Consider the following 72,089-nt stretch of genomic DNA (forward strand, 5'->3'; position numbering starts at 1 on the left):
GGATGATGCGGTCATTGACAGAATCCTTCAGTCGCTTCCACCGAGCTACAAGAGATTTGTGATGAACTTCAATATGCAGGGGATGGAAAAGACCATTCCTGAGGTATATTCAATGCTGAAATCAGCAGAGGTAGAAGTCAAAAAGGAACATCAAGTGTTGATGGTGAATAAAACCACTAAGTTCAAGAAAGGCAAGGGTAAGAAGAACTTTAAGAAGGACGGCAAGGGAGTTGCCGCGCCCGGTAAGCAAGCTGCCGGGAAGAAGCCAAAGAATGGACCCAAGCCCGAGACTGAGTGTTTTTATTGCAACGGAAGTGGTCACTGGAAGCGAAACTGCCCCAAATACTTAGCGGACAAGAAGGCCAGCAACACGAAAGGTATATGTGATATACATGTAATTGATGTGTACCTTACCAGTACTCATAGTAGCTCCTGGGTATTTGATACCGGTGCGGTTGCTCACATTTGTAACTCAAAGCAGGAGCTACGAAATAAGCGGAGACTAGCGAAGGACAAGGTGATGATGCGCGTCGGGAATGGTTCCAAGGTCGATGTGATCGCCGTCGGCACGCTACCTCTACACTTACCTACGGGATTAGTTTTAAACCTCAATAATTGTTATTTAGTACCAGCTTTGAGCATGAACATTGTATCAGGATCTCGTTTAATTCGAGATGGCTACTCATTTAAATCCGAGAAAAATGGTTGTTCTATTTATATGAGAGATATGTTTTATGGTCATGCTCCGATGGTGAATGGTTTATTCTTAATGAATCTCGAGCGTAATGCTACACATATTCATAGTGTGAATACCAAAAGATGTAAAGTTGATAATGATAGTCCCACATACTTGTGGCACTGCCGCCTTGGTCACATAGGTGTCAAACGCATGAAGAAGCTCCATGCAGATGGACTTTTAGAGTCTCTTGATTACGAATCATTTGACACGTGCAAACCATGCCTCATGGGTAAAATGACCAAGACTCCGTTCTCAGGAACAATGGAGCGAGCAACCAACTTATTGGAAATCATACATACTTATGTGTGCGGTCCAATGAGTGTTGAGGCTCGCGGTGGCTATCGTTATGTTCTCACCCTCACTGATGACTTGAGTAGATATGGGTATGTCTACTTAATGAAACACAAGTCTGAGACCTTTGAAAAGTTCAAGGAATTTCAGAGTGAGGTTGAGAATCAACGTGACAGGAAAATCAAGTTCTTGCGATCAGATCGTGGGGGAGAATACTTGAGTCATGAATTTGGCACACACTTAAGAAGATGTGGAATAGTTTCACAACTCACGCCGCCTGGAACACCTCAGCATAATGGTGTGTCCGAACATCGTAATCGCACTCTATTACATATGGTGCAATCTATGATGTCTCTTACCGATTTACCGTTGTCATTTTGGGGCTATGCTTTAGAGACTGCCGCATTCACTTTAAATAGGGCTCCGTCGAAATCTGTTGAGACGACACCATATGAATTATGGTTTGGGAAGAAACCTAAGCTGTCGTTTCTAAAAGTTTGGTGATACGATGCTTATGTCAAGAAACTTCAACCTGAAAAGCTCGAACCCAAGTCAAAAAAATGCGTCTTCATAGGATACCCTAAAGAAATTGTTGGGTATACCTTCTACCTCAGATCCGAAGGCAAGATCTTTGTTGCCAAGAATGGGTCCTTTCTAGAGAAAGAGTGTCTCTCGAAAGAAATAAGTGGGAGGAAAGTAGAACTTGATGAAGTATTGCTTCTTGAACCGGTAAGTGGCGCAGCTCAAGAAAATGTTCCTCAGGTGCCTGCACCAACTAGAGAGGAAGTTGATGATGATGATCATGAAACTTCAGATCAGGTTGCTACTGAACTTCGTAGGTCCACAAAGGACACGTTCCTCACCAGAGTGGTATGGCAACCCTGTCTTGGAAATCATGTTGTTAGACAACGGTGAACCTTCGAACTATGAAGAAGCGATGGCGGGCCCGGATTCCGACAAATGGCTGGAAGCCATGAAATCCGAGATAGGATCCATGTATGAAAATGAAGTATGGACTTTGACTGACTTGCCCGTTGATCGGCGAGCCATAGAAAATAAATGGATCTTTAAGAAGAAGACAGACGCGGATGGTAATGTGACCATCTATAAAGCTCGGCTTGTCGCTAAGGGTTATCAACAAGTTCAAGGGGTTGACTACGATGAGACTTTCTCACCCGTAGCGAAGCTGAAGTCCGTCCGAATCATGTTAGCAATTGCCGCATTCTATGATTATGAGATATGGCAAATGGACGTCAAAACGGCATTCCTTAATGGTTTCCTTAAGGAAGAATTGTATATGATGCAGCCGGAAGGTTTTGTCGATCCTAAGAATGCTGACAAGGTGTGCAAGTTCCAACGCTCGATTTATGGGCTGGTGCAAGCATCTCGGAGTTGGAACATTCGTTTTGATGAGATGATCAAAGAGTTTGGGTTTATGCAGACTTATGGAGAAGCCTGCATTTACAAGAAAGTGAGTGGGAGCTCTGTAGCATTTCTCATATTGTATGTGGATGACATACTGTTGATGGGAAATGATATAGTATTCTTGGAGAGCATAAAGTCCTACTTGAACAAGTGTTTTTCAATGAAGGACCTTGGAGAAGCTGCTTATATATTAGGCATCAAGATCTATAGAGATAGATCGAGACGCCTCATTGGTCTTTCACAGAGTACATACCTTGACAAGATATTGAAGAAGTTCAAAATGGATCAGTCAAAGAAGGGGTTCTTGCCTGTATTGCAAGGTACGAGATTGAGCACGGCTCAATGCCCGACCACGGCAGAAGATAGAGAAAAGATGAGTGCCGTCCCCTATGCCTCGGCCATAGGGTCTATCATGTATGCTATGCTGTGTACCAGTCCTCATGTAAACCTTGCCGTAAGTTTGGTAGGAAGGTACCAAAGTAATCCCGGCATGGAACACTGGACAGCGGTCAAGAATATCCTGAAGTACCTAAAAAGGACTAAGGAAATGTTTCTCGTTTATGGAGGTGACGAAGAGCTTGTCGTAAAGGGTTACGTCGATGCTAGCTTCGACACAGATCTGGATGACTCTAAGTCACAAACCGGATACGTGTATATTTTGAATGGTGGGGCGGTAAGCTGGTGCAGTTGCAAGCAGAGCGTTGAGGCGGGATCTACATGTGAAGCGGAGTACATGGCAGCCTCGGAGGCAGCACAAGAAGCAGTCTGGGTGAAGGAGTTCATTACCGACCTAGGAGTCATACCCAAATGCGTCGGGCCCGATGACTCTCCTCTATGACAACACTGGAGCTATTGCCCTTGCCAAGGAGCCCGGGTTTCACAGGAAGACCAGGCATATCAAGCGTCGCTTCAACTCCATTCGTGAAAGTGTTCAAAATGGAGACATAGAGATTTGTAAAGTACATACGGACCTGAATGTGGCAGATCCGTTGACTAAACCTCTCCCTAGAGCAAAACATGATCAACACCATAACTGCATGGGTGTTCGATTCATCACAATGTAACTAGAATATTGACTCTGGTGCAAGTGGGAGACTATTGGAAATATGCCCTAGAGGCAATAATAAAATGGTTATTATTATATTTCTTTGTTCATGATAATTGTCTATTGTTCATGCTATAATTGTGTTATCCGGAAATCGTAATACATGTGTGAATACATAGACCACAACACGTCCCTAGTGAACCTCTAGTTGACTAGCTCGTTGATCAAAAGATGGTCATGGTTTCCTGACTATGGACATTAGATGTCATTGACAACGGGATCACATCATTAGGAGAATGATGTGATGGACAAGACCCAATCCTAAGCATAGCTCAAAGATCGTGTAGTTCGTTTGTTGTAGCTTTTCTGAATGTCAACTGTCATTTCCTTAGACCATGAGATTGTGCAACTCCCGGACACCGTAGGAGTGCCTTGGGTGTGCCAAACATCACAACGTAACTGGGTGACTATAAAGGTACACTACAGGTATCTCTGAAAGTGTCTGTTGGGTTGGCACGAATCGAGACTGGGATTTGTCACTCCGTATGACAGAGAGGTATCTCTGGGCCCACTCGGTAATGCATCATCATAATGAGCTCAATGTGATCAAGTGGTTGATCACGGGATCATGCATTACGGTACGAGTAAAGTGACTTGCCGGTAACGAGACTGAACAAGGTATTGGGATACCGACGATCGAGTCTCGGGCAAGTAACGTACCGATTGACAAAGGGAATTGTATACGGATTGATTGAATCCTCAACATCGTGGTTCATCCGATGAGATCATCATGGAGCATGTGGGAGCCAACATGGGTATCCAGATCCCGCTGTTGGTTATTGACCGGAGAGTCGTCTCGGTCATGTCTACATGTCTCCTAAACCCATAGGGTCTACACACTTAAGGTTCGGTGACGCTAGGGTTGTTAGGAAGACTTATATGTGATTACCGAATGTTGTTCGGAGTCTCGGATGAGATCCCGGACGTCACGAGGAGTTCCGGAATGGTCCGGAGGTGAAGATTTATATGTAGGAAGTTGTCATACGGTCACCAGAAAGGTTCGGGGGCATATCGGTATTGTACCGGGGCCACCGGAGGGGTTCCGGGGGTCCACTGGGAGGGGCCACCTCTCTTAGAGGGCCTAATGGGTTGTAGAGGAAAGGGGAACCAGCCCTACATGGGCTGGCCGCATCCCCCCTTGGGCCCATGCGCCTAGGGTTGGGGGGAAACCCTAAAGGGGGCGCCCCCCTTGCTTGGGGGGCAAGCCCCCTCCCCTTGGCCACCCCCCCCTCTAGATCTCATCTAGAGGGGGCCGGGCCCCTTCCTCCTTCCCCTATAAATAGAGGGGCAGGGGGAGGGCTGCACACAACATCCAAGGTGCAGCCCCTCCCCTCCCCAACACCTCTCCTCCTCCATAAGAGCTTGGCGAAGCCCTGCCGGAGTACTGCAGCTTCACCACCACCACGCCGTCGTGCTGCTGTTGGAGCCCTCTTCCTCAACCTATCCCTCCTCCTTGCTGGATCAAGGTGCGGGAGACGTCCTCGCATCATACGTGTGTTGAACGCGGAGGTGCTGTCCGTTCGGCGCTAGGATCTTCGATGATTTGGATCACGATGAGTACGACTCCATCAACCCCGTTCTCTTGAACGCTTCCGCTCGTGATCTACAAGGGTATGTAGATGCACTCCTCTCTCCCTTGTTGCTAGATGACTCCATAGATTGATCTTGGTGATGCATAGAAAATTTTAAAATTCTGCTACGTTCCCCAACAGTGGCATCATGAGCTAGGTCTATGCGTAGTTACTATGCACGAGTAGAACACAAAGCAGTTGTGGGTGTCGAAATTGTCAATTTGCTTGCCATTACTAGTCTTGTCTTGATTCGGCGGCATCGTGGGATGAAGCGGCCCGGACCGACCTTACACGTACGCTTACGTGAGACTGGTTCCACTGATTGACATGCACTAGTTGCGTAAGGTGGCTGGCGGGTGTTTATCGCTCCCACTTTAGTCGGATCGGACTTGATGAACAGGGTCCTTATGAAGGGTAAATAGAAATTGGCCATTCACGTTGTGGTTTTGGCGTAGTTAAGAAACGTTCTTGCTAGAAACCTATGGCAGCCACGTAAAAACTTGCAACAACAATTAGAGGACGTCTAACTTGTTTTTGCAGCAAGTGTTTTGTGATGTGATATGGCCAGAGGATGTGATGAATGATATATGTGATGTATGAGATGATCATGTTCTTGTAATAGGAATCACGACTTACATGTCGATGAGTATGACAATCGGCAGGAGCCATAGGAGTTGTCTTTATTTATTTATGACCTGCGTGTCAACATAAACGTCATGTAATTACTTTACTTTATTGCTAAAGCGTTAGCCATAGTAGTAGAAGTAATAGATGACGAGACAACTTCAAGAAGACACGATGATGGAGATCATGGTGTCATGCCGGTGACAACGATGATCATGGAGCCCCGAAGATGGAGATCAAAAGGAGCAAATGATATTGTCCATATCATGTCACTATTTGATTGCATGTGATGTTTATCATGTTTTACATCTTATTTGCTTAGAACAACGGTAGCTTAAATAAGATGATCCCTCGTAATAATTTCAAGTAAGTGTTCCCCCTACCTGTGCACCGTTGCGAAGGTTCGTTGTTTTGAAGCACCACGTGATGATTGGGTGTGATAGATTCTAACGTTCGAATACAACGGGTGTAAGCCAGATTTACACACGCAATACACTTAGGTTAACTTGACGAGCCTAGCATGTACAGACATGGCCTTGGAACACAGAAGACCGAAAGGTCGAGCATGAGTCGTATAGAAGATACGATCAACATGAAGATGTTCACCGATGTTGACTAGTCCGTCTCACGTGATGATCGGACACAGCCTAGTTAACTCGGATCATGTTATACTTAGATGACTGGAGGGATGTCTATCTGAGTGGGAGTTCATTGAATAATTTGATTAGATGAACTTAATTATCATGAACTTAGTCTAAAATCTTTACAATATGTCTTGTAGATCAAATGGCCCACGTTGTCCTCAACTTCAACGCGTTCCTAGAGAAAACCAAGCTGAAAGACGATGGCAGCAACAATACGGACTGGGTCCGGAACCTGAGGATCATCCTCATAGCTGCCAAGAAAGATTATGTCCTAGAAGCACCGCAAGGTGACGCACCCGTCCCACAGAACCAAGACGTTATGAACGCTCGGCAGTCATGTGCTGATGATTACTCCCTCGTTCAGTGCGGCATGCTATACAGCTTAGAACCGGGGCTCCAAAAGCGTTTTGAGAGACACAGAGCATATGAGATGTTCGAAGAGCTGAAAATGGTTTTTCAAGATCATGCCCGGGTCGAGAGGTATGAAGTCTCCGACAAGTTCTTCAGCTGTAAGATGGAGGAAAATAGTTCTGTCAGTGAGCACATGCTCAAAATGTCTGGGTTGCATAACTGCTTGACTCAGCTGGGAGTTAATCTCCCGGATGACGCGGTCATTGACAGAATCCTTCAGTCGCTTCCACCGAGCTACAAGAGCTTTGTGATGAACTTCAATATGCAGGGGATGGAAAAGACCATTCCTGAGGTATATTCAATGCTGAAATCAACAGAGGTAGAAGTCAAAAAGGAACATCAAGTGTTGATGGTGAATAAAACCACTAAGTTCAAGAAAGGCAAGGGTAAGAAGAACTTTAAGAAGGACGGCAAGGGAGTTGCCGCGCCCGGTAAGCAAGCAAGAGAGTTGTCTCGGTCATGTCTACATGTCTCCCGAACCCGTAGGGTCTACACACTTAAGGTTCGGTGACGCTAGGGTTGTTAGGAAGACTTATATGTGATTACCGAATGTTGTTCGGAGTCCCGGATGAGATCACGGACGTCACGAGGAGTTCCGGAATGGTCCGGAGGTGAAGATTTATATGTAGGAAGTTGTCATACGGTCACCGGAAAGGTTCGGGGGCATATCGGTATTGTACCGGGGCCACCGGAGGGGTTCCGGGGGTCCACCGGGAGGGGCCACCTCTCTCGGAGGGCCTAATGGGCTGTAGAGGAAAGGGGAACCAGCCCTACATGGGCTAGCGGCATCCCCCCCCCTTGGGCCCATGTGCCTAGGGTTGGGGGGGAACCCTAAAGAGGGCGCCCCCCTTGCTTGGGGGGCAATCCCCCTCCCCTTGGCCGCCGCCCCCCCCCCCCCTCTAGATCTCATCTAGAGAGGGCCGGCCCCCTTCCTCCTTCCCCTATAAATAGAGGGGCGGGGGGAGAGCTGCACACAACATCCAAGGCGCAGCCCCTCCCCTCCCCAACACCTCTCCTCCTCCATAAGAGCTTGGCGAAGCCCTGCCGGAGTACTGCAGCTTCACCACCACCACGTCGTCGTGCTGCTGTTGGAGCCCTCTTCCTCAACCTCTCCCTCCTCCTTGCTGGATCAAGGCGCGGGAGACGTCCTCGCACCGTACGTGTGTTGAACGCGGAGGTGCCGTCCATTCGGCGCTAGGATCTTCGGTGATTTGGATCACGACGAGTACGACTCCATCAACCCCGTTCTCTTGAATGCTTCCGCTCGTGATCTACAAGGGTATGTAGATGCACTCCTCTCTCCCTCGTTGCTAGATGACTCCATAGATTGATCTTGGTGATGCGTAGAAAATTTTAAAATTCTGCTACGTTCCCCAACAGAGGTGTTGTCTCAAAGGGCACCGGACCAAGGGGAGGTAATTCTAGAGGCGCCCCAAGGCGACATCCCAGATGTCGGACGCATGGGGGGTAAGACTCCCATGGGTTCTAATGATGAGGGCCGCATCAAGTTTGGCCCCTAGCCAGATACTGTGGCAGAACCTCCAATGGTTCCGGATTCTGTCAGGCGACCCCTTGCTAAGGGGGGCAAGATGTCTATGCCGATGGCCTTTCTCCATCCAGAGGCATCGGACAACTTGCTGGAAGAGCTTCACGGCGCTTCCATTGACGAAGAGCACCGCACCATCATGAGTGCGGTGGTCGAGAAGGTTCGGTCCGCCAAGAGCGGATTGACCGAAGCCTATGCCAGCCTCCTAATAGGCTTTGAGGTAAGTAATCAAATTATGAGAAAATATCACAGCATAGACAGTAGCCCATGATGCTCTATTTGGTGTTCGCAAAGAAATGCCAAACAGAGGATCAAATAACAATCACAGGAGTCTGATCAGAATATGTCTATGTGAATAAGCAGGCTTCGCTGCTGGCCGCTGCCGCTCGTACTGTGGAGGTCTCCGTACTGAAGCGGGACCTTGAGCGGTCCGAGGAAGAGCTCGGCCTTACCAAGAGGTAGCTCGAAGAGAACAAAGGTAAGTAATACCCTGTCTGTATATTGATAAATAAAAAAGTGGTCACTAGATCATAGGATCATCATGAATTTTGCTAGGGGCCACGACCGAAGTGGCGGCCCTGAATAAGGCGCTGTCCGAGGCCGAAGACAGAGCGGCCCAGGAGCGCATCGAGCGCGAGAAGCAAGAGGCCCGAGTCGGTGAGGTTTAGCAAGAGCTCCAGGATTTTTTCAAGAAATACGAGTCCTTGGAGCGTGACTCTAATACGCAGGGGTCCGAGCTTGCGAAGGCCCTCGAGAACGCACAAAATGCCAAGGTCGAAGCCCAAAAGGCCCTCCAAGAGATTCAGGCGGTCAAGAAGATAGCAGCGGGTAAGGCATTCATTATGCAAAGCAAGCATGTGAAGGAGACTTTCCTTTTACTTACCCAAATTCGGAGCTCTCCGGGAGCGTTCGTAGATTTACCAAGCGGTGTATCGGATGCCGCGGAGTTCTACCGGACCGAGGAAGGGAGCTCGATGGAAAAGTTGTTCTGGTCTCAATATACTGGGAACGAACATCCGATGTCCTTGAGCGACCAGCTGAAGCAACTGGTCGAGCTTCACAAGGCGGCCGAACTGGCCATGAAGGGTCTCATAGTCCGGATGTGGCCTGGCGAGCCCCTGCCTGGCAGCTACTTCAGCCTGGTAAAGCGGCTTGTTAATGTCTGCCAACGGTTGGAAGTCATAAGTAGTCCGTCTACATTGAAGGTGCGCGCAGGGCCTTTGCCCATGCGAAAGTGCACTGGGTGAAGATGGATGCCGAAAAGCTGGTGAAGGAGGGGGCACCGGAGGGCAAGGAGCATCGCCACCCCGAAAAGTATTATGACAGTGTCCTGAAGGGTGCCCTCCTTGTGGCGGAAGAATGTGCTAAGGATGTAATATTTGAATGAATGTACTCATGTGATCCTGTAATATGAAAACGAGTTCATGTGCGCTATATAATGCTTGTCGATTTAAAATATTACCTTCTGTGCGGCTGTTTATAAAATCTGAGAGTTGGCGAGTCGTCGGCTTCTTCCCCCATGTAACTAGTACTCAGGTGTTCGGGATAAATCTTAAACACTCTTTATCCAAAAAATTGGTCCTTTAAGGAGGTGTTTAGCGTAGCGAACAAGGCAATCAGACTATATAGCTTTATCACTCTCACTTAGCCATATAAGTCTACAATTTTAAATTTTGGCGAAGCCCCTAGTATTCAGAAGGCCGAACTTGGGGCATTATATATGCCTAAATCGGACAAGGATGATTCCTCGCCCGAAGTGGAAAAAATCTTTAAGGATTTGAGACCTCTTGAACAGAGACCAACTCTCGCTGCATCATGACAGTCAGTTTTCGTCTTTCTCTACTGAGGTGCTCGTCCGGAAGAACCGGGACACAATCGCAGTAGTTCTCCCAGTGCTACCTTAGCCGATATAGCGGAACGTAAGGTACCAAAACATGGGAGCCGAGCAAACCCAACTATTGACCCAAGACATGATTCGGAGCTGATGCATATAATGCTATAAGTTCAGGGTGCCGCACTGTTGAAAGTGTTCGGACTTTCCTTGCCGTGTTATGGGGTACACTGAAGCCCCTGGCGCACTGGATGTACCAGAATGTACGGGTGCAATTTGTCGTAAATAAGCAGACAGGGAAAAAAGATGAAGAAATGCAATAATAAGCTAACGTTGTACATTGTTATTTAAATGATACGTCAAAGCGTATGTATACAAGTAGTGCAATAAGCAAAAATAGGATTATTTGACATGTCCTATCCAAGGGCAGGCTGCGTGTGGGTATGTAAAACAGGTATGGCGATCATTAGCAGAGACCACCTGGGGATTCCCTTGTACGTCAAAGCTTCTTGCTTCCTTGGTGTTTCCTTCCCGTGATGGATCTAATAATTAGGGTATCGGAGAGGGCCTTCAGAGAATAGGGTCCTGAAAGGAAGAAAATGGTAAATATATACGGGCCCTGAGGCGGTTGAGCCGCATTGTGGACCGTGCCATAGCCGTGCCTCCGCTTATGCCCATGGTATCTTGAGTGCGTAATTATGTACGCGCGGCGAAAATTTCGCTGCTTGACTGGGACTAGGACGGAGGCCGAATTGCTAAACGAATTCTGAACGTGTCGGGCGATCCTATTGCAGGGTACTCCGGACTCGCTTGAAGGTGTCCGGGGGCTTTATCACCGAATTGGCGGTTTGCCTCAGAAGGCTGCTTTGTACTTCTGCTGCGAGGGCCGCAGTGTGCTCTTCCATACGGAGCGAGCGTTCTGTGTTTCCATTAACTGTTATAACCCCGCGAGGTCCTAGCATTTTGAGCTTGAGCTATGCATAATGCGGTACCGCATTGAATCTGGAGAATGCGGTTCGCCCGAGCAGTGCGTGATAGCCACTGCGGAAGGAGACGATATCAAATATCAACTCCTCGCTTCGGAAGTTGTCCGGGGATCCGAAGACCACTTCCAGTGTGATTGAGCCCGTGCAATAGGCCTCTACACCTGGTATGACACCTTTAAAGGTGGTTTTTGTGGGTTTGATCCTCGAGGGGTCGATACCCATTTTGCACACTGTATCCTGATAGAGCAGGTTCAGGCTGCTGCCACCTTCCATAAGGACTCGAGTGAGGTGAAATCCGTCAATGATGGGGTCAAGGACCAATGCGGCAGAACCGCCATGACGGGTACTGGTAGGGTGATCCCTGCGATCGAAAGTGATCGGGCAAGAAGACCATGGGTTGAACTTTGGGGCGACTGGCTCCATCGCATAGACGTCCCTCGGTGCATGCTTCCGTTCCCGCTTGGGAATATGGGTTGCGTATATCATGTTCACCGTTTTCACTTGGGGAGGAAATTTCTTCTGTCCTCCTGTCTTCGGCGGCCGGGGCCCCTCCTCGTCATCGCTATGCAGCCCTTTTTCCTTGTTTTCGGCATTCAACTTTCTGGCCTGTTTGAACACCCAGCATTCTCTGTTGGTGTGGTTGGCTGGTTTATCGGGGGTGCCATGAATTTGACACGAGCGATCGAGTATGCGGTCCAAACTGGACGGGCCCGGATTGCTTCATTTGAACGGCTTTTTCCGCTGACCGGATTTAGAGCCACTAAATCCGGCATTGATTGTCGTATCTTCGGCGTTGTCGCCGTTGTTGCGGCGCTTGTGTCTGTTGCGATGTGGCTTGCTGTTGCTATCTCTGGCGTCTGAATTGCCAGAATTTCTTGATGTATTGTTGCTGCGAGCCAGCCAGCTGTCCTCGCCCGCACAAAAGTGGGTCATGAGTGTCATGAGGGCTGCCATGGACTTCGGCTCCTCTTCGCCGAGGTGTCGGGCGAGCCACTCGTCGTGGATGTTATGCTTAAATGCCGCTAAGGCCTTGGCATCCGGACAGTCGACAATTTGGTTCTTTTTAGTTAGGAACTGGGTCTAGAATTTCCTGGCTGACTCCCCGGGCTGTTGGGTTATGTGACTCAAGTCATCAGCATCCGATGGTCGCACATAAGTGCCCTGGAAGTTGTCAAGGAATGCGTCTTCCAAATTCTCCCAACTGCCAATGGAGTTTGCCGATAGGCTATTCAGCCAATGTCGAGCCGGCCCTTTTAATTTTAGTGGGAGGTACTTGATGGCATGTAGATCGTCACCGCGGGCCATGTGGATGTGGAGGAGAAAATCTTCAATCCATACCGCGGGGTCTGTTGTACCATAATATGATTCAATGTTCATGGGTTTAGACCCTTCTGGGAATTCGTGATCCATTACTTCGTCGGTGAAGTATAGGGGGTGTGCGGCGCCTCTGTGCCGGGCTATATCACGACGCAGTTCATACGAGTCTTGTCTATTGTATTCGGCCCGGCCAGATTTACTTTTAGTATATCAGGCGTGACGGTCGTCATCACGCGTTGGGGCGCGCCCCCGTGATCCATAGATCGATCTTGTATGTCCTGCTTTGTTTTCCAATACGTCTCGCAGGTCCTGCGTGTAGCCCTGGGCCTTCGTGTTTTTGTTTGACTGGCGACGGGGTGCGGGATGGACTTCGGGCTTATATGTCGCTTTGTCTCGGCCACGAGGTGGACGGTCGGCCGCACCATATGCTGGTAGTGTAGGCTTTAATGCTTCCTCCTCGAGTTGGGGTAGAAACCTGCGCTTTGGGTAACTTTCTGTTGGGCGCTCGGGTTCGTATTCCTCGGCTGCCAGGACCTCGGTCCATCTATCCGCTAGCAGATCTTGATCAGCTTGAAGTTGCTGCTGCTTTTTCTTCAGGCTTTTTGTTGTGGCTGTAAGCTGGCGCTTGAAGCGCTCCTGCTCGACGGGATCCTCAGGCACGATGAATTCTTCGTCGCCGAGGCTCACCTCGTCTTCGGAGAGGGGCATGTAATTGTCATCCTCTGATTCTCCGTCTGTCGCTTGTTCCTTAGGGCTAGCTTGCCCATCCTCCTGCTTGAAGTCTCGCTGGAGGGTATTGTCTTCGTCTTCGGCACTATCCGCAGCGTTATTGTCTCCTATGCCGGTATCGCTGCTTTTTCTATGGTGGGGCTTAGAGCAGCGTCGATGACGCCGGTGCTTAGATTGCTTCTCGAGGGGATTATCCTCCGTTGCCTTATTGTCATCGCTTTCTTTGGGGGTGTCCACCATATATATATATATATATATATATATATATATATATATATATATATATATATATATATATATATATATAATTGTTTCCATATATATAGGACGGCAGTATGGGACACCTAGGTGCCCAGGCTCCTTGCATTTCCACCGTTTGATTGCATTTAGATGCGCGTTATTGTGATAGGTATAGAAGGTAACTAGTCAATCCATTACTAATTGCCAATTCTGAAACAAGTAAATATGGAAACAATTATAATGCATATCATAAATGGATGTCATTAAGCACGCCATGCATGGTAACATATATCTTTAGAAGGAAAAATACTACACATTAGATATATTACAAATTAGGTATATATGAATTCATCTGTTTAGTATGTACCCGTTAAATTTTTATACGTATATACCCAGAAAATTTAGTATATATGATTTCATCTGTTTAGTATGTACCCGTTAAATTTTAATACACATATACCCAGAATATTTAGTACGTACACATTAGATTTTATCTATGTATATACCCAGAATATTTAGTGTGTATCAATCAGATTAGATATGTACGGATTCATTTATTTATTACACACTCATTGATTTTTTTAGTACGTATATATCAAGAACATTTAGTATGTAACACATTAGATTTTTTTTGTATGTATATACCCAGAATATTTAATACATAACCATTAGATTAGGTACGTCTGGATTCACTTACTTAGTATGTATTGATTAGATTTTTGTGTATGTATACACCCTAGAGTACACAATATATTTTTCTTGTATATGCATACTCATCGTATTTACATACCTTGTCATTAAATTTATGAGTATATACCTCGATACAATAAATACATAGAATCATGTGCGGGTATATGTAACAAACATTCCTTAAACTAAAAATAATCGTCAGTGGATATATGTTTGTTGGAAAAAATCATGTGTGGGTATCAGCATGCATCATATATTCCTACAACTAAATCAATTAATTATGATCGCATTTTATATTATTTGGACACCTTAATTTGTATAGAAATATTAGCCATTAAAAAGTCTGACCCGGTCTATTTTTTTAAATACTAGATACCTTGAAAGGTAAAACTTTAGAAAAATGCATAAAAACATCCTTAATATACATAGGAACCATAGGAACGACGTTTCGTACTATTTGTCATATCTGATACCTTAAGAAATAAGATTATATATACATACCCTTTTTGTTTGGAAACGAATCATACTAGGAAACCGGTAGTATATTTTTTTTGGAAAGCAATTATTGTCCATTTATGCTCGTAGTGCATGCAAACAAAATTTGGAAAGCCATGCACTAAAAATATGACTTGCTATATTGGGACTTAGGTGCCCAGGCACCTAGGTGCCCCACATAATTTACCTATATATATATCATATGATGAGGTGGTTGTCCAGCGCCCTGTGGGTGGTGGTTGATACGTCTCCGTCGTATCTACTTTTCCAAACACTTTTGCCCTTGTTTTGGACTCTAACTTGCATGATTTGAATGAAACTGTCGGTGTCAAAACCGGCGGATCTCGGGTAGGGGGTCCCGAACTATGCGTCTAAGGCGGATGGTAACAGGAGGCAAGGGACACGATGTTTACCCAGGTTCGGGCCCTCTTGATGGAGGTAATACCCTACGTCCTACTCGATTGTTCTTGATGATATGAGTATTACAAGAGTTGATCTACCACGATATCGTAGAGGCTAAACCCTAGAAGCTAGCCTATGGTATGATTGTCTCTTGTCCTACGGACTAAACCCTCCGGTTTATATAGACACCGGAGGGGGCTAGGGTTACACAGAGTCGGTTACAAGGGAGGAGATCTACATATCCGTATTGCCAAGCTTGCCTTCTACGCCAAGGAAAGTCCCATCCGGACACGGGACGAAGTCTTCAATCTTGTATCTTCATAGTCCAACAGTCCGGCTAAAGGATATAGTCCGGCTGTCCGGAGACCCCCTAATCCTGGACTCGCTCAGTAGCCCCTGAACCAGGCTTCAATGACGATGAGTCTAGCGCGCAGTATTATCTTCGGCATTGCAAGGCGGGTTCCTCCTCCGAATACTCCATATAAGATTTTGAACACAAGGATAGTGTCCGGCTCTGCAAAACAAGTTCCACATACCACCGTAGAGAGAATAATATTTCCACAAACCTAACCTGCTGACGCATTTTGACGGCACGACATCATGTCATGGCTCGGTCATTATCCGAACCGTTTTTCCCATCCAGCACTGCACATATTGCGAGGCAGTTTTCTTGACACGTCTTGTCGAAGCAGAGATCGTGTCCCCCTTATTACAGGATTCTAATCAATACAGACGTAGGTAACCCACTCGTGCCCGTTGGTATGACTCCTCAATTTTAGGCAAGTCCAAAACGGCCGCGAGGAGGACGCTTGATATTCACCCTCTTTATAAAGAGGCCAAGGCCTGTCCTTTTTCCTCGCGCTCAATCGAATCCTTCCCCCACCTCGAGTTCCAACACCCAAGGCTCGGGTCAGGCGCTTTGGACCTTTAACCATGTCCGGATCCAACCTCCATGGTCTGTGGATGCCTTCCTCTGTCACAGAGGAGGACATCAAGAAGTTGAGAGAGGCCAGGTATCTGATCGCCGAAATCTCGCACAGGCTGCCCGCCCGAGGGCAGGTCATCCCCACTCTCGAACCCAACGAGAGTGTTGTGTTCATCTCTCACTTCCTCCAAGGGCTAGGCCTTGCTCTGGATCCCTTTGTTAGGGGGCTCATGTTCTATTATGGTCTGGATTTCCATGATCTGGCCCCGGATTCCCTCCTTCACATATCGTCATTCATCGTCGTATGTGAGGCCTTCCTCCGCATTACCCCACACTTCGGCCTGTGGCTCAAGACCTTCAATGTGAAGCCGAAGATGATCGAGGGGTGGCACGCAGAGTGCGGAGGTGCCGTAATAAGAAAAAGTGATGATGCTCCATGGCCGGAGGGTTCCTTCCCAGAGGTGTCCAGTTTGTGGCAGCGGGAGTGGTTTTATATCACAGCTCCCCGAAGTGCCAAGTGGGTAGCCGCCCCTGCCTTTCACTCGAGCCCCCCCTCCACAACTGACGTCATGGATCAGCAAGGGGCTAAACTGGGGTCCAGTAAATGATGTGCCGATATTGCAGAGTCGCATCCGAGATCTCCTTGAAAGAGATGTCAGGCTAGTCATGGTAATGCAAGTCATGCTAGTTCGTCAAGTCCAACCTTGAAAACATCGACCCCTCCGTATGTGGGAATTCAACCCAGAAGGACCGCGAACTATTCAGCACTTCCTCGGCATGACGCTCGAGGAGATGTACAAATTGTTCTTCAGACCCCAAATAAAGTGTCCGGACACCACCGAGGATGCGGGTCTGAGCTGTATCCTCCCTGATACCCAAGTAAGTAATCCCATGGCCGAACACGCTGTCCTTTTATTTATCATGACATCATTTTGAAAAGTCACTCTTTGACTAGGACTGGATAACAAAGGCGAAGACGATCAGGTGTTCGGCCCCCCTTCCCGAAGGCTTGGCCAATCCAGTACTAGACAGAATGCTCGAGCCGGCGCCTTATCAGGTGCCCTCAAAGGAAGATAAAGGGGGGAATAAAGAGGCGGAAAGTGGGGGAATCAGCACCTCCGCGAAGGAGGGTAACCAGGGAGAAGAATCTGACATTCCCTCTCCCCAAGGAAGGAAGAGGACCACCTCTAAGGATCCGGAAACAAAGGCTTCCAAATGGGGGAAGAAATCTTCGCCAGAGGGTCCTGCCTCGGAGGGCATTATTGCCGCACAATGTCCGCGAGGGGATCAGCCCCCTACCGAGCTGTAAGTAATCAAAAAGTACTTTAATAGTGAAAGTGTCCTACCTTACTTCTGAAGACAATAACCGAAGCTTATATCTTGTAGTTCGGATCGTAGCCCTTCTCGACAGAGTTCATCTTCGAGGGATCTTCTTCTGGAGATGATGGAGAGCGAAACGCCTCCCCCTGCCACCCCGCCTTATGAGGCGAGCGACCCTGAAGTGTCGTCGCGGAGGGTCTCTCCTGATCCGCCAAGGCCAGAGGGTAATCCTTTGGCCACCCGGAGTCCTCAGTATTCGGCCCCTAAAGAGAGCAACAGAAAGAGTCCGGAACCGTACAGTGTGCGGTCGGACACACTGAAGGATCTTCTGGAGCAAGCGGCCATCTCAGAAGCGCATCGTACGCTAATGGGTACGGTGATTGAAAGGATTTCATCCGCTGAAAGCCGATTGCATGAGGCTTTTATGAGTCTGCTGAAAGGCTTTGAGGTACGTGAAATAGTGTGTGTGTTTGATAGTACCGCACACGTTAGGTGTGCCCTATGCAGATAGTAGCCCCTGAGACTCTGGTTGCCGTCGAAAATGGCGGCAAATAGAGGATCATAGTCCCAGGTAATAACCAGACCGCCTTTATGTGCAGGTGGCTGAAGCTCCGGTGGCTAGCCGGACTGATGGGTTTGCCGAGCTAAAGCGGCAACTTGATGCGGCAGATGCCGACATCGTGCTTGTCAACAAGTGTCTTAACGAGGCACAGGGTAAGTGATTTCTTCGGTGATCAACACATAGTAAGAGGAGCATGATGCCAGTATCTTTAATATGTTGTGACTGCAGGTGGAGCTGCCACCGTGGAGACCCTTCGGGCGGAGCTTGCCCGAGCCAAGGAACAAGCAAGGAATAGCAATGCGGCCGCTCTAAAGGCGGTCGAAGAGCTGAGGGCCGAACAGGCCGCGCATTGCCAGAGCAAGGAAAGAATAGCCAAGATGGCCGTTGAGTTGAAAGATGCCGCTGACCTTTACTAGCTTCTTGAAAAAGAAAGCCGAGCGAGGGCGACGGACCAAGAGAAGGCCATGGTAGCAGCCAAGGAAGCCCGCTCCAAAATCAGAGCGATGAAGGAGGAGCTGCGTCAAGCTGCGGATATCGTGGCTGGGAAGCCCTTCTTGTTGCGGACTAAGTTCGGAGATCCGAAGTATGCTCCTCTTGATCAACTATGGAGTTTTGCGGACGCCTACGTGGATTTCGCGGCAAGTGTTGCTGATGCGGTCGAGTACTTCAAGGATCAAAAAGATCGTGAAGTGGAAAAGCTGTTCTGGTCATAGTTCCATGCTCCAGTGCGTCCGCTGCTGTTGAATGAGCGAATGGCCGAGTGGGCCAAGCTCCATAGGTTGTCCGGACTTGCCATGAGGTCTGTTGTGGATCACTTGTGGCCGGGAGGGCCAAGGCTAAATAGTTACTTTAGTTTAGTGCAACAATTCCTTGGTGTTGTGCCGCACATCGATGCTATGAAGAGGTCGGCGTGCATAGAGGGTGCGCAGATGGCCTTTGCCCGTGTCAAGACATACTGGGCAGAGATGGAGGCCACCACTATTGCAACACACGGTTCGGTCATGGGCCGAGTGGCTGCCGAGCACTACTTTGAAGAAGTCCTTGAAGGCGCTCGTTCGATAGAGGCTCAGTGCTCGAAGAATATTATGTTCTAGTGACATGTACTCCCATTGTAAAAACAATGTTTTGTTTGAGTTATCAAGGCTATGTTTATACTTCTGCCTGAAAGTATTATGATGCCTCATGTGCGGCCGTTTATGTATATATGTATATAACCAGAAAGTTTGCAGTCGTCGGCTTCCGCCCCCACACATATAATGCGGGGGTGTTTGCAAAAAACGCGTATTCACACTTGATCCAACATCTTGGTCCATGAAGGAGGTGGTAGCGCAGCGAACGAGGCAATCGGACTATATTGCTTTAACACTTTCACTTAGCCATAGGAGTTTGACGGTGGGGCTACTATATAGCCCCTGGTACTTCTGCGCTCGTCCGAATACGGGGCACGTACGTACATGACTGGGAAACGGCCCTTTGTTAATGCAAAGGAATCCCGAAGATTCCGCTGAGTCATCGAGTGGTTGACCAGTCTCGCGCTATATCATGACAGTCAGTTTTTGGCTTTCTCTACTGAGGTGCTCATCCGGATGAACCAGGGCACAATCGCAGTAGTTCTCCTAGTGCTACCTTAGCCGATATAGCGGAACGTAAGGTACCAAAACATGGGAGCCGAGCAAACCCAACATTTGACCAAAGACATGATTCGGAGCTGATGCATCTAAGGCCAAACTCGCGATGCCGAACACTCCCTAAGGTATCCGGTCTTTATAACATATGCCGGGCTGAACAATGCCCTTAATAATAAACCACGAGTGTCCATGTATGTGCAATATCCTGACATGGCCACATGCCCATAACGTCAGCATCCTTCTTGGTTGTATTGAGTATCCCGAGGATGTGAACAACAAGAGACAGTAAAAAAGGTTTACGCAGGGTCTTAATCTGAAAAGAAACCTTTGAGCGGGTCCCTGCTGCACGTATGCGCCTGTGTCTCCGTTGTGCCATGTCCTGGACGGGTGTAGCACAATTTTCATCTGTAAAAGAGAAGAACTTAGGTGAAAGTTGTCGTGCCAAAAAATTGGTTATTATCAATAAACCATTAAAATTTAAGATAAGTCAAGTTGAGTCGGACTAGCCCTGATTACACGCGGGGAGCCCCTGGTACTGTCAAGGAGGGTTTGACCATCAAACCAATCTCATGTATGTGTAATGGTGCACCAGACTCGTCTAACCGTGTCCGTGGTCTTGACGACCTGTCATTTTTTCTGGTTGGTGAGGTCGTCTAGTGCTCGGCTATTAAAGCCGCCGCACATTCTTCCGCGCATAGAGAACGCTCAGTATTTCTGCTAACTGTGATGGGGCCACGTGGACCGGGCATCTTAAGCTTGAGAGAAGCGTAATGCGGTATTGCATTAAAACGAGCAAAAGCCGTTCTTTCGAATAGTGCTTGATAGCCACTTCGGAATGGAGCGATGTAGAAAGTTAACCTTTCGCTTCGGAAGTTGTTGGGAGAACCGAATACAACCTCTAATAATAGAGAGCCCGAACAGCGGACCTCTAGGCCTGGTATTACTCCCTTGAAGGTAGTATTACTGTGGCTTATTTTTGTCGGGTCTATCCCCATTTTGCGGACTGTGTCCTGATATATCAGATTTAGACCACTGCCGCCGTCCATGAGGACTCGTGTGAGATGATATCCATTTATTATTGGGTCTAACACCAAGGCAGCCGATCCTTCGTGCCGGATGCTTGTTGCGTGATCCCCGCGATCAAAGGTGATCGGGCAGGCCAACCAGGGGTTGAACCTAGGGGTGACGGGTTCTATGGCGCGTGTGTCTCGGAGTGCATGTTCTCTTCTCCTCTTTGTCACATGGATCATGTTTACTGTTTTAACCTCTAGTGGGATTTTTTTCTGTCCTCCAGTGCTTTGCTGGCGAGGTTCGTCCTCATCTTCGCTTGGTGTCCCCCCCCCTTGTGTCTGCCGTTTAGCTTACCGGCCTGCTTGAAGACCCATCATTCCCTGTGGGTGTGATTTGCAGGTTTATCGGGGTGCCATGAATCTGACATAGTTTGTCAAGAATCATGTTTAGGCCAGACGGTCCATCTCTGCTGCCTTTGAAAGGCTTTTTCCGCTGACCTGGTCGAGAGCCCCTGAATCCGGCGTTTACCGCCGTATTATCTGGGCTATCTTCTTTATTTCGACGCTTTTTTTATTGCGTCGTGGTTTTCCATTGCCATCCCTAACTTCGGATGTGCTTGGTTCGCTGGTGCTACTGCGGGCTAACCAGCTATCTTCGCCCGTACAAAAGCGGGTCATGAGGCTTGTGAGGGCTTCCATTGTTCTCGGTTTTTCTTGGCCGAGGTGTCTGGTGAGCCATTCGTCTCGGACGCTGTGTTTGAAAGCTGCTAAGGCTTCGGCGTCCGGACAGTCGACGATTTAGTTCTTCTTAGTGAGAAACATGTTCCAAAGCTTTCGGGCGGACTCTCCGGGTTGTTGAATTATATGGCTTAAATCGTCTGCATCCAGACGTCGGACTTAGGTCCCTTGAAAATTAGCCTGAAAAGCGTCCTCGAGCTCCTCCCAACTTCCAATTGAGTTTTCAAGGAGGCTTTTCAGCCAGTGCCGAGCTGGTCCTTTAAGCTTGAGGGGCAAGTATTTGATGGCATGGAGATCGTCTCCGCGAGCCATATGGATATGGATGATAAAGTCCTTAATCCAGACCCCAGGGTCTATGCTCCCGTCGTACGCCTCTATGTTCACTGGTTTGAATCCTTCTGGGAATTCGTGGTCTAGCACCTCATCGATGAAACATAGGGGGTGTGCGGCACCCCTGTATTTGGATGTACCATGGCGTTCGGACGGTTGTAGTATTCAGTTTTGATTTTGTGCCGGAGTGCGCTTCCTAGATCCATAGATGGATCTAGTCGTACCGGATTTTTGGCGCAAGTCCTCACGTAGGTCGTGTGTTGACTTATGTGCGACCTTGTTAGCCGCTCTATCGCGGTCACAAGGTTGTTGATCCGGCCGGTTGGCCATTTCATTTTTCGGCTGTGTGGGCTCTAAGGCCTCATCATCGAATTCAGGAAATAGCTTGCGCTTTGGATAGCTCTTTGTGTGGTAACTTCCACCATACTTTTCTTCATTGTCGAGCACTTTGTTCCACCTGCTATTGAGCGTATTTTGTGTGGCCTTAAGCATTTGCTTCTGCTTCTTCAGACTCCTCGCTGTGGCCATAAGCCTTCTGCGGAGGTTTTCTGGCTCCAAGTGCGTTTCCGGGATGATGTGTGCATCTTTGTCCGGACTGTTTTCCTCCCCAAAGGGGGTTTGGTGAGGTTTATCCTCGGTGTCGCCGTGTTCGGACGTCGGGTCCGTACTATGTTCGCCATTTGTAGCTTCATCGTGCTCTGCCGCCGGGGTAATGTGGTCGTCGTTTTTGCTATGGCGGGACTTAGAGTGGCGCCGCTGACGTCGGCACTTGGGTTGCTTCTTGGAGGGGCCATCCTCCGCTGTCTCTTCGCCATTTGCTTCTTTGGGAGTATCCACCATGTAGTCATGTGATGAAGTGGCGGTCCAGCGCCCTGTGGCGGTGGTTCCTGTTCGTCTCCTGCATTGTCGTCCATACCATCGATGTCTTCGGAGTCGACGTCGAGCATGTCGGTTAAATCATCGACGGTGGCTACTAAATGGGTGGTGGGTTGGCAGAGAATTTCTTCGTCGTCTGCATCCCATCCTAGCCGAACATAGTTCGGCCAAGGTTCTCCTGACAAGGAGAGATACCTTAATGAATTTAGCACATCACCGAAAGGCGAGTGCTGAAAGATATCCGCGGAGGTGAACTCCATGATCGGCGCCCAATCGGATTCGATAGGCACGGATGCAGGAGGCTCGGAGTCCGTGGCCGGAGACGAATCCAGTGGTTCGACGACACGGCTCTTGTAAGGGGTGAAGTCAATATCCGGCTCCATCGCCACTGAGGGTGCGGCATCCATGGCGGGGTCTATCCCTCCATCCTTGGATAGCGCAATCTGATCCGGATTGAAGGCCGGAGTAGTTGCAGATACGATCTCCCGAACATTGTCCGACGGCAGAGTTATGTCATGCTCGTCGTGACTATGCGGCGCACCTGACATGGGCTCGAATCCGTCGAAGATCAAATCTCTGCGGATGTCGGCAGTATAGTTTAAGTTTCCGAACCTGACCTGATGGCCAGGGGCGTAGCTCTCGATATGCTCCAGATGGCCAAGTGAATTGGCCTGCAGTGCGAAGCCGCCGAATACGAAGATCTATCTGGGAAGGAAAACCTCACCCTAGACCGCATCGTTACCGATGATCGAAGGAGCCATCAAGCCTTATGGTGACGGCACAGTGGAACTCTCAATGAAAGCACCAATGTCGGTGTCAAAACCGGCGGATCTCGGGTAGGGGGTCCCGAACTGTGCGTCTAAGGCGGATGGTAACAGGAGGCAAGGGACACGATGTTTACCCAGGTCTGGGCCCTCTTGATGGAGGTAATACCCTACGTCCTACTCGATTGTTCTTGATGATATGAGTATTACAAGAGTTGATCTACCACGAGATCGTAGAGGCTAAACCCTAGAAGCTAGCCTATGGTATGATTGTCTCTTGTCCTATGGACTAAACCCTCCGATTTATATAGACACGGGAGGGGGCTAGGGTTACACCGAGTCGGTTACAAGGGAGGAGATCTACATATCTGTATTTCCAAGCTTGCCTTCTACGCCAAGGAAAGTCCCATCCAGACATGGGATGAAGTCTTCAATCTTGTATCTTCATAGTCCAATAGTCCGGCTAAAGGATATAGTCCGGCTGTCCGGAGACCCCCTAATCCAGGACTCCCTCAGGAACTAACCCGGACTGACGCTGTTTTCAGCAGAATTGCCATGGTGTTATTTATGTGCAGAAACAAAAGTTCTCGGAATGACCTGAAACTTCACCGAACATCTTTTTGGAAATAATAAAAAATCCTTGCAAAAGATGAAGACCAGGGGGCCCACACCCTAGCCACGAGGGAGGGGGGCACGCATGCCCCCCTGGGCGCGCCCCCCTACCTCGTGGGCCCCCTAGAGCTCCTCCGACCTCAACTCCAACTCTATATATTTGCTCTCGGGAAGAAAAAAATAAAGGAGAAGGATTCATCGCGTTTTACGATACGGAGCCGCCGCCAAGCCCTAAAACCTCTCGGCAGGGCTGATCTGGAGTCCATTCGGGGCTCCGGAGAGGGGAATCCATCGCCATCGTCATCATCAACCTTCCTCCATCACCAATTTCATGATGCTCACCGCCGTGCGTGAGTAATTCCATCATAGGCTTGCTGGACGGTGATGGGTTGGATGAGATTTATCATGTAATCGAGTTAGTTTTGTTAGGGTTTGATCCCTAGTATCCACTATGTTCTGAGATTGATGTTGCTATGACTTTGCTATGCTTAATGCTTGTCACTAGGGCCCGAGTCCCATGATTTCATATTTGAACCTATTATGTTTTCATCAATATATGAGAGTTCTTGATCCTATCTTGCAAGTCTATAGTCACCTACTATGTGTTATGATCCGGCAACCCCGAAGTGACAATAATCGGGACCACTCTCGATGATGACCGTAGTTTGAGGAGTTCATGTATTCACTATGTGTTAATGCTTTGGTCTGGTACTCTATTAAAAGGAGGCCTTAATATCCCTTAGTTTCTGCTAGGACCCCGCTGCCACGGGAGGGTAGGATAAAAGATGTCATGCAAGTCCTTTTCCATAAGCACATCTGACTATATTCGGAATACATGCCTACATTACATTGATGAATTGGAGCTAGTTCTTTGTCACCCTAGATTATGACTCTTACATGATGAACCGCATCCGGCATAATTGTCTATCACCGATCCATTGCCTACGAGCTTTCCATATATTGTTCTTTGCTTATTTACTTTTCCGTTGCTATTGCTATCATCACTACAAAATACCAAAAATACTTCTTTTGCTACCATTACCTTTTGCTATCGTTAGCACTACTATCATATTACTTTGCTACTAAATACTTTGCTGCAGATATGAAGTTTCCAGGTGTGGTTGAATTGACAACTCAGCTGCTAATACTTGAGAATATTCTTTGGCTCCTCTTGTGTCGAATCAATAAATTTGGGTTGAATACTCTACCCTCGAAAACTATTGTGATCCCCTGTACTTGTGGGTTATCAAGACTATTTTCTGGCGCCGTTGCCGGGGAGCATAGCTCTATCTATGAATCACTTGGGATTTATATCTGCTTATCATTATGAAGAACTTGAGAGATCCAAAAACCAAGATATATCCCTCAACTACGAGGGGAGGTAAGGAACTGCCATCTAGCTCTGCACTTGATTCACCTTCTGTTTTGAGTAAGCTTGCGACATCTAAGCCTGCTTATGCTATTGATTCTGATATGTCGCATGTTATTGATGATGCCACTTCTGCTATGCATGATACTTATGATGAAACTACTTCTATGCTTGATACTACTATGCCACTTGGTGAATTTCTTGATGAACAACTTGCTAGGGTTAGAGAGAATGAAATTATTTAAAATGATAATATTGATGAAAGTAATGATGAAGACTCTCCCCCTAATAAATATGAATTGCCTCTTGTTCCTAAGGGTTATATTCTGGATAAAGAATCTGCTAGAGCTATTTTAGCTTGCAATGATAGATATGATCTAAAGAGGTTATTAGCTAAATGGAAGCAGCAATCCCTTAGTGCTAGAATGAAACCTGACCCTGCTTTTGCTACTTCACCTATCTATGTTACTGATAAGGATTATGAATTCTCTGTTGATCCTGATATAATTACTTTGGTTGAATCTGATCCTTTTTATGGCTATGAATCTGAAACTGTTGTGGCACATCTTACTAAATTAAATGATATAGCCACCCTGTTCACTAATGATGAGAGAACTCGCTACTTTTATATCCTTAAAATATTTTCGTTCTCATTAAAGGGTGATGCTAAGATATGGTTTAATTCTCTTGATCCTGGTTGTGTGCGTAGTCCCCAAGATATGATTTATTACTTCTCTTCTAAATATTTCCCTGCTCATAAGAAACAAGCTGCTTTAAGGGATATATATAATTTTGTGCAAATTGAAGAAGAGAGTCTCCCACAAGCTTGGGGGAGGCTTCTCCAATTACTTAATGCTTTGCCTAATCATCCTCTTAAGAAAAATGAAATACTTGATATCTTTTATAATGGACTAACCGATGCTTCCAGAGATTACCTGGATAGTTGTGCTGGTTCTGTTTTCAGGGAAAGAACACCGGATGAAGCTAAAATTCTATTAAACAATATGTTGACTAATGAAAATAATTGGACACTTCCTGAGCCTATTCCTAAACCAACTCCGAAGAAAAGGGGTGTTCTATTTCTCAGTCCTGAAGATATGCAAGAGGCAAAGAAATCCATGAAAGAAAAGGGTATTAAAGCTGAAGATGTTAAGAATTTACCTCTTATTGAAGAAATACATGGTCTTAACTTACCGCCTTTCGAAGAAATGCATAATTTTAATCCATCTCCTATTGAAGAAATACATGGTCTTGATAACCCGACACAGGTAGTAAAGGTAAATTCTCTCTATAGATATGATAAAGCTAAAATCCCATTTACTAAGTTTGCTAGCCCATGCTTAGATGAGTTTGATAAATTTATGGTTAAGCAAGAAGACTTCAATGCTTATTTTGGTAGAGAATTGAAATGAAGTGCTGGTATGCTTGAACACTTGGGTGATTATATGGATAATGTCAAAGGTGAACTTAAACTTATTAGCAAACATGCTTCTATGGTTACCACTCAAGTAGAACAAGTACTTAAAGCTCAAAATGATTTGCTCAATGAACTGAATAGTAAGAATAATGATAATGTTGTTAGAGTTATGACTAGAGGTGGTAAAATGACTTAGGAACCTTTGTATCCTAAAGGCCATCCTAAGAGAATTGAGCAAGATTCTCAGAGAAATAATATAGATGCACCTAGTCATTCTAAAAGGAAGAAAAGGAAAAATGATAGGACTTTGCGTGCTTCTAGTGAACCTATTACTGAAACACCTAAGAATCCAAATGATATTTCTATTTCTGATGCTGAAACACAATCTGGTAATGAACATGAAACTAGTGATAATGTTAATGATAATGTTCATGTTGATGCTCAACCTAGCAATGATAATGATATAGAAATTGAACCTGTTGTTGATCTTGATAACCCACAATCAAAGAATCAACATTATGATAAGAGAGACTTTGTTGCTAGGAAACATGGTAAATAAAGAGAACCATGGGTTCAGAAACCCATGCCTTTCCCTCCTAAACCATGCAAGAAAAAGGATGATGAGGATTTTGAGCGCTTTGCTGAAATGATTAGACCTATCTTTCACGTATGCGATTAACTGATATGCTTAAAATGAATCCTTATGCTAAGTACATGAAAGAAATTGTTACTAATAAAAGAAAGATACTGGAAGCTGAAATTTCCACCATGCTTGCTAATTATACTTTTAAGGGTGGAATACCAAAGAAACTTGGAGATCCAGGAGTACCCACTATACCATGCTCCATTAAAAGAAACTATGTTAAAACTGCTTTATGTGATCTTGGAGCCGGTGTTAGTGTTATGCCTCTCTCTTTATATCGTAGACTTGATTTGAATAAGTTGACACCTACGGAAATATCTTTGCAAATGGCTGATAAATCAACTCCTATACATGTCGGTATTTGTGAGGATGTGCCTGTTGTGGTTGCAAACGTTACTATTTTAACGGACTTTGTTATTCTTGATATTCCCGAGGACGATAGTATGTCTATTATTCTTGGAAGACCCTTTTTGAATACTATAGGGGCTGTTATTGATTGCAACAAAGGCAATGTCACTTTTCATGTTAATGGTAATGAGCATACGGTACACTTTCCGAGGAAACAACCTCAAGTCCACAGTATCAATTCTATTGGAAAAATGCCATCGATTATTTTTTGAGGTTTTGAATTTCCTCTTCCTACTATCAAGAAGAAATATGATATTCTTATTGTTGGGGATGTGCATATCCCCGTTGAGGTAACCTAGTGTTATTCGAAGATTCTCCGGTTCCATGTTATTCGGAATGAGTTTGTTAACAAGACCTGATCAACCTTGTTAGTGGATTCCTTTTGATGATCATGAGATGGATGAATTTAGAAAACACAACTCTTTGTACCCTCCTTTTACTTTCTTTTATTTATACTAAATAAAATAAAAATAAGTATTTTTCGTCTGTTATCTGATTTATCCGTGCAATATAAAAATACCCCAAAAATAAAAGTTCTCCAAATGCCCTGAAATTTAAATATGATTTTTTTCTAGAATATTTGAGAATATTTGGCACTGAGAACACAGCACGGGGGGCATCCACCTGGCCACGAGGGTGGAGGGCACGCCCTACCCCCTGGGCCCGCCCCATGCCTCATGGGCCCACGGTGGCCCTCCTCCACTTATTCCTGCACCTACACACTCCTTCCTCCCACAAACATGATTATCCAGTTCAAACCCGAGTCCAAGCTCATTTTGCTGCCATTTTCGATCTCCTTGCTCAAAGCACCTCTCACAAAACTGCTTAGGGGATTGTTCCTTGGTATGTGACTCCTCCATTGGTCCAATTAGTTTTTGTTCTAGTGCTTTATTCATTGCAAATTTGTGCTGCCTAGGTGACCCTGTTCTTGAGCTTGCATGTCAAATTTATATGGTTCCAAGTAGTTTTGATGCATGATATAGGCTCTAGGCACTTGTAGGAGTAGTTGCTATCAATATTGTTGAGTTTGGTTCACTTTTATTTTAAGATACTAAAAATTTCAGAAATTTTTCAGAGGAAGAAATATGTTTAGGAAAATGTACCAAGGTGGCTCTTCAAGGAAACAAGAACCCAGGCTTGCAATGCGTGATGCTGATGATGAGCCACCAAGGGACGCTCCAGTGCGGCCCTGTGAATGGCCTTCATAGGACTTTATGGATCGAGCGGAAATCAAGGAAGAATTTAACGCATATTTGCGTAACGCTAATCTTGTGAGCTTCGAGGAGGAAAAGTGCCGCCAGTACCACTATCTCACTAGTTCCTTTGTGAGGAGGTTTGAATTTTCATCTTCACGCAATTCTCCAACTGTCCTGTTTGATCTTATGAAAAATCTTGTACGATGGACTTAGAGGATTTTACCACTGCTTGCAAACTTCCACAATGGGGTAGTGTTAGGGAACCTCGTAAATCTGAATTTAGAGATTTTCTTGCTAGTATAACTATGGGGGAATTTAGAGATATAACACAAGCTACCATATGGAGCATTCACTTTCCTGCTATACATTATTTTGCTCTCTTCATAGGTAGATGCATTAATGGTAAAGATGAGGCATGTCACATGTGTGTCCCTGACCTCAGTATTCTTAGGAGTGCTGTGTTAGGAGATAAATCTTATAATTTGGGAGCCATTGTTGCACGTAGGTTGCATCTTAATAGATTTAATGGAGATTTCTTTGGTGTAATTTATGCAAACCGCATAGCTAATTTTCTTGGTATAACCATACGTGAAGATGATATTGAGTTGCCTCCTGCTTATTTGGATTATGAGGCTATGGTTCGTCATCAGTTTGTTGAGAGGAACGATCAGTTCCTCCCGACTAATCTTTGACAGACGATGCACCTATCACGTCACTCTCCCTGCTTCTACTTTCTTTGACTTTTAGGCAAAAAGGAGATATTTTATAACCAGAGAGGAGGCGGAAGAGTATAAGAGGAGAGCTGAGATAGCTCGCCTCCAAGCTGCAGCCCACGATGCAATGATTGCTGCATCGCAGTACGACCCCAACTATTACTATGGATATCCGCCAGGCCAACCGTGGCCATAGACCAACTTAGGTCAAAAGCCTAAGCTTGGGGGAGTATGTATCTCTCACCGACATTACATTCATGTTCACACACTCATTGCTAGTTGTCGGTGCTCATACTTTTTCATTGTATCATCCATGCTAGTATATTTATTTTTTATGCTTTCTTCTTGTGTGTTTAATAAACCTTAAGAAAAACCAAAAAAATAGTTGTAGCTTTTAGCTAGTTTTAATTTCCATGCTTGTAGTAGTAATTAAAAATAAAACCCAAAAAGATTTTTGTTCTTCTTTTTCTTGTTGGGAGATTTCCCGTGTAAATAGTTTTATTTCTTTTCTTTGGGGGTCGATAGGAGAAGACCATAATTAAAATTGTTGAAGTGGCTCTTATATGCATTATTGTTGATCTGACAAAAGAGCCCATATTGCCTTGTCTTCTCCTGTTTATTGAATGCTTGCAGATTCCAGCTTAGTCCAACGCACGTGCACTATTATTATTATCCACATCGTTCGGTCGTGCAAGTGAAAGGCAATTATGAGGATATATGATGGACTGATTGAGATGAGAAAAGCTGGTATGAACTCGACCTCTCTTGTTTTTGTAAATATGATTAGTTCATCGTTCCTGATTCAACCTATTATGAATAAACATGTTTGCAATGACAACTAGAGATCATAGTTTTTTGTACCATGCTTAATTAGCTAGGAGCTTATAATGGTTTACCTTGCGTGCCAACATGCTATTAAAATGGTTGTGATGTGGTATGATAGGGTGGTATCCTCCTCTGAATGATTTAAGTGACTTGACTTGGCACGTGTTCACGCATGTAGTTGAAACAAAATCAACATAGCCTTCACGATATTTATGTTCATAGTGGATTATATCCTACTCATGCTTGCACTCAATGTTCATTAACTTTAATGCATGTTCATGGCTGTTGTCGCTCTCTAGTTGGTTGCTTCCTAGTCTTTTGCTAGCTTCACTTGTACTAAGCAGGAATATTGCTTGTGCATCCAACTCCATAAACCCCAAAGTTATTCCATATGAGTCCACCATACCTACCTATATACGGTATCTACCTGCCGTTCCAAGTAAATTTGTATGTGCCAAACTCTAAACCTTCAAATAAACATTCTGTTTTGTATGCTCGAATAGCTCGTGTATCAACTAGGGTTGTCCATATCTTCCATGTTAGGCGGGTTATTCTCAAGAGGAGTGGACTCCACTCCTCACTCACGAGAAAGTGGCTAGTCACCGGGATGCCCAGTCCCATGCTTTATGCAAACTAAATCCAAATAATTGCAAACAAAACTCCCCCTAGGACTCTTGTAAGTTGGAGGTACTCGTTGTTTCGAGCAAGCCATGGATTGATGCTTGTTGGTGGAGGGGGAGTATAAACTTTACCATTCTATTTGGGAACCGCCTATAATGTGTGTAGCATGGAAGATATCGCCATCTCTTGGTTGTTATGTTGACAATGAAAATATACCACTCAAAATATTATTCACCTCTATTTCAAAACCGAGCTCTGGCACCTCTACAAATCCCTACTTCCCTCTGTGAAGGGCCTATCTATTTACTTTCATGTTGAGTCATCATCCTCTTATTAAAAAGCACCAGTTGGAGACCACCGCTGACATTTGCATTCATTACTGTTAGTTTACATTGAGTATGACTTGACTGGATCTCTTTTACCATGAATTACAATGTCTAGTCATTCCTTGATCTTTAAAGGTGCTCTGCATTTATGTTTTGCGGTCTCAGGGCTAGCAAGATACCATCTTGTTATATCATATTATGATTGTTTTGAGAAAGTGTTGTCATCCGAGATTTATTATTATTGCTCATTAGTTGATTATGCCATTGATATGAGTAAACATGAGACCTAAGTGTTAGTGTGAATATGGTTAGTTTATAATCTTTGCTGAAAATTTGAATGCTGGCTTTACATATTTACAACAACAAGAGCAAACAGAGTTTGTAAAAGTTTTTCTTTATCACTTCAGTTTGTCAAGTAAATTGCTTGAGGACAAGCAAAGGTTTAAGCTTGGGGGAGTTGATATGTCTCCGTCGTATCTACTTTTCCAAACACTTTTGCCCTTGTTTTGGACTCTAACTTGCATGATTTGAATGGAACTAACCCAGACTGACGCTATTTTCAGCAGAATTGCCATGGTGTTATTTATGTGCAGAAACAAAAGTTCTCGGAATGACCTGAAACTTCACGGAACATCTTTTTGGAAATAATAATAAAAAATCTTGCAAAAGATGAAGACCAGGGGGCCACACCCTAGCCACGAGGGTGGGGGCGCGCCTGCCCCCCCCCCCTTGGCGCGCCCCCCTACCTCGTGGGCCCCCTGGAGCTCCTCCGACCTCAACTCCAACTCTGTATATTTGCTTTCAGGGAGAGAAAAATAAAGGAGAAGGATTCATTGCGTTTTACGATACGGAGCCGCCGCCAAGCCCTAAAACCTCTCAAGAGGGCTGATCTGGAGTCCGTTCGGGGCTCCGGAGAGGGGAATCCGCCGCCATCGTCATCATCAACCTTCCTCCATCACCAATTTCATGATGCTCACCGTCGTGCGTGAGTAATTCCATCATAGGCTTGCTGGACGGTGATGGGTTGGATGAGATTTATCATGTAATCGAGTTAGTTTTGTTAGGGTTTGATCCCTAGTATCCACTATGTTCTGAGATTGATGTTGCTATGACTTTGCTATGCTTAATGCTTGTCACTAGGGCTCGAGTGCCATGATTTCAGATCTGAACCTATTATGTTTTCATCAATATATGAGAGTTCTTGATCCTATCTTGCAAGTCTATAGTCACCTACTATGTGTTATGATCCGGCAACCCCGAAGTGACAATAATCGGGACCACTCCTGATGATGACCGTAGTTTGAGGAGTTCATGTATTCACTATGTGTTAATGCTTTGGTCTGGTACTCTATTAAAAGGAGGCCTTAATATCCCTTAGTTTCTGCTAGGACCCCGCTGCCACGGGAGGGTAGGACAAAAGATGTCATGCAAGTTCTTTTCCATAAGCACGTATGACTATATTCGGAATACATGCCTACATTACATTGATGAATTGGAGCTAGTTCTTTTTCACCCTAGGTTATGACTGTTACATGATGAACCGCATCCGGCATAATTCTCTATCACCAATCTATTGCCTACGAGCTTTCCATATATTGTTCTTCTCTTATTTACTTTTCCGTTGCTATTGCTGTCATCACTACAAAATACCAAAAACACTACTTTTGCTGCCATTACCTTTTGCTATCGTTACCACTACTATCATATTACTTTGCTACTAAATACTTTGCTACAGATATTAAGTTTCCAGGTGTGGTTGAATTGACAACTCAGCTGCTAATACTTGAGAATATTCTTTGGCTCCCCTTGTGTTGAATCAATAAATTTGGGTTGAATACTCTACCCTCGAAAACTGTTACGATCCCCTGTGCTTGTGGGTTATCAGTGGTTCCTATTCTTCTCCTGCATCGTCGTCCATACTGTTGATGTCTTCGGAGCCGAAATCAAGCATGTCGGTTAAATCGACGACAGTGGCTATTAAGTGGGTGGTGGGTGGGGAATGAATTTCTTTGTCGTCCGCTTCCCACTCAAGCCAGACATAGTTCGGCCAAGGGTCTCCTGACAAGGACAGAGACCTCAATGAATCTAGCACATCGGCCAAGGGCGAGTGCCGAAAAATATCCGCGGAGGTAAACTCCATGATCGGTGCCCAATCAGATTGGATAGGCACGGACGCAGGCGGTTCAGAGCCTGTGGCCGGGGACGAATCCAAGGGTCCGGTAACACAGGTCTCATAGGAGGTGAAGTCAGTATTCGGCTCTATCGCCGCTGAGTGTGCGGCCTCCGTGGCAAGGTCCATCCACCCGTCCTCAGACGGCACGATCTACTCCGAATTGAGGGCCGGAGTAGCCACAGGTGTGATCTCCCGAACACCGTCCGACGGCAGACCTAAGTCATGCTCGTCGTGACTGTGCGGTGCACCTGACATGGGCTCGAATCCGTCAAAGATCAAGTCTCCGCGGATGTCGGCATTATAGTTCAAGCTTCCAAACCTGACCTGATGGCCAGGGGCGTAGCTCTCGATCTGCTCCAGATGGCCAAGCGAGTTGGCCCGCGGTACGAAGCCGCCGAATACGAAGATTTGTCCGGGGAGAAAAACCTCACCCTGGATCGCATCATTGCCGATGATCGAAGGAGCCATCAAGCCTTTACGTGACGGCACAGTGAAACTCTCAATGAAAGCACCAATGTCGATGTCAAAACCGGCGGATCTCGGGTAGGGGGTCCCGAACTGTGCGTCTAAGGCTGATGGTAATAGGAGGCGGGGGACACAATGTTTACCCAGGTTCGGGCCCTCTCGATGGAGGTAATACCCTACTTCCTGCTTGATTGATCTTGATGATATGAGTATTACAAGAGTTGATCTACCACGAGATCGAAGAGGCTAAACCCTAGAAGCTAGCCTATGATTATGATTGTTGTTGTCCTATGGACTAAACCCTCCAGTTTATATAGACACCAGAGGGGCTAGGGTTACACAGAGTCGGTTATAGAGAAGGAGATCTACATATCCGAATAACCAAGCTTGCCTTCCACGCAAAGGAGAGTCCCACCCAGACACGGGACGAAGTCTTCAATCTTGTATCATCATAGTCCAACAGTCCGGCCAAAGTATATAGTCCGGCTGTCCGAGGACCCCCTAATCTAGGACTCCCTCAGGCATCACCCCGGTCGTACCACCAGTAATTCATGACTATAGTGAGTAGTCATATCACATGTCTTTCCAGCAGTAACGCGTCGTCACGTCAGACAGCCCGACCTTTCCAGCAGTAAGTAAGTTGAATCCGCTACTCCCTCACCCTCCTTGCCTCTCTGTCAAACCGCCTACGTGAAAACTGCCGCGCGTACTACTCGGGAAAAGCCCCGCCCTCAACTTTTAACTACGCGAAAATAGTTCAAGCTTGTTTGTTCTATATAAATACTAGTACTGTATGTTTATTCACCTGTGGGGTTGGTCAATGAATGGAGGGCCGGGGAGCACAAGTGAACAATACTACTACTACTACTACCTCCGTCCTAGTTTATTGGTCCCCATTGTATATTGTGTCAAATTTTGACTATAGATTGAACTAACAAAACGTTCATGCATGTTACCAAAAATTATATCATTGATAACAATGTTGAAATACGAATCCAGTGATATAATTTTTGTTGACATGCATTAACATTTTGTTAGCTAAATATTTGGTCAAAATTTGGCACGAACTACAAAGGTGACCTATAAACCAGGACGGAGGTTGTAGTAGTAGTAAGTAGGAGTCGTACAGTTACACACCTTAAATAGAGAGTTTCTTTTCTTTAATGCCACGTACAAAAATTGAAACGCTTGTTGTGGAGAGAAAAAGATAATCACTCCACTATATATGTACGCCGGGGCCTGAGCGCTTGCTTTACTAGGGTTGCTCTGTTTATTCTCTCATCCTCTCCAGATCTAAACAAGACAGCGGTAGCGACATTTTCTCTCTGCTCACTGCTAGTCACAGATCTGGCAGGATCCCTTCGGCTGGTGTGTGTAGAGAACTAGGTGCATCATTCACGCGGTCATCGCCGGTGAGGGAGGAAACCCACAGCTGCCGTAGGGGCCCGATCATCTGCCCGTGCCATTCTCTCTGACACAGTGCCGGCTCGGGAGGTCCTTCAACCCTTCTTCCTCCCTGTCGTATTGTGGCAGATCCGACCTGCCGCCGTCGACATCCCGACGACCCTCGGGTATAAGTTCTTCGAAAGCGGCCTTGCTTTACTGCCCCAGCTCCCCACGTGTCTGCATGTGCACCTTTTTCTACTCCCATCAGCTCTTCCAAAGCCACCTAAATTTTTAGTATTATTAGAGGTAAAGCTACTTCATGCATTCGAATCTAGGAGTTGGTTCAAATAACGAAGAAAGGGAGGAAAGTTGTAGCATGAATCTAGGACTTGATTCAAAGAGGAAATAATATGGTGAAAGTAGTAGAGACCGGATACCTGCCCGGTCTCTTGGTTGAAAAGGGAATAATGGGGAAATGCAGTACAAACTAGATAAGGAACAGATCTATTATTGGTTGAAAAAAGGATAGAAAGTGGCGGCTGGTGGACAGAATATGTCCAGGATTAGATTTGTTGCCCTCACATAGTAAAAGGTCTCCAGGATTAGAATTGTTGCCCTCACATAGTAAAAGGTCTCCAGGATTAGATTTGCTGCCCTCACATAGTAAAAGGTCTCCAGGATTAGAATTGTTGCCCTCAAATTATAGAAGGTCTCCAGGATTAGATTCGCTGCCCTCACATAGTAAAAGGTCTCCAAGATTAGATTTGCTGCCCTCACATAGTAAAAGGTCTCTAGGATTAGATTTGCTGCCCTCACATAGTAAAAGGTCTCCAGGATTAGATTTGCTGCCCTCACATAGTAAAAGGTCTCCAGGATTAGATTTGCTGCCCTCACAGAGCATGAACAAACTCGGCATCACCACTTTATGCCTCCTTGTAGGTACATTGTGCTGATGCGTCCACTGTTGCATGTCCTTATACCAACCTTTTGTTGTTGTTAATGTAAGGGCGCATGTAAAATGAAGCGATCACACTGTTACCTTAGGGACATGTCTAACCAATGTTATTGTTAATCTAATGCCTCTAGTGATATGATGCAATTAAATTGTGTTATAAATGGTACTCCTGTTGTTTACCCCAATATGATAAGTAAGTTTATCCTTTACACTGTTGAGTGTCCTGGTGTCCCCACGGTCCCATGCCCTTAAACCAACTCTTTAGCTATTGTTGATTTACTGTATCTGGTAAACAAGCAATGCCACCATTAAAGTAATCCCATATTTGACGAATGTCATTGTTGATCGTAATGCTTCCGGTAACATGAAGCATTGCTAACGTTTTAAATTTTCTATTGTCCTTGCGTGATTTCCATGAACATAATTAAGATGCTTCTTTTCATTTCGTGTATGTTTCCTATATTCTTATTAACCAGCAACTTTTTACTTTCTATCTTTTTGTGAAGATAGGGATATCCATTTCACCTTGTTGCTATTGTGACCTTTTGGTGAACTACACAAAACACTCCCTTTTTGGAATGAGTGTCTTGGGCAGTTCAACTAAAATGTCACGTGGGCAACATCTCTCAATTTTGGTGGAACTGCACAAAATGGTGATTGGAGTTTCCAAAATCTCCGTCAAATTCTGCTGGTAATCTCGTGCAACATTTTATTAGCCTTTGCAAGATGAGTCGTCACTGTCACCACAATGGCACTTTATTTTAGTGGAACTGCACAAAAGGATTAGCAAATTATAGTTGCACCTTACATGAGAAGGACAGCCAACCTTAATGTTCCTCAATTTTAGTGCAACTACTAAAGAACCTGCCAGCTGAATGATGCAATATTTGCTTCATTTCAGGTGAACTGCAGAAAAGGCACATGAATTAAATCATGGAAGTCCAGGCAGGCCTCATCCGAGTGGAGTTGCAGGTTGAGTTCAAGGAGTGCCACAATTATAGTAATCAGGTTCTTCTTATTTGTGTTGTGCAAATAGTAATACTCAACTACAGATGTTGTGACGGTCTAGAGCATTCAGCAAGTTCTTCGGTTGTATGACACGGCTAGCCAAGATGGATTTAATCCCGATATTCACTTTATCAAAAGGCTCTAATGGGTTGGTTCTGAATCTTGCAAGCTAGGAATCAATGAGATGTGTAGGCATATTTGTTGTACTTATGATTTGAATCTTATTTGTTGGTTATGAATTTTGCAAGCTGGGAATCAATGAGATGTGTAGGCATCTTTGTTGTACTTATTATTTGGATCTTATTTTTTGGTTCTGAATCTTGCAAGCTGGGAAACATAGCATGATGATGCAAAGGACAACAACCATAACAAATAGTTCAAACTTGGTAGTATTATCTGTGTGAAAGTGCCAATACAGACCCGCTCGTGAACCGACGTGTGACCGGAGTAGGTTTCTTAATGGAGGCATTTGAATGCGCCGAGGGTGCATCTTCTGCCGGTCATGCAGCAGGCGAGGGATGGGTAGTAACTGTTGTCGCCTGTACACACTCAGTTTACTGTTGAATCCAGTTCCCCAAGAGCTGAAAAACGGACTGCTGCCGCCGCCTACCCACTCGTTCACTTGAAGAGACTCCAATGGCGATCCGAGGGGTGAGCCTGCTGGATATGGACTTCAGCAAGGAGTTCTCCTTTGAGTTCGCCGTTCAGTCCTATGGCTGCACCAAGTTGAATGTGATGTACACCAATGATCCGGACTCGGTGAAGCTCTGCCTTGCTGAGTTCAAGCAGTACCTACAGGACAAGAAAGCACAAGGTCGTAGGACTTAGACCTTGTGCCCATCCATTCGTCTCCTGACAGGGACCGGCGGATCACCATCGCCCAGGTATGTGTGCGGGACGAGGTTCTCGTCTACCACTGTTGTAGGGCCATCAGAGGTTCTGGAGCATTCGCCCGTTTCATCGGCAGCGCCGACTACACCTTCGCTGCGGTGGAGAGAAGGAAGAACACGACGATTCGGCCATCTGGTGCAGCAAGCTTGTCGACATCCAGAAGCAATACAAGATCATCGGCAACGGGAAGGAGAAGGACTCCGTGGTTGACCTCGCCGAGACCATCATCGACCCCTGATACGCCAATATGAAAGAAGACAATGACACCAAGGACCTGAACATGTGGGAGGTACCTCTAAATCTAGCCTACATAACCTACGCGGCCAAGGACGCAAACGCATGCTACGACATGTACAGGCGGATCTTGGACATGAGGGCGTGTCTGCTTCCCATAACCGACGAGTACACGGACAGCCGCAGCATCATGATCAAGCGTGCCAGGAAGGTCTAGATGTTGTACTTTATCTGTTTATAACCACCTTTATCATCTGAGTGTTTCATGCATTAGCCTATGCGTCGTAGTTATCTGTTTTGTCCGAAATATTTCATTTAAGAACGCGTTAACCTATTTGCTTTTTTAGTGGCTATTTGCTTATGTATGTAACTAGTTCACTTGTTCGTTTAAAAAAACTAGTTCACTCGGCTGTCGTGCTTTGAATCTCCTTCCTGGCAACATATTCCCCTTCTCAGGTGGACCCAGCAGGTCTCGTACACAGACATATGGGACCAACCACCTATCCATTTGTAGTTCTTTATTTTGTTCAATCTTTCGTCCTCTTCCTATACAGCGGCTGGCCATCCCTCTACTCCCACACATTGTCCGACGACGGCAGCTCCACCGGCCCACCCTGCACCCGAGCAAGTTAACCCTCATACTCTCCTCCGCCTGCATCTTCCCCCGCTCCGGTTCGTTTGGTCCAAGGTCTCGATGTCGTCCTCCGCCTTGGTGCTCTCACCGCGGCGCCGCTGTCTGTCGTTCCCAACATGGTCAGCAAAACAAGAGGAATCGGGAGACAACTGTTCGTCGAGAGGTTGATAGTCTCGGGCCCACCAGGTCCATGGCCTAGGTTTTTTGTTTAACAGGGGCAGCCCATGACATGTTTCAACATTTTTTGGATCCAGCGGGTATCAAGCGGCCTCTGTGCCTCCCAACCTAGCGTGTCTATAACATCAGCAGCCCAAGTTATGTTTGTTTTTTCAAGATGACCCACAGCTCAGTTCTATTTTTCTATAAGAATGCAAAACTGAACCTATGTTTTCTATAAGAATGCAAAACTGAACCTATATTTATATCTTATTTTATTACATATATATATAATAGAAACAACATAAGGTTCCGTTAAACCTGTCATTCGCCCAACCATTTTATAGACCTTCCCACTTCCTTTATTTTTCGTTTTCATTAATCCTATATCTGAATTTTCTCCCACTTTATTTTTGATGTAAACTGAGTTTTCTCCCAGTACTTTTCCCTAGAACCAACTCAACTGTCCCACGTCTAGCCTAAAAAATAATAATACACCACGTCCTATTAACTCATCAAATTAAAATGATATTTTATTTCATAAGTTGAAAGTTCTTACAAAATAATAATAATAATTGTTTATATATAACTTGGCAAGTTAACTCCTAGTGATTGCGTACATAAGCTTGCAAATATTTTACTGACCAATGCAGTAATAGACGTGCAATCATGTGTTTATGTTTTTATAACATTTCTCGTCCAGCCCAACATGATATTTTCCCCCAGCCCAACAAGTCCGCGGATTTCGAGAAAAATGCAAATGGGCTTTAAATTCTACCATATATATAAACGGGCTGCATAGATGCTACATCATTGTTTCACCCAGCCCACTAAATGGACTAAAAACAAATGGATTGGCTGGCATGTGGGCCAGTAGGTCGAAGCCTAACAACGTGTTGGATTTACATCCAACGGCCGGCATTCTTCTTCAATCTCTCGTCTTCTTCCGCCAGCGCTGCCAGGACCGCCTGCTCTAGCCTCCGGCATCTAGCGGCGTTGTTTTGCGTGCCTCAGCGAAACGCTACCCCGCCGACAGCCAGGCCATCCCTCCACTCCGCACCTCATGTTATTCTCTACCGAGTGTAGGCCCACCCCGCACCTGAACCAGTCAAGTTTCCCACTCCTCTCCGTATGCGACTCCACTGCCGCGTCTTCCCCATCCCTGGGTCGTTGCAGTCTGGGGCCTCACCATCGTCCATCGCCTCGCTGCGCTCGGCGTGGTCAACAAACGAGAGTCATCGGAAGAGGAATGTACTTGGAGAGCCTGACGGCTGGGACCCACGAGGTCCATGGTCGCACGCAAGGAAAGTTCCTTCTTATTAAGTTGTTTCCTCCCCTTGACAGCTGGGACCCACCAGCTATATCTTTGCATGGAAGGAAGTGCCTCCTTGTTATGCGAAAAAAACCATTCCTCCCGATGACAGCTGGGACCCGGTAGATTTGGTGGCTGACTTGTGGGCCTACTAAGCAGATGTGTATGCAGGGTTTTGTCAACTTAATCAACAAATTATTATAGCAGCTGTACCATTGGATGTTAATCCAACAACTGTGCTCCTTCTTCAACCTCTGTTCTTTCTCCTGTCTCCCATGGGCGGCAGTGCTCCCGCGCACCCGAACCAGTCAAGTTTCCCACTCCTCTCCATCTGCGACTCCACTGCTGCGTCTTCCCCATCTCCGGGTCGTTCCAGTCTGGGGCCTCGCCGTTGTCCACCGGCCTTGGTGCGCTCGGCATGGTGTGGTCAACATGGTCAACAACTGAGAGTCATCGGAAGATGACTGTACGTGAGAGGCTGATAGTGGGGACGCACCACGCCCATGGATGCATGCATGAAACAGCATCCTTTTTACCCTGAAAAATAATGTTTTCTCCCCCTGACTGCTGGGACCCACCAGCTACATCTTCCCACGCAAGCAACTGTGTCCATATTATGGGCAAAAAAATTATTCGCCCCCCTGACTGCTGGGACCCACCAGCTACATCTTCACACGCAAGGAAGTGCCTAACAGTCGGGACCCACCAGGTCGAAGCATACGTAGCGTTGTCATTCTGGTCGCGAACGTGTACGTATGATAATCCCCAAGTGCAGGGAATCATCGTAGAAATTCCCAAAGGTGGAAGTGATAAGTATGGAGTGTCGAACCCACAAGTAACTAAAGGTAAGATCAACATTCTCTCAAGCCCTATCTGCCACTGATACAACTCTACGTACACCGAACGTTTGCTTCCAACTAGAAACGAGAAATAAAACTACATTGTGGGTATGAAGAGGATGACTTTGCATGATATAGGAGAGCTAAAATATAAAAGTAGGTGTTGTTATCATAAAGTTAGAATATATGACTAAATAAATAGCGAGTGTGGAATAATGATGGGCCGGTGTGCGGAATTGTCCTAGGCAATTGTTAACAAGACCGATAGTCGTCATTGCAATTTCATATGAGGGAGAGGCATAAGCTAACATACTTCCTCTTCTTGGATCATATGCACTTATGATTGGAACTCTAGCAAGCATCCACAACTACTAAAATCATTAAGGTAAAATCCAACCATAGCATTAAAGCATCAAGTCCCCTTTATCCCATACGCAACAACCCCCTTACTCGGGTTTATGCTTCTGTCACTCAAGCAACCCACTATAAGCGAATCATGAACGTATTGCAACACCCTACAGCGGGAATCCCTCATGCTTGCGCGACATGGAGGGTGAGGGAGTCCTGGATTAGGGGGTGTTCGGGTAGCCGGACTCCTGGACTATGAAGATACAAGATTGAAGACTTCGTCCCATGTCCGGATGGGACTTTCCTTGGCGTGGAAGGCAAGCTTGGCGATGCGGATATTCAAGATCTCCTACCATTGTAACCGACTCTGTGTAACCCTAACCCTATCCGGTGTCTATATAAACCGGAGGGTTGTAGTCCGTAGGCAATCAACTCCATATACAACAATCATACCATAGGCTAGCTTCTAGGGTTTAGCCTCCTTGATCTCGTGGTAGATCTACTCTTGTACTACCCATATCATCAATAGTAATCAAGTAGGACGTAGGGTTTTACCTCCATCAAGAGGGCCCGAACCTGGGTAAAACATCGTGTTCCCTGCCTCCTGTTACCATCCGGCCTAGACGCACAGTTCGGGACCCACTACCCGAGATCCGCCGGTTTTGACACCGACATTGGTGCTTTCATTGAGGGTTCCTCTGTGTCTTCGCCTTTAGGCCTGATGGCTCCTTTGATCATCAACAACGATGCGGTCCAGGGTGAGATTTTGCTCCCCGGACAGATCTTTGTCTTCGGCGGCTTCGCTCTGCGGGCCAATTCGCTCGGCCACCTGGAGTAGATCGAAAGCTATGCCCCTGGCCATCAAGTCAGGTTTGGAAGCTTAAACTACACGGCTGACATCCGCGGAGACTTGATCTTCGACGGACTCGAGCAACAGCCAAGCGCGCCGCACTATCTCGAGAGGCATGATCTAGCTCTGCCCCCAGACAGTGTCCTGGAGGCCGCACACGCATCGGTTCTGACCCCTAACTCGGAGCCTATTGCGCTAATCGAGGATGAGCGGTTGGACGTCACCTCGGGGGCTGCGATCCCAAAAGCGATCGAGCCGAACGCTAGCCCCGCACTCTGCACGACCCGTGACTCCGAGGATCCACACTCCTCCCCGGACTCCGAACCCCCCACGCCCCTGCCAATCGAATCCGATTGGGCGCCGATAATGGAGTTCACCGCCACAGACATCTTTCAGCGTTCGCCTTTTGGCGACATCCTGAATTCTCTTAAGTCTCTCTCTTTATTAGGAGAGCCCTGGCCAGACTACGGTCAACGAGGGTGGGATACGGGCGATGAGGAAATTCAAAGCCCACCCACCACCCACTTTGTAGCCACTGTCGACGATCTAACCGACATGCTTGACTTCAGCTCCGAAGACATCGACGGCATGGACGACGATGTAGGAGACGAACAGGAACCAGCACCTGTAGGGCGCTGGAAGGCCACCTCGTCATATGACATATATATGGTGGATACTCCAAAAGATGGAGATGGCGATGGAACAGTGGGGGATGACGCCCCCAACAAACAGCCAAAGCGCCGGCGTCAGCGACGCCGCTCTAAATCCCGCCAAAACAAAAACGGTGATTCCGGCACGGGAGATAATACTACCCTGGATAGCGCCGAAGAACACCCACCTCAGCAAGATTCGGCATAGGAAGATGGAGAAGCCAGCCCTCATGAGAGATCGGCAGACCGAGAGGTCGAGGATGATAACTATACACCTCCCTCCGAAGACAAGGCAAGCCTCGATGACGACGAATTCGTCATACCATCAGACCCCGCCGAACAAAAGCGTTTTAAACGTAGGCTTTTAGCCACGGCAAGCAGCCTCAAGAAAAAGCAGCAACAGCTTAGAGCTGCCCAAGATTTGCTAGCTGACAGATGGACTGAAGTCCTTGCGACCGAAGAGTATGAACTCGAACGCCCCTCCAAGAGTTACCCGAAGCGCAGGCCGCTACCCCAATCAGAGGAGGAAGCACCTACATCACCAGCGCATGACATGGCAGACCGGCCACCTCGCGGCCGCGATAGAGAGGCCTCTCGGCCCTCCACCCAAGCCATGCCCCGACGCCGCTCAACTAAGGCACGGAAAAATGCGCCCGACCTGCGAGACATACTGGAGGATAAGGCAAGACAAACAAGATCGATCTACAGATCGCGCAGGCGCCCTACGGCATGTGACAATGATCTTCACTTCGGATACAACAAATCCGGCCGGGCCGAACACAACAGACATAGCTCTTCCGAGCTGCGTCGTGATATAGCCCAGTACAGAGGCGCCGCACACCCGCTATGCTTCACGAATGAAGTAATGGATCATAAAATCCCAGAGGGTTTCAAACCCGTAAAAATCGAATCATACGATGGCACAACAGATCCGGTGGTATGGATCGAGGATTATCTCCTTCACATCCACATGGCACGTGGCGATGATCTATACACCATCAAATACCTCCCACTCAAACTTAAAGGACCGGCCCGGCATTGGCTTAACAGCTTGCCAGCAGACTCAATCGGTTCTTGGGAGGACCTGGAAGCCGCATTCCTCGACAACTTCCAGGGCACTTATGTGCGACCGCCGAATGCCGACGACTTAAGCCACATAATTCAGCAGCCAGAGGAATCGGCCAGACAATTCTGGACGCGGTTCCTAACAAAGAAAAACCAGATAGTCGACTGTCCGGACGCAGAGGCCCTAGCAGCCTTCAAGCATAACATCCGCGACGAGTGGCTTGCCCGGCACCTGGGACAGGAAAAGCCGAAATCCATGGCAGCCCTCACGACACTCATGACCCGCTTTTGCGCAGGAGAAGACAGCTGGCTAGCTCGCAGTAACAACTTATCAAAGAACCCTGGTAATTTGGATACCAAGGACAAAAGTGGCAGGACACGTCAGAATAAGCAAAAACGCTGCGTTAACAGTGACAGCAATGAAGACACGGCAGTCAATGCAGGATTCAAAGGCTATAAATCCGGTCAGCGGAAAAAGGCATTCAAAAAGAATACTCAGGGCCCATCCAGTTTGGACCGAGTACTCGATCGCTTGTGCCAGATACATGGCACCCCCAAAAGGCCAGCCAATCACACTAACAGGGATTGTTGGGTGTTCAAGCAGGCAGGCAAGTTAAGGGCCGAAAACAGAGACAAGGGGCTGCACAGCGACGACAAGGAGCCCAAGCCGCCGAACAACAATGGACAGAAGGGCTTTCCCCCACAAGTGCGAACGGTGAACATGATATACGCAACCCACATTCCCAAGCGGGAGCGGAAGCGTGCGCTACGGGACGTATACGCGATGGAGCCAGTCGCCCCAAAGTTCAACCCATGGTCCTCCTGCCCGACCACTTTTGATCGAAGGGACCATCCCACTAGCATCCGTCATGGCGGCTTCGCCACATTGGTTCTCGACCCAATCATCGACGGATTTCATCTCACAAGAGTCCTCATGGACGGCGGCAGTAGCCTGAACCTGCTTTATCAGGATACAGTGCGGAAAATGGGCATAGATCCCTCAAGGATTAAGCCCACAAGAACGACCTTTAAAGGCGTTATACCAGGTGTAGAAGCCAACTGCACAGGCTCAGTAACACTTGACGTGGTCTTCGGATCCCCAGACAATTTCCGAAGTGAAGAGTTAATCTTCGATATAGTCCCGTTTCGCGGTGGCTATCACGCCCTGCTCGGACGAACCGCATTCGCAAAGTTCAATGCGGTGCCGCACTACGCATATCTCAAGCTCAAGATGCCAGGCCCTCGAGGAGTAATTACGGTCAACGGAAACACCGAACGCTCCCTCCGTACGGAGGAGCATACGGCGGCTCTCGCGGCGGAGGTACAAAGTAGCCTTCTCAGGCAATTCTCCAGTCCGGCCATTAAAAAGCTAGACACGGCCAAGCGCGCCCGGAGTAACCCACAGCAGGACCGCCTGGCACACTCTGAGCAAGCGTAGCAATGCGGCCCCAACCCCAGCTTTCGCGACATAGCGAAACCAGTACCTCGCGTGCATAACTACGCCCTTGAAATACCATGGGCACAGGGGAAGGGCACAATAACGGCACGCCCAAAATACGGCTTAAAATGTACTAGGGGCTGCCGGATTCTTTTTTTAATTTTTTCTTACTTTCAGGACTCCATACTTCGGACGACCTGTTCGGCAATTCGACTGCCGCACAAATGATGCAAGATCCAGGGAGGCAGACAAGCCATGCCGCATTATGGAACTCCCAGGTGGTCTCTATTACGAGCGGTATACCTGTTTTAAATACAATTTGCGGCCTGCCCCTGGTCAGGACATACTGAATAGTCCAATATCTTTTGCTTACCGCATTATTTGTATCGTTCGGCTTTGATAAATAGCCTCTCTATAAACAATGCTTAGCTTATTGTCTATTTTTTGCATTATCTTCTTTTCACATTTATGTTTATTAAATGACATGATTGCACCCGTACACCATGGTACGGCAAACACGCCAGGGGCTTCAGTACCCCTCATAATGGTGTGAGAAGTCCGTACACTTTCACAAGTGCGGCACCCCAAACTTATAGCACTATATGCATCGGCTCCGAATCATGATTTGGGTCAACAGTTGGGTTTGCCTGGCTCCTATGTTTTGGTGCCTTACGTTCCGCTCTATCGGCTAAGGTAGCACTAAGAGAACCACTGCGATTGTGCCCCGGTTCAGCTGGGTTAAGCACCTCAGTGGAGAAAGCTAAAACTGACTGTCATGATGAGGCGAGAGACCGGTCGCTGTTCGAGAGGTTTTTCGAGTCCCTAAAGACTTATGCCGCTTCGAGCGAGGAGCTGGCTTTGTCCGGCCAAGGCGTGGATAGCGCCCCCAACTCGGTCTTCCGAACTAGGGGCTTCGCCGAAATTTAAAATTATAGAGTTCTATGGCTAAGTGAGAGTGTTCAAGCATTATAGTCCGATTGCCTGGTTCGTTGTGCTGAGCGCCTCCCTCGAAGGACCCAACTATGGGAAAAAGAGCGCTCAGGTTTATCTCGAACACCCCAGCACTAGTCGCATGGGGGCAGAAGCCGATGACTGGCCATCTCTCAATTTTTTGATAAACGGCCGCACAGAAAGTAATATTTTAAATTCAATAAGCATTGCTTAGCGCATATGAACAAGTTTTCAGCGCACAGGATAAACACGAGCGAGTTCATTCAAAAATCACATCCTTGGTACATTCATCCGCCACAAGGCGGGCACCTGCAAGAACATCCTTGTAGTAGTTCTCGGGCTTGCGATGCTCCTTCCCCGGCGGCGGCCCGTCCTTCACAAGCTTCTCACCGTCCAGCTTACCCCAGTGCACCTTTGCACGGGCAAGGGCCCGACGGGCACCTTCGATGCAGACAGAGCGCTTGATGACCTCGAGCCTCGGACAAGCCTCCACCAGCCACCGCACTAGCCCGAAATAGCTCCCAGGCAGGGCCTCTCCGGGCCACAGCCGAACTATGAAGCCCTTCATGGCCTGTTAGGCCACCTTGTGGAGCTCGACCAGCTGTTTCAGCTGGTCGCTCAAAGGCACAGGGTGTCCGGCCTCAGAATATTGAGACCAGAACACCTTCTCCGTCGAGCTGCCCTCTTCAGCTCGGTAGAATGCGGCGGCGGCGGATATGCTGCGGGGAATATCTTCGAATACCCCTGGAGAGCTCCGGATTCGGGTAAGTAACAAGTAGTTTACTTTTATATTTCTTCTTTGCATGAAGAATGCCTTACCCGCTGCTATCTTCCTCATCTCCTCCAACTCTTGGAGGGCCTTTTGGGCTTCGGCCTTGGCAGACTTGGCAGTCTCAAGGGCCGTCACGAGCTCGGATGCTTGCGCCTTTGGCTCAAGCTCCAAACTCTCATGTTTTTTCATGAGAGCCTGAAGCTCTTGCTGCACCTCGCCGACCTGAGCCCCAAGTCTGTCTTGCTCGGTGCGCTCCGCGGCCGTTTTCTTTTCGGCCTCAGACAGCGCCTGCTTAAGGGTCGCCACCTCAGTCGTGGCCCCTACAATAAGCAGTACAATCCTGTTATTTTTTTTTGCAATCACACCTTTTTATAGGCACTTTTTCTGTAAGGTATTTCTTACCTTCTCTCTCCTCAAGCCGCCGCTTGGCAAGGCCGAGCTCTCGCTCGGTCCGCTCGAGGTCCTGCTTCAGGACACCCACCTCCGCAGTCAGTGCGGCGGTAGATAGCAGCGAAGCCTGCATTCGCATATTGACTCTTTTTTGTTAGACTCCTGCGAAATTTAATAGATCCTCTATTCGGCTTTTCTTTCTGAACGCCAAATAGAGCATCAGGGGCTACTGTCTATGCGGTAATATTTTTACATATTTTTACTTACCTTAAAGCCTGTTAGAAGGCTAGCGCAAGCTTCAGTCAGTCCGCTCTTGGCGGACTGAACATTCTGGATCACCGTACTCATAATAGTACGGTGCCCCTCGTCGATGGAGGCGCCGTCAAGCACCTCCAGCAGATTGTTCGGCACCTCCGGTTGGACGGAGGCCGCCGGCTCAGAAGGCTTGCTCCTCTTGGAAGGAGTTCGCCTACCGCGGTCCAGAACTGTGGAAGATTCCGGCGCGGTGTCCGGCACAAAGCCGGACTTGGAGCCCTGGGGGGCCTTATCCCCTTCACTCCTGGAGTCCGGGAGGTTGCCTTGCGGCTCCTCCGGGACCACCTCCTCCTGCCCCGGAGCTTGTCGCGATGCCACTTCGGCGTCGTCTGCAGTGCGGGGGAAGACAGCGGGCGGAACTGAGTTCATGTCCGATGAGTCCAGGGAGCCGCCCGACGATTCGTTGAATTCGGCCCGGGGCGGGCTGCATAATTATGTTCGACATTAGGGAAAGCTATGCAACAAAGGAACATCATGAGTTACTCTGATGTCCGAACTTACGATTTCGCCGGACGCTTGGCCCTGTTTGGCCACTCCTCTTCGCCCTCTTCGGCGTCGAGGGAGTAGTCCGGCGGAGGGGTCTTCCTTTTCCTAGACCCCTCGGCCTCCCCCGTTGGGCCGGCCTTCCTCTTCTCTCCTCCCTCCGCTGGGGGGGGAGAGTTTTCTTCTTCTCGTTTTCATAGGAAGAGGGCGTCTCGGACTCGTCGGATGATGAGTCCGACACCACCACGTTACGGGCACTCTTTCGAGTCCCCGTGGTCTTCTTCTTCTTAGCCTTCTTCTCCGGCACCACATAAGGCGCCGGAACTAGCAGCTTCACTAGTAGAGCTGGGGCTGGGTCTTCGGGCAGCAGAGCCGGACAGTTAATCGGTCTGGATATCGCCCGCCAAGCCTGTCAAAAGTAAGGGAGTTTAGATCCCGCATAGAGTCAAACTATGAAGAAAGCTTAACATCTTGTAAAAGGTGAAGATAGCTTACCTCGCTAGCGTGACGCTGCAGCTGTATCCGTGGTCCTCGGAAGCGGATGCGGGAGCCTCGGCACCCTTGAATAGCACCTTCCAGGCATCTTCGTACGTCGTGTCGAAGAGCCTGCTAAGGGTTTGGTGCTGCGCCGGGTCGAACTCCCACAGATTAAAATCCCGTTGTTGGCACGGGAGGATCCGGCGGACGAGCATAACCTGGATTACATTAACAAGCCGGATTGGCTTGTTCACCAGGGACTGGATGCATGTTTGCAATCCGATCACCTCTTTTTCGTCACCCCACGACAGGCCCGTCTCTTTCCAGGACATAAGCCGCGTGGGGGGTCCGGATCAGAACTCGGGGGCTGCGGTCCATTTCGGATCGTGTGGCTCGGTGATGTAAAACCACCCGGATTGCCACCCCTTTAGGGTCTCCACAAAAGAGCCCTCGAACCATAGGACGTTGGCCATCTTGCCCGCCATGGCGCCTCCGCACTCCGCCTGGCTGTCACGCACCACCTTGGGCTTGACGTTAAAGGTCTTGAGCTAGAGGCCAAAATGAGGGCGAACGCGGAGGAAAGCCTCACACACGATGATAAACGCCGAGATGTTGAGGATGAAGTTCGGGGCCAGATCGTGGAAATCCAGGCCGTAATAGAACATGAGCCCCCGGACAAATGGGTGGAGTGGAAAACCCAGTCCGCGGAGGAAGTGGGGGAGAAATACTACCCTCTCATGGGGCCTTGGGGTGGGGAGAAGCTGCCCCTTTTCGGGAAGCCGGTGCGCGATGTCCTTGGACAGGTATCCGGCCTTCCTTAGCTTCTTGACTTGGCCCTCCGTAGCGGAGGAGACCATCCACTTGCCTCCCACTCCGGACATTGCTGGAGAAGGTTGAGGTGGGAAGTGCGGGCTTGGGCGCTGGAGCTCGAGTGCGCAGGAGATGGATAGGCAAAGGAGGAAGAAGGCGTAGGTAAAAAGGTGGATCCTTATCCCCTTATATGGGCGGATGCGGTTGTGCGTCCCCACCAGCCTAGTAAAACTCGCTTGCCTCCCAAGCGCCGTGATAAATGGCGCGGTTGGGTTACCCACGTCCGTATTGATGAGAATCCCGTAAAGGGGGTACACGATCTCTGCTTTGACAAGACGTACCAAGGAAACCGCCTCGCAAAACATGCTGAGGTGGAAAAGTTAAAATGATTCGAGTAAAGGACTTGGCCGTAGTGTGATGACACACTGCGGAATACGTCAACAGTTTTGATTTGTGTTAATATTATTCTCTCTATGGCGATATGTGGAAGCTTATTTTGCAGAGCTGGACATTACTCTTGGTGTTTACAATCTTCTATGAAGGACTTGGAGGAGGAACCCGCCTTGCAATGCCGAAGACAATTTGCGCGCCGGACTCGTCGTCATTGAAGCCTGGTTCAGGGGCTACTGAGGGAGTCCTGGATTAGGGGGTGTTCGGGTAGCCGGACTATACCTTCAGCCGGACTCCTGGACTATGAAGATACAAGATTGAAGACTTCGTCCCGTGTCCGGATGGGACTTTCCTTGGCGTGGAAGGCAAGCTTGGCGATGCGGATATTCAAGATCTCCTACCATTGTAGCCGACTCTGTGTAACCCTAACCCTATCCGGTGTCTATATAAACCGGAGGGTTGTAGTCCGTAGGCAATCAACTCCATATACAACAATCATACCATAGGCTAGCTTCTAGGGTTTAGCCTCCTTGATCTCGTGGTAGATCTACTCTTGTACTACCCATATCATCAATATTAATCAAGCAGGACGTAGGATTTTACCTCCATCAAGAGGGCCCGAACCTGGGTAAAACATCGTGTTCCCTGCCTCCTGTTACCATCCGGCCTAGACACACAGTTCGGGACCCACTACCCGAGATCCGCCGGTTTTGACACCGACAGAGGGCACAATAGGACAGCACCAAAATAAAACATACAACTCGTACCAATCTAGATCATCAATCAACCCAAAGACAAAGGATATCTACTCAAAACATCATAGGATGGCAACACATCATTGGATCATAATATGTGGTATAAAGCACCATGTTCAAGTAGGGATTGCAGCGGGCTGCGGGAGAGTGGACTGCGTAAAAGAGATGAGGATGGTGATGATGATGGTGATGTTGATGAAGACGATCACCGGGGAGATGATTCCCCTCCCGATGGCACTCCGGTGCCACCGAGAGAGAGGAGGAGAGGTTCTCCCCCTTCTGCTTCCTCCTCCATGGCCTCCCACCTGGATGGGGAGAGGTTCTCCCTCTGGTCCTTGGCCTTCATGACGATGATGGCCCCTCCGGGATCCTCCTCGATGCCCTTCGGTGATGATGGCACCCTCCGGCAGGGTGCCAGAGAGGGCCTAGATTGATTTCTCGTGGCTACAGAGGCTTGCGGCGGTGGAACTTCTGATCTAGGTTAATTTCTGGAGGTTTCTGTATATATATATATATATGTATATATATATATGAGGTTTTGGCGTCAAGAACAAGTTAGGGGGGTCTCCGGGCTGTCCACGAGGTAGGGGGCACGCCTCCCACCCTCGTGGGCAGCCCGGGACTCTTCTGGCCCAACTCGTTTACTCCATGGCCTTCTTCTGGTCCAAAAATAAGCTCCGTCAAGTTTCAGGTCAATTGGACTCCGTTTGGTTTTCCTTTTCTGCGATACTCTAAAACAAGGAAAAAACAGAAACTAGCACTGGCACTGGGCTCTAGGTTAATAGGTTAGTCCCAAAAACCATATAAAATAGCATATAAATGCATATAAAACATCCAAGGTTGATAATATAATAGCATGAATACTTCATAAATTATAGATACGTTGGAGACGTATCAACATACCTACGATCGGTCTGTCTGCAAGCTGCAACGATGAACCATGGCCGTGTAAGGAAGGGCATGTGTCGTAGTAGAGGCGCGCACGTGTCGTAGTAGAGGCGCGCACGTAGCGTGTACACGTACGTACAGCAGCCATGTTGCAAGAAAGTAAATACGGCCACATACATACATATGGGCGGGGTCTCGAACGCCTACTCGCACATACGTACGGCCAGGGCTCGTGTACATCGCTGGGTCGGAACGGAGAAACTGCGTCGTCGTCGTGTTCATCAGGAGCCAACCGGCTTGGAGGAACAGGTGATGGAAACGAGGCCTGGCGTACCGCAGAATGGAGGAAACGGCCTGGTGTTCGACCGGCCACGGTCGAAACGGGATCCTGTTCATCGGGAGGGGTCTGGCGTACCGCAAAACAGAGGAAACGGACCTCCTACGGTGGAAACGGGGTCCTGTTGATCGGGAGGGGTGTGGCGTACCGCAAAACGGAGGAAACGGACTTGTGTTGGAGCGCTACGGTCGAAACGGGGGTCCTGTTCATCACGAGGGGTGTGGCGTACCGCAAAACGGGACTCCACGGGATACTATTCATATCCACCGTCGACCTCCTCCAGCCTCCACAGGCTACTGTTCATCCACGGTCGACCTCCTCCGGCCTCTACCTGCGACTGTCCATCCATGGGCTCCTGTTCATCTAGCCTCCACCACGCGCTCCTCCACCGGCTACTGTTCAACCAGCCCTCTCCACGGGGTCATGTTCAACCACCCCTCCACGGGCTACTGTTCATCCAGCCCTCCACCGGCTACTATTCAACCAGCCCTCCACGAGGTCCTGTTCATCCTGCCCTCCATGGGGTCCTGTTCATCCAGCCCTCCATGGGGTCCTGTTCATCCACCAGCTTGATCGATCGGGGTGTTGTTCATCCAGCGGCAACGGCCTCTACTACCATGGGGTCCTGTTCATCCAACCCCCCACCGGGAACTATTCATCCAAACCCCCTCAACAACTCTCGTTGTTCATTCAGAGGCAGCATCGAATGGCTTCAGTTAGCAGCAGTAGCGAAGGAATCACACTCAGGTTCAGTTAACAGCAAGGGATCGATCGATCGCTCGGGTTCAGTAACGCGTAGCCTGCAGTGCGATCACTCGGGTTCAGTTAGAGCCCAACGCCTCGCTCGGGTTCAGTTAGAGCCCAACGCCTCACGCACACACGCGTACGTATGAGAGAAAAGCGCATTGCTCGGACCCCGACCACCCACCGTAACCGGGAACTCCCCGATATTTTCCTTCCCCTCGCTTCTACCACGGTTTTTTCCATCATGGACGGCCCAAAGAATGTCATGCAGCTGCGTCTCCGTCCCGCCCAGGACGAAAAGCCCATTTTCTGTCATGATTTTTTGTCATAGAAGTAGGACCCCACCACATCTATGATGATACCGAGTTTTGTCACAATTATCGTCATAGAAGTGTCATAAGTATGACAGAAAAAAAATTGTTTGGCCCAAAATGTCACGGATGTGTCTTTTTTTGTAGTGTCTTCGGGGAAATCCCAACGCCTATCACAAGTAGCAGAAGAATTTCTGGCGTCGTTGCCAGGGAGACTTCATAAAACAACTCAAGGTCCCTTCATACACACTATCATTTACTTGTTCTACTTTTACTTGCTTTTATTTGCTTTTACTAGTCTTGTTAAAAAAATCAAAAAATACAAAAATATTTTATTTTTCTATCTTACTAGAATTGCCATTGTGTCTCAAGAAAACATTAAGTTATGTGACTTATTGAATGCTAATCATAATGATTTCATTAGTACTCCAATTGCTCCTCCCGCCACTAGTGCGGAGTCATATGATATTAATGGTGCATTGCTAAATCTTATTATGAAAGAATAGTTTGCTGGAAATCCTAATGAAGATGATGCATCCCATCTTAATACCTTCATTAAATTATGTGACATGCAAAAATAAAAAATATGTGGATAATGATATTGTGAAGTTTAATTATTTCCTTTCTCACTAAGAGATCGTGCTAAAACTTGCTTTTCATCCTTACATCGCAATAGTATTCATTCATGGGATAAATGTAAGGATGCTTTCATCTCTAAGTATTTTCCTCCCACTAAGATAATATCTCTTAGAAATAAAATCATGACACTTAAACAACATGATCAAGAACATGTTCCTCAATCTTGGAAGAGAATGAAATTAATGACTAAAAATTGTCCCACTTGTGGATTAAGCTTATGGATGATAGTACAAAAAAATTATGTGGGACAGGACTTTATCTTGAGAAATCTTCTAGACTCTGCTGTAGGTGGTACATTTATGGGAATTACATTAGGAGAAGCCACTAAGTTCTTGATAATATGACCGCAAATTATTCACAATGGCACATCGAACAAGCTTCAACTGGTAAGAAGGTAAATTATGTCAAAGAAATTTCTACTCTGAGTGATAAAATGGATGCTCTTATGAATATTCTTGCTAGTAAAAATACTTATGTTGCAAGAAATAATTTCAACAACAATGCTTATAGGGAACTTCAATCCTAGACCATATCCTGGTAATCCCTCCCATAATTATGGAAAATCCTATGGAAATTCATATAATAATAATAATAATAATAATAATAGGATACTATTGAACTTGAGAACAACATTAAAGAATCTATTAGTTCTCACAAGAATTTTAATGCCATGGTAGAAGAAAAACTAAGCAGAGTCGATGATATGTCTAGAAACATGGGTTGAATTGCTCATGATGTGGATGGTCAAAACCGGTGTTCTCCCAAAATATGGCGACGGTACTTTGTAGAAAATTCAAGAATCTCAGACATGCTCTTAAATACTGGAGCAAAGGTATTTCCAAACTGTCTACTACCATTGAAAATACGAATAGTAAACTACTGGAAATTGATGGTTTAGAAAATAAAAGAAGACTCACAATTCCTGAAACTAATTTTAGAAGAGTTCTCAAAGCTCACCTCATCAGATTACTTTCTTACCAAAAACTATACTGGAAGAAAAGATGTACAATTTGTTGGGTTCAATTTGGGGACGAAAACTCAAAGTTTTTCCAAGCAATGGCTTCTGAGAGATATTGAAGAAAAAATAATGCGTCACTAACTACTGATGAGGGATATTGTGTGGAAGATCATATAGGGAAGGAGTCGGTAAACTCCGAGTCCTTTAAACAGAGACTTGGTACATCAACTCACAATGATATGAAATTTGACCTCACAAGAATCATTAATTGGATTGATGGGCTCAAGGATCTTATAGTTCCCTTCACTACCGATGAGATTGATCATGTTATTAGATCAATGCCAGCTGACCACGCACTAGGCCCGGATGACTTCACATGGGAATTCCTCAAATCTTGTTGGCCAGTGATCAAAGAAGACTTCTACAAACTTTGCAATTAGTTCTTTGATGGAAACCTCAATCTTGAGAGCATTAATGATGGTTTCATCACATTGATCCCTAAAACTAATGCTCCAAGCACTGCCAATGAGTACCGGTCAATCACCCTCCTAAACTGTTGTCTTGAAGTGATCACGAAGATCCTAGCCAATCGTCTACAAAATGTAATTCTCAAAATCATCCATAGGAACCAATATTGTTTCCTCAAAGGATGTACCATCCAAGATTGCCTTGCCTGGGCATTCGAGTATATTTACTAACGCCAAATATCCAAGAAAGAAATTGTCCTCCTCAAACTTGACTTCGCAAAGGCTTCAACACAATCGATCAGGAAGCAATGTTGGAAATTATGAAGAATATGGGCTTCAATGACAAGTGGCTGAACTGGATTAAATGCATTTTTTTCTTTGGGCAAATCTATTGTCTTACTAAACGGAGTTCCTGGACGGCGGTTCCATTGCAAGTGCGGTGTATGCCAAGGTGATCCTATATCTCCATTAATTTTTGTACTGGCAACAGACTTGCTACAAGCTGTGATCAATGATGCATTTTCCGAAGGAGTCGCTAGTCTATCGTTCCCTTGCAACAACCAGAAAGAGTACCCGGTGATCCAATACGCTAATGATACCATCCTTGCACTGCCTGCATGCCCCACTCAAGCTACAAACATCAAGAACATTCTGTCTAATTATGCCACCTCGATCGGTCTGAAAATCCCACAAATCCACATTAATCCCAATAAATTGTGATGAAGAACTCTGCAGCACTTTAGCAAACATCTTCGGTTGTGTGGTAGGAAAGCTGCCCTTCACATACCTAGGCCTCCCCATGGGCACAACTAAACTAACCATACATGATGACATGCCTCTGGTCTGCCGAGTGGAAAGACGTCTATCAGCAACTCTCAACATGATATCATATGGAGGCAAACTCACTCTGCTCAACTCAGTCATAACTTCCCTCATAATCTTTTCCTTGTGCACTCTAAAACTGCCAATTGGCATCATTGAACTCCTGGACAAGATACGTAGGAAAAGCCTTTGGACAAAGAAAAATTACCAAGGTGACACATGTAACTCACTTGCATCATGGAACATGGTATGCAAACCAAAATAATGTGGTGGATTAGGTGTTCTTAACCTGAAAGTACAAAGTGATGTGTTACTCCTCAAATTCTTACATAAATTCTATAATCACTCGGATCTACCATGGGCGGAACTAATCTGGGATGCATATTACACCACAAAAGATTCCACATGCCATGGACTTGTGCGGCTCCTTCTGGTGACAGGATGTTTCAAAGCTTATGCCAATTTATCATGGGATTACCCAGGTAACTACTCACAATGGATCTACGACTCTATTCTGGAAAGACGTATGGCTTGATAATGTCCTGGCTAAAACCCATCCCCGAGCCTTTTCATTTGCACAACATGAAGATATTTTTGGGAGAGATTTCTTGGGAAGCACTTCTCTGTGGCAAACGTTTCACCTACCTCTTTCGACACAAGCGCATGCGGAGACACCTGGCCTACAACAAAAAACCACGGAAATTGAGCTCACGGATCCCTTGGTCAATGATGTATGGAAGCATGTATGGGGATCAACACACTACTCGGCCAACAAATACTACAGGACATCAAAGCGAATCGAGCATGCACCTGGGTCTGGCAGTCCAAAGCAACGATGGAAATCAAAGTTTTTGGTTGGTTGCTTATGTTTGATAGGCTCAACACTTCAAACATGCTAAAAAGAAGACACTATAACATTGGCACTAATTTTGGCTGCCTTCTCTGCAACATCTCTTTTTTAAGTGCCCTTTTAGCCTTGATTGCTGGCATGAGCTTCATATGATGGGGGCAGAATAGGTACACGTCTGGACTGGGTGGTTGCAACAAAAAAACTCTTGGAACAAACCTCTGTTTATGGAAACCTTTCTTCTAGCTGCTTGGAGCATTTGGAAGGAATGAAACGACAAACAAAGAGGGGTGCTGCCATCAAGAGACTCCTGGCATCCAAGACTAAAAGAAAATGTGTCCCTCCTCACTTATAGGGTGGGAAAGAAACAAAAACCCTTCCTAGTTTCCTTTATTAACACTTTGTAATAAGAATTTTCTCCCAACCCTCATCCCCAAAGGGGATGATTTGTAAATGACCCCTTGTACATTATTGATCCCTATTAATTAATATGCAGTAGGAGCCTCTCAGACTGTTTCAGCTGTCAAAAAAAGTGAAATGTAGGTTTCGAAAGTGAATAGCGATATGAATAGAAATGTGAAAAGGTTTATTTTAAAATAATGAATATGTTCTTTTAAAAATGTGCAATTGAAGTAGATATGATTTATCTAAAACAAGTCGGTGAAAAGTGAAATGTATGTTCTGAAAGGGAAAAACAACAAAAAAACTAAAAAATGTGAACTTGTGAAACTGATTGAAATCATTTTATTCATAAGATTTCAAGCGGGCGAAATATGTGAAATGTGTTTCATGACTTTTAAAGTCATTTAAAATGTATCCAAAATGGGTTTTGTTTTAAAGGTCTTTGCGACATGAGTTCAAATATATAAAATGTTTTGAAATCGAAAGTTTGGTTTAAGAGATATGAATAATTTTAAGTTAGCAAAGGTGGAAAAATGGATGAATTAGTTTAGGAGAGAAGAGAGAGAATGGGCAGCACATGCATGCAAGACCATGTGTCATCTGACCAAAAGTTGACACTCCCGTGCACCCTATTTTACCATTTTGGGCCTTCACCCCTATCGGCTATCGTCGTCCGTGACATTTGGTGAGTCCGCCCGCATTGGAGTCTTCACCCCTATCGGCTATCGCCGTCCATGAGAGCATCTCCAGCCGTTCGGCCCCCCAAGGGCTTGAAATAGCGTCGCATGGGGGCGCGCCGGCGATAAATTCGGCATGGGGGCGATCGGGTTCCCAACCGCCGCCCCCAGGTCACCCCACACGTAGTTGTTTTAAAACCATACTCAGCCAAAATTTGGCCAAACACGACACATAATTCGGCGAAATTTAGGTCCATTGCATTTTTACATATTGAAAACACATATTTAAAAAAACAACTACTAGTAATGCGCCGCCGCCCACTGCGCCGCCTACAGGCCGTAGAGCTTGCCGAAGGCGCTGTAGTCACCGCCGTCATCGTCGTCGCCCTCCTTCTTCACGCCGCCGCCATCCTTGCTGCACCCCTGCCCTGGATCACCTTGGCGGACTGGTTTGGTTGGCGGCGGTGCCTCGTCGTCGCTGTCCTCGAGGACGATGACGCCGCCCTCATCGCGGTTGCAACGCCGAGCAGTGATCTCCTCGAGGGCACGGCGTTGGCGCTCCATCTCGAGCCGGACGTAGTCCTCGCACGCCCACTTGATGGCGGCCTCCTCGTTGGCGGCCATGTCCTCGTGCTCGCTCTTCACGGCGACGAGACCCGGCTCTGTCTTCGGCTTGATGAAGCGGGAGGAGGGAACAGAGGTGCCACGGCCGCCCTCGTTGATGAGGAGGGCGCCGCCGTAGGGTGCGTCGCCCGAGCGGCGTCTCCACGGGCTCGGCCTTGACGTTCACGAGCGTCGGCGAACTGGATGAGCAGAAGGAGGAGGAGGAGGAGGAGGAGGAATAGGACCTGCCCACCATGTGCCTCGGCAACCGAGGGTCACCACTCCGACGGGGAACCGGGCCGGGGCCGCCGGGTACTCGAGCGGAGGATCGTTGCCACCCTCGAGTTGCTCGAGGACGGCGTGGAGCGTGTGCCAGGGGGTGCCCTACCATAGGCGGTGGCCGTCGGTGTTGTGGCGCCCCCTCATCGACGCGTTGTTAGTGGAGGCGAGCTGCTCCTCGTGGCGGCGTTGGAAGTACACCGCCCAGTGCACGTGGTTGCTAGCGGCGTACTCTGGAAGGTCCCGCTCCTCCTCCGGTAGGGAGGCCCGAACACGCGCGATCTCGTCGTGGAAGTGGCCGGTGTCGGTTGGCTGCAGAGGGACGGGGACGCCTCCGGCGCTGAGCCTCCACCGCCCCGGCACGCGCATGCCACGCGGCGTCGGGTAGTCCGCCTCGTGCAGGTGGCAGCGGCCGAAGCCGTTGGCCGCCGTTCTATCGCCGGAAAATCACTCTCCCATCGGCGGATCTAGACGGGGAGAGAGAGAGATGAGATGGGGGTGTCAGCGGTGACAGAGGTTGCGGGTGAGTGCGTCCACCGGCGAGGGAAGGAGCGGCTTTTATAATGGTCAGGGGGCGGCAGACGTGTGTACGCGTGGTGGGAGGGGGAGGGGCGCGTCACCGCCCGTGAGGAATCTCAATGGAAGGCTGGCCGGCGGCAGCCTTGGCATTGATTCCCCGCGGGAAAACAAGGCGATGGGGAAGACGAGACACGGCTGGTCGCTGACTTGGCGGGTCCATCAGGCTTTCGTGCCAAAATTGTTTTTCCCGGCGCCCCCCAGCGCGCTGGGTTCGGCCTCAGTCCGCTGACGCTAATTTCGGCCCTAACCGGCGAAATTTGGGCTCCTGAGACCGTTTTTTTAACGCCGGCGATAAAAAATGATCTTAGAGGGTCCTGTTGGGGAAGTGAAGATGCTCTAACATTTGATGAGTCCGTCCGCGTTTGAGTTGCCATTACAGCATAGTCACAGCTGCAGATTAGCACACGTCCAACTCAACCGAGGGTGCGTCATACTGGCTGTGTTTGGGAATCCTCTGCTCCTTCGCCAGGGAGCAGAGCGGGCGGAGCACCCCTTTCACCGCTTGCTAAAATTGAACTGCATGCCGCTTCGCTACGTGGCGGAGTGATTCCGAACGGCCCCTAAGCTTTACCGTTCATTCAAAGGCGCCGGTCAATTAAAAGTCGCCACTAACACAGATGAATCATCATCGAACACAACTGGTAGCAGACTCAAGTGGGGCCATTCAAGAATGCGGTACATTTAGCAGAAAAGATAGCCAAGCCCTGAACTTTCGGAACATACATACTGTAGTTCATAATTTGCTGTCCAAAAACACGCAGCAGCAGATGGGCACCGTTACTACGCTGGCTGGCTTACTGTTAAGCTAAAACCGCCTCCGGCTTGCTGCGAAGGGCTACTTGCTTCTACGGCACTACTCTGACTCCTGAAGACATGTCATGAGAAATTTCCCACTACTCTGATTCCTGAAGCTAATGTTCCTCATAATTCCCACCCCTATACATCTCCCTCCTTAAAGAAAGAACATCCTACGTTGCAGTTAGTCCCGCCTCAGAATTCAATCAGTCGAAGCCAAACATAAACCATCAGCACATATAAAGGTTGCCACAGTGACAAAAACTTGAAGTGTTGCTTCGGGTGAACAACACACCAAGCTCCAAGGGATGATAGTTGACAACTCCATCTGGCCGGTTCCCATTCCATTTTGGCTAAGCGACTCCAAAGAAGCTACTTACTGTGCCATCTTTGCTGCAAACGACTTCCTCTCACCCGCGTGCCTCTGCAAAACGATGTTGCACATGCAAAAATTAAGGTCTCAACTTACAGAACCCACGCAAGTACAGAGAGTACGTAGGAAGCAGCATTTACCTTATGAAGTATACTGAACTTCATTGCTTGCTTTTCTCGGACAAGCATCCAGTCCAAGGCCAGGTCATATTCTATTGTGTTGGGTTGAGAACAATGTGATGTCGACACAGCCTTCTTCTGCAGAAATAACAACAATTGCATTGATATCATGTACAGAAAAGGAGAAACTGCGACGGGATTAATTATAGGACACCATCAGGACCTGCTCTTCTCGTTGTCTTGGGTTCATTTTCTGATTACTGATGGTTAAGTGCCCAACCAGAGCTCCTGAAGCTGGTTTTGGGACCTTAAGTAACCCTTTGCTGCAGTAAAGGGGTCTGCAAGAAATACAATTAATCAGAAGTACCAGCAGTTAGCAAAAGAAGACCAAACTAGAAGATTACTAATTTCATACTAGAACTATATACAGTGCAAAGTGGCAGTCACATACAAACTGTATAACCAGCAATTGCAACGTTGCACATGCACAATCCCTGACTAATTTGCCAACTAAAGAACTAGTAAAACACATATATTGGTGCTCATCGCAGAAGCAATTGGTTAATATAAAGCTCTGTTAGTTCCGATCGGTGTTTTTGCAGTTGGTTTGAACTGAGGTGCCATCATGTGAAACTGAAACATAACAAACAGTAGCGACGCTTGGTATGAAATTTATTACATGCCAGCACTGAATACGAAGTAAAGTACATTTCATCATTCCAACAAGTATTGACACAATAGAGTGAGTTACCTTCCACCCACAACCAAGCCTGAATTGATTTTCATAACAGCTTCATCAGCAATATTTCTGGAATTGAATACAACATATGCTTTTCCTACAAATTAGAAAAAGGCATTTTATTTAAACTGCGTTGGATAAGGTTACATGGAACATGTTAGTATTTGTGTAGAAGTTCACTCACCATTGTTAGGATCATCGTAGGTCGGGTGGTTAATAGGCTTAGCAGTACAAGATAGTTGTAGTGCCTCACGAATAAGTTCCTGCAAACATGATCGTAATAAGATATGTTCACTAAATTGATGTGCGATACACGGGAGGAGCAGATAACATGTGAAAAGAACATGAAGACTAAACAAAGCACGAGTAGAGTGAGTACTGAACAGGGTGGACGAAGATCCTTGAGAAAAAGAGATGGATATGCACAGAGTTAATCAACTTTTTCATGCCCCAACAGTTTCAACTTCTCTGTGCTGCTACTTGTTATCGAATGAAAAACATATTTATTTATTGCTTTCTTGAGCAGAAGCACATAGTTCCTTTTTCACAAACTCAGGAGACATTTTGTAAGAGACTGTAGAAGTTAAGCAGGCAGAAATCAGTGTACACAGCTGTGTAAAGCTCAGCTTGTGGTTGCTGGATTGTGCTGTGGTGACTTGTTTATGATAATCTGCTGTAGAAAATAGTAATGGAGGCAGGAAAGAGTTGGTTTAGCCAAACCAAAATAATAGGAAAGAGTCAGTTGGAAAAGCTGGATCGTCATAATCCACATCAATGCCAAACACGGCCTACAGAACAGAAAGCTTAAGCTATTCAAGAAGACAAGTAGATGATCCTTCTAGGCCAGGAACACAATTAGAGAACTAGAAGCAGCTCGGTCTTCATGACAACCAAATACAGAAAAAGAAGATAGTCATAGTACCACTATTTCAGAAGCTCCAAACCGTATGTCAAGATTCTGAATATACACCAGCCTCCCCTCCTTATCAGCTTGTGCTAGTTTTTCATGCCAGGGCTGCAAATTACATTTAACATAGATTGTGAGTTTATGACATATATATAACTGAAAGCCAAAGCATGATTTCATTAATAGACAATAACATAGAACTGAAAATCAAAGGCTACATCTTAGTACTATGCTAATTTGATGAAACGATTTATCAAGTGAAGACTGCAGATATAACATATACTTCATAACAACAACAACAACAACAACATATATACAAGTGACCATACAGCAAAGAAAAGATCACTCACCTGTGGTTTGAACCATTTGCTTCTGTCCTGTTAAATAGCATAAAGGTGTATTAGCACACGAAAGTAAACATGATAGTAGCAAACTGTGTATTAGCACACAAAAGTAAACATGATAGTAGCAAACTGTAAACGACAGCATTTTGTGCATGATCTATCAAGCCAAACCTACTCGTAAATAGCATCGGTCAAATCTCTATCAAAAGCACATAATATTCTGCCAAATAAAGAACAGTCCATAAAGCAAAATAATTGAGAAATTTGAGACCCCTTTACTTGCTGTATACAAATAAACGATTATATGTGCCCAAGATCCAATCTATTAATGCTTAAGAAATATAGCTGAACATGTAAATAATACTTCAGATGGTAAGTTCAAAAAGGGCACAGCCCCAAAATACCTGCTCTAGTGCATGGTGGCAGTTCGCCATTCAAGGGACTGCTTCCTGGCATTGAATTATTAATTTTCAGTAGAGTAGGCCAGTGTTGCGTCTTTGGCATATTGTCTGGTTTAAATTTGTCAACTAAAATGTTCCAAACACACCACAGCCTAATGTAAAGTTACTATTTCTCTGAAAAGGAACCAAAATATACCTTATCCTTTTATGTGCGTTAAATTATGATATGTTGGAGTTGGATAGCAATCAACGTGTTTTTCGTTTCACTGAGCATGCATCCAGTTCACATGTCCACGGGCAAACACATAGTAACTGCTCGGGGTAAAGAATAAAAGAACACAAAAGGCGACACTGACACTGTGTTTTTCATGTTTATAACATGTCCATTTTTTCGCATTATATTTATCACTCTGAAATATGTCACCAACAGCTATTTACTAATTCAGAAAACTTACAGCCTGCCTTGTTGGTAGTTGCGCCAAAGGAACAGAGCGAACTTTCACGTCAGGAACTGGGGCCATACTTTGCGTTGTAAGATCTTGAGATAGTTTCAACTTCTTTGAAGGCATATTCTTCATTGTGAGATCTTGAGATAATTTCAATTTCTTTGAAGGCATCTTATCAGAGAGAACTTTCTGTGTACTCTGTGTACGTTTGAAAACTTTTTGTGTGGGTTTGGGAACATCCTCCTCAACTCCTAGGGGAAGAGGAACAGCAGCAACCTGAGCTTTATCCACCTCTTTGACTGATGGGGGAAGAGAAATGGCCACTGACTGGGAAAGGGGAACTGCAGCAACAGGAATTTCATCCTCCATCTTAGCAGCTGATTGCGGAAGGGGTGCAACAGGAATTTCATCCTCCATCTTAGCCGCTGATTGCGGAAGGGGTGCGACCAGACCTGCACCCACCTTCTGATCCATGCCTTGCGCATCCTGATCCGGGTAACATATAACTTGCTCATCTTTAGGATTAAGCAGCACGTTGACTGCATCGGAAGGAGGGTAGTTAAATATGTACGTGCACATTATATGTGTGTGTATAATGTACTGCTTAAACAAAATATTTAATGTGATGTAATGCATGAACAAAATTGACATCCAATGCTGACCTTCCAGCCCTGCAATTTTCTCAGGTACTTGCTCAGAAAGTGTGCAGTTTCCAACATCAAAAAACCTATAGAAGATATAATCAGCGACCGTTTGTTCCTTTGGGGTAGGCTGGCGATTCCTTTCATCCTTTGAAATGCAAACAACAGTGCATTTACCAGCAATAGATTCCTAATATAAGCAATAAAAATCGCTATTAGAACATTTTACTTGTAAGAAAGGTCAGAAATGAACTGAATTAACAATGATGCGCCCAGCTAGCTTCGAAAAAATGTAATTGTTGACCCCAACTAGCTTGTTGCCCCTTTCTACTGACCAAGCTGGTTCTGCTCAGTTTTGCAAATGAGCAACCAAGCCGGATCCAGCTCATTCAGGCTTTTGTTCTGTCTAGTATTGCCAAATATACTTCCAAAAGTGGTAATCAAACTGTTGCTCCTTGCATATTGTTAGCACGCCTTTTATACAGGAAGATTATAACTTCAAATTGCATTTCTGATGTGGATCAATCCAATTAAAAAATGCAAATATGTGATTAAGGAAGGAACAAACTACCAGTGGGTTGATATCGGCAAGGCCAGTGCCATCACCAGAAGCAAGAAATATCTCATTCTCCGCCACGGAGCCTCTTAAATAATTTCTGATCTCATCCGGGGTGAAAAACCAAAGAATCTTTACTTTCTTAGCTTCATTTTGCTGCCATATCTTTACTATCTTTCCAATGTATGGTTCAGATTCACCATTTTTAAAAAGATACACACAGTCATACAGTGAGTACTTCACATTGTCAAATGTGAAGGAACCATAGAACTGTGTATCCATCTTGGCACCACCTTTTGCTCTCTTCTTTCCCCAGGAAAACTGGATATTCTCGTTACTTTCACCCATTCTGATAATGGCCACTTGCAGCTCAATTTGCCCTTACCATAGGCCTAGAAAGATAAAAACCGGTAGATCAGATCTTAATAAATTAAGCAGCATCAAAACATCTAAAAATCATAGTATCAGATCTTAAGCTAAACAGAATGGCACTCACGCACCATATCACAAGAAATGTGCAGTTTTCATACTTCATACATACATTATAGAAAAATATCATCTTGATGCTATGAGAGCTTGAGAAAACGGCATACAAATACCAAAAGAATCATTCCCAAAGCACAAAATGCACACTACAGAGTTCTGGGCATAACAAATGCTGCAGCCCAAAGACGATTTAAACAACCCCCAAAATTCATGAACCTAGGGTTACAGAAACTGAACAAACATATTCCCTCTAACTCTATCGGTCCCCATCCAAGACAAACCTAGGGTTACAGAAACTGAAACAAACGAAGACAAACAGAAACCTCGAGCTGTCTAAAAAACAGAAACCTCGAGGGTAAATGGCAGGAGGGTCGGACGACGGGGGATAACTGGGGTTTCGACTCCCAATGATACAGTATCAGGGAGTGGGGGTGGGGGGCGGGGGCGGGGGGGGGGGGGGGGGGGGGGGGGGGTGGAGGGGGGGTGGGGGATTACCTTGGGGAGAAGCGGGGGGGCGGGGGGCGGTGAGGTCCTAGGAGAGGCCACCGGCGGTGAGGTCCGCGCGGACCACAGGCGAGGAGGGCGCCGGAGAAGTATAGCAGGGGAGGGGGAGGTTAGCGATGGAGTGGAGGTGTCGCGAGGACGAACTAGGGCTGCGCCATGGGGGGGGTGAGGGGGAGAAGGCCACGCGGCGTCTGACGCGAGAGGGCTTTGCTTGGCTGGAGACGGGAGAGGGCTCTGTCTCTCACACTCGATGCGCCGCAGAAAAACAATAAAGGCCCATTTCGTGGGACGTGCACTGTCGCAGTCTCGCAGACCCATCTCCGATTCCTCGTATTCTCAAAAAAAAAGAAAAAGAAACGATTCCTCAAAAAAAAACTCTCCTATTCTTCCATTCTAAAAAAACTCGATTCTCCCTTCACTCAAAACAAAACATAAGAGCAACTCTAGTAGACCTTTCACTAAAAAAACATAAGAGCAACTCTAAGGCCTTGTTTGGTTGCTGAGGGAGATAATTCCAGGTAAAAGGCGCCCTGGCTAGAAAATTCTTGGTAAAATGAAAGCCCCGTGGAATATTCACTTTACTATTTGGGAGAAATGAGGAGTGGGGGATAATATTTTATCTTCTTCTTTTCTTAGTATACTCTGTAGTCTGTCTCTTTGCAATCCATCTAGGTTGCTCCAGCTACCATTGTTGGAGAGGAAAACGAGAGATGTAGTTCTGAGGGGAGGCGGCCGTGCCCCTGCTCGTCGCTGTGCTGCCCATGTCCAAGAAAGGTGGAGAGAACAGTGGGGAGAACGGCAACGGGGGCCAACCGCCGGCGGCGGAGGAGACTTCGCTGGAGATTCATGTGGTGCGGGGAGGCGTACTGGTAGCTGGCGACCCCGGCGTGGGTGATGGCGGAGCAGAGGAGCCGACGACCATTTGACGGCCTGGGAGGTGAAGGAGGATGTTGTTGGCCTCGTGAGGTGGAGTGACGCCATGGGCATCACCGAAGAAAAGAGATTGCGAGACAGACGGGGAGAGTTCTCCCGATGTAAGGAGACGTGGGTTTGTAACCCTGGGAATCGGGGTGGATCGGATAGGGAATATTCCCTCCCCCTTGCCAGCAAATACGCGTGGAGCAAAACCAGGGTGAAAAACACGCGCGGTTTTCTCGCCCAGGGAAAAGGTCGGGATCCCGGAAGGATCACCTGCTACCAAACAAGGGCTAAGTCGTTATATTCGTAGCTTTCTTTTTTGCTGGAAACTTTGAGTGTTTTGTTCAATAAAATAATTCCTAGAACAATCAGCTACTAAACTGCTGACCAGTAAAGGAGGTTCAAAGTCTATCCAACTCTCGGCGATCATCAGCAAGCTAGCATGCTTGGCGCATGAACCGGAAGATTAGCTGGCATGTCTGCATGTTGACTACTCCCTCTGTTCCAAAATAGATGACCCAACTTTGTATTAAAGTTAGTACAAAGTTGGGTCATCTATTTTGGAACGGAGGGAGTACTAAAGAAGAAAATGATGAGGCTAGTTCTCCTATTTACTTTTTTTCATGGTAATACGTATCTCATTTATAAAATAAAGATCCGGTTAAAGCCACGTAAGCACCAACATTACAAGACTGAAAAGATAGGATAATCCTATGCAAAATACCAGCGCATGTTCTTCTCCTCCGACACCACCGAAGCGGCCATCAAAGGGATAGAAAACAGATCACCTCTTCACCCGAGCTCGACGCGGTTCCATCGCTGATCAGCAGCTTTACGGACCTCGGAAGTAGTTTGCCAGAAGCAAAACCATGTCAACTTAACTCTCTCTTAAGGCTTGCCTTATTATTAGTAGTCCGGTTTGCTTCTATAAGTGTTTTAATGATAAAACTTAATGTAGTACCCCGGAGATGTATTTCTATAAGTTTGATACTGCTAATGTATAAGTGTTTTAATCTTAAAACCGGAGATGTTTGTTTCTATAAGTGTTTTAATGATAAAACTTAACTCTCTCTTAAGGCTTGCCTTGTTATTCCAACTGATGCCCTAGACAACACAATGTTTATGAGCCAATTTGACCACTTGAGTAATTGAGCTTCTGAATATTTTGTTGTCATGGGAATCAACATGATTATCATCTACCTTGCCAATTTTAAAATAACCATTAATAGTCAGCCTGTTTCCAAAAATAGTGCTACATTAGCATACCAAGCATGATTTCAAGTCAAAAAAAAACACTACATTAGCATATTTCTCTCCATTTCAACTTCAAGTCTCATCTGCGGTCTGGTTCTCCTAAGCGTGGTAGACACATTTGATAATTGTTTACGCTTTCTTGAAGGTATAAATGGCCGATACTCCCTCTGTTCTAAAATAGATGACTCAATTTTATATTAACTTTAATACAAAGTTAGTACAAAGTTGGATCATCTATTTTGGAACGGAGGAAGTACTATCTAACATGAAAGTTGGCTAAGCGCATATGCTTAATGTTCTGCTTTGGAACCTTAAATAAGTAATTGCGACTATGCTTTAATTAAAAAGAGATCCCCTGTTGATACCTTATTCAGTTTGTATTTTACATTTCAAGTATTTATCATTTTAGCAATGCTCGAATAGTAATTATATTTGAGACTCTTCCTAAATGCTTATAGTACTCTGTTTGAAACTGGTATTATTAATAAAATCAGCAGAGGCGCATAACCAGTGTTGTTGTCCCTGCATCCCTGGTCAGCTGTGATATTTTTAGTTGTGATATTTTAGTTTTTCGTTTGTTCTTGAAACAGTGAAGGAAACCTATGAATGGTTTGTTTATCTCTGTTCGTATTCTTTTTGCAATTTAATCTATTGTAATACTAAGATTTTTCCTCAAAATGTTTTTTTCTGCTTAGGGATGCAAGTAATTTCAAAATGATATTCCACAACAATATTTTTTCTCTGTTTTGTTTCCTAGCTATCATTTCATTTCACCCACTAACATGAGGTGCAACCTTGATTGATTTTTAGCCTTCCATTAATCATCAATATTATTTTTTGTCGGAATAAACGACCACGGGTAGCCTAGCCGGCTCCCCCTGGCCCTTCTGAAAAAATAACGAGCCGATCCGGCCCTCAAGAATTTAAGACGTGGGGCCGCCTTCCCCTTGTCGGCTGTCTCCCAGGCCGACTATCGGAAGGCGGCCCGGCTTTAGCCCTCATGAAGAAAGCCGCGGGAGGGCCGGCTCCAAGAAGCCGGCCGCAAGAAGCCGACTCCCACAAAGCAGTCAAGATCGTACCCTCGAAGTCTGCATCCACATAATGGCGATGTGGCGGGGCGTGGCTACAGTAAAGCCTGCCACCCCCGAATCCAGGAGCACGCCTGGCACAGTGCGCCGTACGGGGTGGCCATGACCCGTCCGGCGCGGCACTGTTGCCATGTTGACCCTGATGCCACCCACGACGGGCTGTCAGCGCGGCCCACGGGCGGTGGGCCCCTTCACGCAGAGAGACACCCGAAGGCGGCCAGGCCTCCCCCAGTCGGCCCAAGACAGGGCCGGCTCCCCACAGCCAGCTTGCTTCCTCCCTCGAAGGAGACGCCCCATTAAGGAGACAAGACGAGGTGAGGCTACAACGATCGCCCGCCGGGCGGCGGCACTGTAGCCACGCTTACCTCGGCGAAGCCCTCGTCACCAGGTTTGAGGCAACAGTAACCAGCCACCGACAAGGCCCTTGACAGTGGGGCCTGCCTGTCGACCAAGGAGCCGGCAGCCGGTGGGACCCACCAGCCGGCGGGCCCCAGCAGCCGGCGCAGAAGCCGGCGAGCGTAGACATAGACGGCTAGGGCCCACGCCCAGCCGGATTACCATTGTACCCCCGGGGGGTGGGCCTATATAAACCCCCGGGGGCACCCATGCAAAGGGTGGATCTGAGCTAGTTTTAGACACCGCATAGAGAGGAGAGGAGAGCTAGCCGTGCCCTTCTTCTTCTTCTCGCCAAACAGCTCAAGGAGCATCTTGTAGCCACTCGTTCATCTAGTGATCATGCGGAGACCCCGCAGAGCAGCAGTAGGGGTGTTATCTCCACGCAGAGCCCTGAAGCTGGGTAAGATTCGCCGGCGTGCATGTCTTCGCCTTATCTCGCTTCCAGGCACCGGCGACGTCTTACTGGCTCCCACAATGATAAGCCACCCGTTGGCATATGTCGCACCTACCACCCGACATTTGGCGCCCACCGTGGGGCCAGGTGCACCATCGTCCGGAGACCTGTTTTGGACGGGAACCCTCTTCCTCCCCAACGAGCGTAGCCAGCCCGTCACGCCCGATGGCGCTTTCCACGACGCGCTGCAAGGCGTCACCAACGTCTGCGCAGCGAGCGGCCTCGCCGATCTCCTTGACGAGACCCTCATCTCCGACGAGCCCGCCTCTGACGCGGGCACCGACCACCTCGTCAACCTCCTCGGCCAGCTCCACGTCTCCGGCGAGCCTGTTGTGGACTTGGAGTCTGTTGGCTCCACCGATCCAATGCCTGTCGACTCCGACACGGCCTCGCTCGACGCTTTCCCCACCGACGTCACGATCTACAACGACCCGCTTCCCCGGGCCGATGGCTGCGACGGTGCCACCACCGAGGTGATGGTCATCGGCCACGGCGGCGCTTCTAGCGAAACGCCCTCGACGCCCCTCATGCGGTGGTCCACGACTTGTCCATCCCCCTCCCGGCCGATGCCGACACCGAAGCACTGGAGGCTCACCGCCTCGCCCTCCTCGCGGAGGGCCGGAAGTTGGCTTCCATGAGACGCCTCACTGAGGCCCACCAGCGCGAAGCCGCCCGCGCCGCCTTTGGCACGCCGCCCCTAGGCGGGCCAAGCCGAGCCGGCGTTGTCAGACAGCGCGGCGCTGCCCTCGCCGACACGCTAGGAGTCGACCGCCCAGTCTACGCCACTCCACTCGAGAACCTGCGCGCCGCCCAGGTGGCCGTAGACGAGCTAGACGGACTGGGGGCCGAAGAACTCCCCCACATGACCAGACGCATCCAGCAACTAATCGATGCAGCCGCACAGCGGCACGAAGCCGACGCCCACGCGAAAAGCCCTCCCCCGCGCCGAGAGCACGGCGCGACGTCCCGGACGCCGATTGCGGGTAAAACCCGCGCGCGGCACGAGAAAGAGCCGGCTGCCAGCCGAAGCCGAACCCGGATCTCCATCGAGCGAGACGCAGAAGGCCGTCCCCGGGCCGTGGAGCGGCGGGGCAACCTGCCTCCGCCTCCGCCTCGTGGGGAGAGATATCCCACCCCACCGCCTGTCACGCATCTGACTCTCAGCGGCCGACTAGGTCGCCGCGAAGGAGTCGACGAGAACGACGCCCGCCATCGGATCGACCGCCTAGCGCGATCCCTGGTGCTAGAAGAAGAAGATGATGTCGTCCCGCCTTGCTTCGGCCCCCGCATCCGCGACGAGCCTTTCCCCAAAGGGTTCTCGCTCCCAAGAGACAGGCCCAAGTACAACGGCTCCGTGAAGCCAGAAGATTGGTTGATCGACTACTCCACAGCGGTTCGCATAGCAAACGGCAACAGGCGCGTTGCCGTGAAGTACGTGCCCCTCATGCTGTAAGGCACAACGCGGACCTGGCTCAACAGCCTCAGGCCATACAGCATCAACAGCTGGCTAGACTTCACAGAAGCCTTCGTCCGCAACTTCACCAGCACCTACAAGCGGGCTCCCAAGCCCAGACAGCTCTCCTTGTGCGTACAAGGCCCCGCTGAATCCACTCGCAACTACCTCACGCATTGGGCCGAGCTCCGCAACTCTTGCGAAGGGGTGCACGAGGTGCAAGCCATAGAATACTTCACTGCCGGGTGCCGAGAAGGCACCCTCCTCAAGCACAAGCTCCTCTGCGACGAGCCGACTACCCTCGACGAGTTTCTGGTCATAGCGGACAAGTACGCCACCGCCGACTCCTCAATGAAGACTGAACTCCGGGTAGACGCGTCCGGGAAGGTACTCAACCCGGCGCCCAAGACGCCGGCTGGGGACTCCGGCCAACGCCCGTACCAGAACGACCACAAGCCCAAGGGCCCCGTGCCGCTCTCCACCAGTCGGCAGGTGGCCACAGTCGAAGACAAGCAGCCCGAAGGGCGGCCCGCACCCAAGAAGCAGAGGGGCGGCAGGCCGGCTTGGCAGCCGGCCTTCTCCTACG

General features: G+C 47.4%; 1 protein-coding gene and 1 pseudogene across 1 annotated transcript; one reads left to right on the top strand and one right to left on the bottom strand.

Annotated features, from left to right (window-relative positions):
* Positions 1–25,137: 25,137 nt before the first annotated feature.
* On the top strand, positions 25,138–37,238 carry LOC147984263 (uncharacterized; annotated as a pseudogene).
* A 23,071-nt stretch (positions 37,239–60,309) lies between these two features.
* On the bottom strand, positions 60,310–66,191 carry LOC125536306 (bromo-adjacent homology (BAH) domain-containing protein). Its single transcript, XM_087543448.1, has 11 exons — positions 65,932–66,191; positions 64,966–65,342; positions 64,416–64,584; positions 63,763–64,292; positions 62,913–62,939; positions 62,578–62,670; positions 61,840–61,918; positions 61,668–61,752; positions 61,140–61,254; positions 60,938–61,054; positions 60,310–60,848 (listed from the first exon to the last, which is right to left on the bottom strand). Exons 2-11 carry the CDS (start codon positions 65,296–65,298, stop codon positions 60,801–60,803), a joined length of 1,596 nt encoding a protein of 531 aa, XP_087399574.1. The 5' UTR covers positions 65,299–65,342; positions 65,932–66,191; the 3' UTR covers positions 60,310–60,800.
* Between the last annotated feature and the right edge of the window lie 5,898 nt (positions 66,192–72,089).

This window comes from Triticum urartu, chromosome 2A (assembly GCF_056163025.1).
Source record: "Triticum urartu cultivar PI428250 chromosome 2A, HENAU_Tu73, whole genome shotgun sequence".
In the NCBI taxonomy this organism is placed as follows: domain Eukaryota; kingdom Viridiplantae; phylum Streptophyta; class Magnoliopsida; order Poales; family Poaceae; genus Triticum; species Triticum urartu.

Coding starts and splice junctions, on each gene's coding strand:
- LOC125536306 (XM_087543448.1), bottom strand. CDS start 65,298: ATGGGTGAAAGTAACGAGAATATCCAGTTTTCCTGGGGAAAGAAGAGA. Junction 62,940..63,762: donor AACTACCAACAAGGCAGGCT/GTAAGTTTTCTG, acceptor GCTATTTAACAG/GACAGAAGCAAATGGTTCAA. Junction 60,849..60,937: donor AGTTCAGTATACTTCATAAG/GTAAATGCTGCT, acceptor ATCGTTTTGCAG/AGGCACGCGGGTGAGAGGAA.